At 34.7% G+C, this 72,089-nt stretch overlaps 2 protein-coding genes, 1 long non-coding RNA gene and 1 other non-coding gene across 7 annotated transcripts; all 4 read left to right on the top strand.

The window, feature by feature from the left end:
- The first annotated feature begins 14,862 nt into the window (after positions 1-14,862).
- LOC133820697 (small nucleolar RNA R71) lies at positions 14,863-14,969 on the top strand. Its single transcript, XR_009887099.1, has one exon. It is a non-coding gene; the product is annotated as a small nucleolar RNA R71 (small nucleolar RNA).
- An 8,103-nt stretch (positions 14,970-23,072) lies between these two features.
- On the top strand, positions 23,073-24,170 carry LOC133814060 (uncharacterized). The gene is made up of 4 exons (XM_062247073.1): positions 23,073-23,166; positions 23,259-23,414; positions 23,513-23,698; positions 24,060-24,170. The coding sequence occupies exons 1-4, from the start codon at positions 23,125-23,127 to the stop codon at positions 24,168-24,170; spliced, it is 495 nt and encodes a 164-aa protein (XP_062103057.1). The 5' UTR covers positions 23,073-23,124.
- Positions 24,171-26,136: 1,966 nt separating this feature from the next.
- LOC133817531 (uncharacterized) lies at positions 26,137-44,964 on the top strand. Of its 4 annotated transcripts, XR_009885577.1 has the most exons (6): positions 26,137-26,444; positions 26,766-26,789; positions 38,634-38,834; positions 41,530-41,661; positions 41,955-42,081; positions 44,596-44,964. XR_009885577.1 is itself a non-coding variant. In XM_062250083.1 (4 exons), the coding sequence occupies exons 1-4, from the start codon at positions 26,225-26,227 to the stop codon at positions 41,976-41,978; spliced, it is 354 nt and encodes a 117-aa protein (XP_062106067.1). In that variant the 5' UTR covers positions 26,145-26,224; the 3' UTR covers positions 41,979-42,081. The 4 variants fall into 4 exon arrangements, 3 of the variants coding, with proteins under 3 accessions (XP_062106067.1, XP_062106066.1, XP_062106068.1); XM_062250083.1 differs by lacking the exons at positions 38,634-38,834; positions 44,596-44,964 and having other exon boundaries at positions 26,145-26,444; positions 41,576-41,661; XM_062250082.1 differs by lacking the exons at positions 38,634-38,834; positions 44,596-44,964 and having other exon boundaries at positions 26,145-26,444.
- A 4-nt stretch (positions 44,965-44,968) lies between these two features.
- On the top strand, positions 44,969-57,826 carry LOC133817532 (uncharacterized). The gene is made up of 2 exons (XR_009885578.1): positions 44,969-48,493; positions 57,561-57,826. It is a non-coding gene; the product is annotated as an uncharacterized LOC133817532 (long non-coding RNA).
- Positions 57,827-72,089: the final 14,263 nt, after the last annotated feature.

Genomic DNA, 72,089 nt, shown 5'->3' with positions numbered 1-72,089 from the left:
TATGTTTCCGTGTACGTAGGAAATAATGCATTAAATAGCATTATATTATTTGATTCACGGAATATCTTCCCGAAATATGTGGGAATGAATTCTGTAACCTTCTCTATAAATAGAGAAGGAAACTCCATTTGTGGGGGAGGGAAAATTCTGAGATCTTGAGAAAAAACTCTGGGCAACTATTCTCTGAATAGTTTCCAGAAAACTCCCAAGTGCTAATAACACAGACTCGTGGACTAGACAGATTTAACTGTTGAACCATGTAAAAATCTCCTGCATTCATCTTTTTTTATTTCTTCTAATATTTTCTTGTTTAATTGCTCTCCTTTTCAAGTTGACAAAAAATGACGTCAACATAATCATATTTATATTCCATTGTGATTACGTCACTATAAATACGATTAGTTATAGGCTCGGGATTTGATAGAAGTTTATATTAAACAAATAATCATGAAAATAAAACATGTGAGTAAAGTGATTGACCAAGTCAAAAAAATTAATTTCTATTCTTTTATTGATGTTTAATGCCCAAAATGTGACTACCACTAGTAGTAAAATCGGGCGGTCGATCTACAAGGAGGTAACCTAAAACCAAAAAATTAGTAGAAAATAACACAAAAAGTTAGTAACATGAAATAAATAAAAAATGGAAATGAAAAGAGATTTGAGATTTTTGGTATTGTCTTTTTGATGAAATGATAAAGTGAGATAAGTGAAATAAAAGTAAGGTGTAATCAAGAGTTTGATAAATAGAAAGGTTTCAAGAATTATCCATATGCTTGTTTGGTTACTTAGTTACTTGATTTACAAAAATACACAAGTAAATAGTTCACATCCCAACATTTACTTGGAAAATCTAACATTAAAGTCCATATTATTTTCTAACAAAATTTCATTTGAGTTATAAAGTTCTTTAATTTATAACTCAAATGGGCAGTGCGGTATGCCCAAAGAGCGTCTAGAGACATGTAGACCAATCTTTATGGTCGGGGTTTACCGTCTTTTCCAGAATGTGTTTTATCTCCCTATTGGCTAACTCAGCTTGACCATTAGTTTATGGATGATAGGCATTTGCAACTTTATGAAGTACACCGTACTTGCGCATAAGAGCCTCAAAGGATCTATTGCAAAAATGAGTGCCTTGATGAATGATGATAGCGCGAGGAGTACCGAACCTTGATAACACATTTTCTTTCAAGAATTTTACAACTGTAGCGTTATCATTGGTTCGACATGGTAAAACCTCGACCCATTTGGAAACATAATCCACAGCGAGAAGAATGTAAAGGTAGCCAAAAGAAGGTGGAAATGGTCCCATAAAGTCTATCCCCCAACAATCAAATATTTCGATAGCAAGATTTGGGTTCAAGGGCATCATGTGCCGACAGGATAAGGAACCTAACTTTCGGCACCTTATACAAGATCGACATAAATCATTGGTGTCTTTGAACAAAGTGGGCCAGTAAAGGCCGCATTGTAAGATTTTTGCAGCGGTTTTCTTCACAGAGAAGTGGCCACCACAAGCATCATTGTGGCAAAAATTTCAGCACACTAGACACCTCATCATGGTGGATGCATCTTTGCATGATTTGGTCGAGGCAATACTTGAATAAGTATGGGTCATCCCAAAAGAAATTACTGTAATGACCCAAATTTGCTAATAGGGTTTGGGGGCCTTGATTAGAGTGCCTGGAGGGCGATAAATGATTTAATATGTTAATATGTGAATTTATGTGAATATGTGATAGAGATGCATGTTTAGTTGAATTAAATATGCATGTGGGCCCCGTTTGGATATTAGGGGTATAAATGTGATAAATGCGATGTAGATGTGATTGATCTGTGCAGCACGATCCGAGACAGTCCTGGGGAGCGGTTAGCGAGAAAGTCACAACGGGGTTGAGAATATGACTCAGGTCGAGTCGAGGGGTATTTCGGGTATTAGATGTATTATGGGGTTATCGGGTTATGGAAATAAATATTTGGAGATATATTTGAGGTTAGAATGTCTAGGAGGAAATATTGGGGAAATTTACCATTTTGCCCTCGGGGACGTTTTGGTACCCCGAGCCTTAAGGTAACCTTAAAGCTTAAGTTAAATAAAACAAAGCTTAGGAATTGTTTAGAATATTTAGAAACCGACTCTTCCTTTCTCTCTCTTGAAGTTGTTTTCTTTTCTTTCTCTCCATTGGAGCTTGGGAGAACTCATGGTGAGTTAGCTAGAAGCTAAGGGAATTCAGTTGGGAAATCTTTGGAGCTAGAAGCCTGAGGCTTAAGGACCAAATTCAGAGACTAAGTTCAGCAAGGGTAAGCTTTAAATTACAAGGTTTTAGCTTGAAGTTTCTGCTGGATTTTAGAATATGCATGTGGTTGGGTGAAGGATTGATTTTGGGTTTTATGAGGTTTTTGGCTTAAGTTCTTGTTAGGTTTTGCTGCTGAGATTGCCTTAAGACTTCTGTGATTAATGTTTGGATTGTTAGGTTGATTTCTAAGGATGATTGGCTGGATTTTAGAACAGAAAATGGAGGATTTTTCTGGGTACGAAGGGTCGGGCCGCGGCATTGTTCTTGCTGAGTCGCGGCCCTCCGAAGCATTTGGGTGGCCTGGGAGAACGGCGGGCCGCGACATGCCTTAGCTAGGGCCGCGGCGCGCATGCCCTGTTTTGGGTGTGCTTTCGGGTTTGGGGGCGGGTCGCGGCTCTTAGTGCCAATTTGTGCTTTTAAGTGTGTTTAAGCTTGGGAACTTAAAGGTTAAGGCTCGGGATAGGGGTGAGCATCGGTCGGTTTGGGCGGTTTTTTCACAACAAAAAATCCAGAATTCGGTTTTCGGTCCGGATTGGTGCAATCCAAAAACCGACCGAACCAAACCAGTTTAAAAAAAAATCGACCGTTTTGGACCGCGGTTTGGTCGGTTAAACCGACCAAACCGAATTGATTATTGTTTTTTTTTTTTTGAAAGTTAAATTAAAAATTTTGGATTGTTGGAATCCATTTTTGTGCATTTTTAAAACATAAATATATAGAACATAATTACATTTACAAATCTTAAAGTTTGAAACATAATTAAAGTACAAATTTTAAAAAATTTAATAATTAATAATTATATAATATTATATTATTATTTTATTATGTTCGGTCGGTTTCAGTTTTATTGGTCGGTTCACCCAAAATTTCAAAACCGACCGAACAGTGGTGGTTTGCACCGTCGGCGGTTTTTTCGGTTTTCGGTTTAAATGGTTTTGGTTTTTTCGGTGTTCAGTAGGTCGGTGTACACGGTTTTTTTGGTTTTTCGGATTTTATGCTTAGCCCTAGCTCGGGATGAATTTTATCACCCGAATTGATAGAATTCAAGGTCCTGGAGATTAGAGATATGGCTCAAAGTTATTTAATGGATTAGAACTTGATGGATGAATATTGTTAATGTGTTGTGAATAGGGTTTCAGCGAGGCTCAAGTTAGAGGACTGTGCTCAGGATATCGGTGCTCGGAGAGCTCGGGACGCAGGTAAGAAAACCACTGTTCCCATAGAGCTTGTATGTAGGGCTGAGCCCCAATATGTTTGAATTGCAGGGCGTAGATCTTTAATTGAATTTATTAGTGTTCAATATATGTTTATTATGATATGAATGCAATTGTGTAAATGTTCGGCAAGAGCCGGGAACGGCGCAGGCCGAGGTCGGCAGGGGCCGAGAATGGCAAAGGGCCGGGAACGGCGTTGGGCACGTTGAGTGCAAGGCCGAGTACGGCAAGGGGCCGGGAGCAGCATGTAATGCCCCAAATTTCCTAATAAGGTTTAGGACCTTGATTAGGAGGCCGGGAGGGCCATAATTGATTTATTATAGTATTTAATGATTATATGCATGTTTACGTGAATTATATTATTATATGATGGTGAATGCATGCATATGGGCTCATATGTTAATTATGAGGGTAATTTGGTAATTTGGCCACTGTGGGCGTAATTGTATATTTTGGGTGCATGATTGTGATTAATTAATATAGCCACACTATAAGGTGGATTGGTTCGAGCTATCGACATGAGACGATCATGAGATGTAAGTGTTCGGTCTAGTCATAATGGGTTTAAGTTCGGGGCTCGGGGTGAGTCTCGGGGTGAATTTAATGATTAGAGCATTACCGGGAATTAAAGGGTAATGAGATATGATTTATTGGTATTTGGCAATGTTGAGATTAGCGGGAATTGGAGAGCGTTAATTATAATTAACGGTATAGGTTGGAAATGACGAATTTACCCTCGGGAGTGTTTAGAAGCTTTTAAGTTGGTCTAGGGGCATTATGGTCTTTTGACCTTAAGGATTTATATCAGTTTTTGGGGGTTTGGAAGGCTGTAGAAACAGAGCAAAACAGAGCCTAACCTCATCCTTTCCTCCTTTCTCTCCCGTACAAACTTTCCTTCATCCTTTTCTTTGAATTTTGAGAGCCACCTTGAGGAGTTAAGCTTGGAGATCAGAGGGGGAAGCTAGGGAACTTGTCATGGCCATTATAGGGGATTCAAAACCGTGTTTGAGGTGAGTTCTAGTTATGAATTTAAGGTGTGCTCTGTTTTTTTGAGTTAAGTTTTGAGTTTCTTAAGTTTTTAAGCTTAGGATTGGACTTTGTGAATTGTTGAGTTTTTGGTTGGTTTGAGCTTCAGGTTTTGGTGGTTTTGGACCATTGAGAAGTTTGGTAACATTGATTTGATGATTTGGAGATGTTTAGATGGGTTCTTAGGAGGTTTTAGAGGTGGAAAAACGAAGAAAAATGGCTGGTGCGAAGTTGGGCGGCGGCCCTGTTCTTGGGCGCCGCGGCCCTAGCTTGAAGAAGGTGGTGGAGACTCTGTCAGGGGGGCGCGCCGCGGCATGGTCCATGTAGGGCCGCGGCCCTTAAGGGAAAAAAAATACTAAATGGTGGTTTTGTGGTGGGAACTTAACTCTAAGGGCCTAGGATCGATCCTACTACCTAGTTGAGTGGGATTTGATATTCCGGAGGCTTGGGTTGGGTTTGGAAGTATTTAATTACTCATTTTGATGAGGTTTTATATTTGGTTATGACTAGGTGACCGCTAATGGACTAGAAGTTGATCGTTCTCAAGGGTCGTTCTTTTAATCGTTCTAGCTCGACTTTGAGGTAAGAAAACTGCACCCTGTGTATATGTGACATGCATGGCTGTTATTGGTGCGTGTTGGTTGATTATTGAGTATGACATGGATGGCTATTATGATGCATGTTGGTTGATTATTGAGTATGACATGCATGGCTATTCTTGATGCATGTTGGTTGGTTATTAAGCGTGGCACGCATGGCTGGTATTGATGCACGTTGATTGCAGGATATATTGCATATGATGCATGAGAAACATGTGATTAGGACATGCTTTGTATACTAGGTGTGATATTGTTCAGAGCCTGAACCTCTGTGTTTATGCATAGTCCTAATTGTACTAATACTTGTTAAGTAAGCATGTTGAATACCTTGTTTATGGATAATAGACATGTGATATATGTTTGGCGGCATGGCTTACCTGTGTATGGCGCTGACTTATTAGTCAGAATCGACAATGGTGTCAGATCCGTCTGTGAAGCTGTGACTTATTAGTTAAGTTCACCATGGGCTGAGCACTGGTCGTGTTTCACCGACCCAAGGGTCAGAAGTGGCAGTGCGTTGTGAACGCTGGGCCAAATAAAGATTGGATCCAATCAAGGTCGGCATTGAATGACTCATATGGGGTATTAATGCTGGACCGACCGGAAGGTCAATGAGAACTATAAGCGCTTGCCTGGTCTATGATCAGATGACTATAGCCAAGGTATATGACCCCGGTGACCGTTTGTCACATGGCTAAGGGACGTTGTCCATAGTTTCGACTCTAGAGTCATGAGGAAGGTTATGTTGGTGACTAATCACCTTGCACCTGTCCTAATCAAACTTAAGAAAGAATCACTTATCAGTTAAGCCCTGGTGACCCTATCGTCACATGGCTAGAAGGAGCGATGCTCATTATTGTGACTTTTGGCTATTGTCACCTATTTTCTTGGGCTGATAGTCCTGAATGGTTATTATGGTTGTTGTTGATATTATATCATGCTTTATTATGTTTTCTTGCTGGGCTTTGGCTCACGGGTGCTATGTGGTGCAAGTAAAGGCAAGAGGAAGCTGGACCATCCTTGAGTTGAAGAGCTTAGGTGATGATGTGTACATATGCAGCTGCTCGTCCGCCACGACCGAGGTTTAAAGTGGAACTAGGGTTGAACCCTGTTTTGCCACTTAGAACGACCTGTTGTAAATATTTTCTGTAATAAACTCTGAAACTTTATTTTCGGGATCCCAATGTATAAATTAAACGTTCTAGTGAAACGTTACATCTTAACCAAAGTTTTAATCCCTAAACCGCTAATCATACTTAGTTCACGATTTTGGCCAAATGACTTGGTTAGTGAGTTTAGCACTGTTTACAAGGCACACCGTAACAGTCCCTGGGGTTTGGGGCGTTACACAGCATTGAGCACGTGGAGTGCGAGTTGGCAGGGCGAGACCCTAAAGGATACCTGGGATATCCTCACGGTGTGGACCGCAAACCCAGGGCCTAGTAAAGCGCCTGGGACGGCTTGGTCGTATGTGTTTAGCCCATTGATGGCCTGTTTGTATGCTATGTGTTTGTTATGCACAAGTTTTCTGCTTGTGAGGGTTTTCTTGCTGGGCTTCGGCTCACAGGTGCTCTTTGGTGCAGGTAAGGGCAAGGGAAAAGTTGACCAACCATGAGTACGGAGAGCATGAAGTGGCGCGTACATGTTTGGCCTGCCTGGCTGCCACGGCCAGTGGATTTTGGGAGATGGTTGTACTAAAACCTAGATTTTGTCGTCTAGTCGACTTGGTTTGTACTCATATGTTGTAAATATTTCTAAACTGTATTTTGGGATCCCAAGAGTCAAATACTTTATGATTTTCAGTAAATGGAATTATTTTCAAAGTTTATAACTCTATTTATGATTTAAAACACTTTTGACTTTAAATCTCGATTAGTGAGTTAAATGCACATTTTTAAACCCACTTAGTAACGGCTCTAAGGAAGTAAGGCGTTACAATTATGCACCTCGACCAGAAATTTGCGTTTGTCTTGTGAACTCCATTCAGATGGGAGTTCACCTGTTACTAAGTAGTTTACAATGTGAGCATACCACAGTAACTTAGCAACAGAAAGCAATTGTTCATCAGGGAAATCATCATGAATAGATGGAGCATCAGCAGGATTGTTGAATTCAAGTCGAGACAAGTGGTCCGCAATGACATTTTCAACACCTTTCTTGTCTTTGATCGTTATATCAAATTCTTGCAGGAGAAGGATCCACTGTATTAATCGCGCCTTAGTATCCTTTTTGGAAATGAGATACTTAAGGGCGGAGTGATCTGTAAAGATCATAATAGGCGATCCAATCAAATAAGATCAGAATTTGTCAAGGGCAAAGACAACGACAAACAACTCTTTTTCAGTAGTGGAATAGTTCATTTGAGCACTATTGAGAGTTCGACTTGCATAATAGACAACAAAGGAGTTTCCCTCCCTTCGTTGTCCTAGTACAACTCCCACGGAAAAGTTGCTGGCATCACACATGATCTCAAAAGGAAGACTCCAATCAGGTGACTGAATGATGGGAGGGGAAGTGAGTGAATTGACAAGCATTCGGAATGATTCCTCACACTTAGGTGTCCATTCAAAAGTGACATCTTTGGCTAGGAGGTTGCTTAGCAGACAAGCAATCATTGAAAATTTTTGTATGAACCTCCTATAGAAACCAGCATGACTAAGGAATGACCTAACGTCTTTGACAGTCTTAGGAGTAGGTAGGTTGGAGATAAGGTCGACTTTGGATTGATCAACCTCAATTCCTCTTTTAGAAACAATGTGGCCTAAGACTATGCCAGAAGATACCATGAAGTGGCATTTCTCCCATTTCAGCACAAGTCCTTTCTCAATACACCGTTTTAAAACAGCTTCAAGATGAAGAAGACATGTGTCAAAGGAATTTCCAAAAATGGTTAGGTCATCCATGAATACTTCCATTGATTTTTCAATCATGTCACTAAAGATGCTCATCATGCATCTTTGAAAAGTAGCCGGTGCATTACACGAGCCAAATGACATAGTCCAAAAAGCAAAAGTTCCAAAGGGACAAGTAAAAGTGGTCTTATCTTGATCCTCTAATGCAATCTCAATTTGATAATAGCCAGAATAGCCATCAAGAAAGCAATAGAATGGATGACCATCTACACGTTCAAGGATTTGATCAATGAATAGGAGTGGAAAATGATCTATGCGGGAGGCAGCATTTAATTTTCTATAATCAATGCACATGCGCCACCCTGTCACAGTTTTTGTGGGGACAAGGAGCCACCCTGTCACAGTTTTTGTGGGGACAAGGACCCCTTTTTCATTTTGGATCACCGTGATACTAGATTTCTTGGGCACGACTTGGGTTGGACTGACCCATTTGCTGTTAGCTACAAGGTAAATAATGCCAACGTTTAACAATTTCAAAACTTCATTTTTTACAACTTCTTTCATTGTGGGGTTCAGTCACCTTTGAGGGTCTCTTCAAGGGATAGCCTCGTCCTCCAGATTGATTCGATGGGAGCAAATTAAAGGGCTAATACATTTGATATCAGCAAGCATCCAACCTATCACAGATTTAAGCGTTTGCAGTAGCTCGAGTAACTGCAATTCTTGAGAATTTTGAAGGTTGGACGAGATGATAACTGGAAAGGTTTCACCGTCTCCCAAGAAGACATGTTTCAAACCCTCGAGAAGTTGGGTCAATTGAACAATTGGAACCTCTTCAGCTGAAGTTTTTGGCTGTGACCTCTCACGAGGTAGCTCTTTAAAGTGAGGTTGCCAAAACCGAGTCCTTTTATTGCGTGAGTCTATGCGATCTGATATTGCAAGAGTAGACTCAATAGAACTGGGACTTTCATTGTCAGACAGAAGGAGGAGTTCATCAAGATTATCAAAGTTGCTTCGCAATTGAACCTCCTCGGGAATTAAAGAGTTAATCATGAATGTTTGAAAGCATTCATCATCTTCTCGGGGTTGTTTCCCGATGTGGAAGATATTGACTTCAAGAGTCATGTTTCCAAACGATATCTTCATTAGACCATTCCGACAATTGATCAAAGCATTTTGTAATGACCCAACTATTTCTAAGACTTAGATCATTAAACCTACTAGACATAACTACTACTTTGAAGAAAACATACATGAGAAAATTCATAACTTTATTGAAAACTTTAAAATAATATTTGTAATACATAAATGAACTCATTGTTTTAAAATAAAAATAACTTTAAATGAAATTGTTTACAAAGCTAAATGCGAAAAATACATAAAAACGTAATTTTAAAAAACTAAAGAAAATAACGTCGTCCTCGAATCGACACATAGCCCATCCACTCCATTCACCTCAACACACATGCCAAGCTTCCAAGAATCATTCCGTCTTTGTATCTATTTTCCTGCATCAAACTAAAAGTAAAGAAGTGAGCCTAATGCCCAGCAAGGAAAACTACTAACAACATAAAACATATACATAAATTATATCATAACCACATATACTATAAACATATGTCATATAATACTACAATGACCATTATACTACTTGAGGCTTGTTAACTAGGCAAGTCATATGCCCAATAGATTTGTGGGGCTTGCTAGCTAAGCAAGTCATATGCCCATAAATTATTAGGGCTTACTAGCTAGACAAGTCATATGCCCATAAATTATTGGGGCTTACTAGCTAGACAAGTCATATGCCCAAGGTCTATAAACATACTATACATAATGTTAACATACAACATAAGATGACATAACATATAACATAACATATCATACAAACATACAAGATCTATCCTATTTTCCTTACCAAAACCGAGATTTTTAGAACAAATGCGGGATTTGGAACACTCCTAAAACCAACAATAAGAATGGTGAGAATTTCTAAAGAGTAAAGAATAAATGTGGGAACTAAACCTTCAAAAGAAACTTACCAAGAAAGATCCTTAAGTTTCAAAAACCCAGTCAGAACCAATATAAAAAGTTAGGATCTAAATAAAAGGAACTAAAGTAGTTTAAAGAATTGGACTTAGAGAATAGAAATACCTTAGTTAACCTTATGGATTGGTCTAACTTCAATACCGAAATACACTAATCCTCACTTCCCAAGTATTTTATAAAGCTTAAGAATGGCAAAGCTTTTTCTCAACCCAAGTGTTTATCACTCTATGGAATCACTAGCACCTTGGAGTCTCTGATCACAACTTGAAGAGTGAGTGGAAGGGTTGGGTACTTAGTCCTATTTATAGAGGTAAGGAGTGAAACTAACCCCATTTTGATTTGAATAAAATAATGATTTTAAAATGAAAAAGAATTGAATTTTCATCAATCAGAGGCTGAATGTAATGCCCCGAATTCTCCGATGTGTTTAACGGCATGAATAGTAGGCCGGGAGGGCCATACTTGCTTAATTATGTTATTAATTGATTAAATGCATGTATATGTTGATTATATTATGATATGATGTAAAATGCATGCATATGAGTCCATATTTACAATTACAGGGGTGTGATGATAATTTGGCCCGTTGAGGGTAATTTGTGTATTTGGGTGCATGATATGATTTGTGAATGAGATTCCATTGTTATGGAGATATATTCGAGCTAAGCAACATGAGACGGTTATTTTTAGTGGATTAGCGGTTTTACCATAACGGGGCCAATTTTGGGGTAATAGAAATGTTCATTTGATGATAGATTGGGAATATTTGAGATCAGGGTGAAATTTTGGAGGTTTTGACTATAATGTCCCCGAGGGTGTTTTCGGGACCCCGAGCATTAGGTTTTATTTGAGGTTACTTAAGGTTGAAGTAGCTTATCAGATAGAACATACGATAGAAAACCTCTCGTTTCCCTTCGTTAGTTCGTTTTCGCCACCCAGAGCATATTTGACGAAATCTTGAGTTCTAGGAGTCGGAATCGATTGAGGATCGAGGCATAGCGATCTTAGGGAAGATTAGAAGCTTCTTAACTGAAGGATTCGATGGAAAACAACCTAATTGAAGGTAATCGAAGTTTAAGTTTTGAGTTTTTCCGAGTTTCTAAGCTTTGAATTGATTTTGTGAATTGTTGAGTTTTCGGTTCGTTCGAGCCTTGGGTTTTGAGGGTTTTGATGCATGGGGAAGCTTGGGAACTTTATTTTGATGATTGTGGAATGTTTAGGTATGTTTTTGGAAGCTTTGGAGTGTTAGAAACGCGTTTGGGAATGGCCCAGGGTTGGGGGCCACGGCCCTGTTCTTGAGTGTCGCGGCCCTAGTTCGAAGAAGCAGGTGTCAGGAAATTGGCCTTGCTAGGCGCCGCGGCCCAGGCCGCAGCCCTAGCCTCAGAGAACCTTGGGGGCCGTGGCCCAAGGTGCTAGGGCCGCAGCCCTTGCCCTGTTTTCGCCCCGTTTGCTCGTTTTGACCCCGGGAACCTAGTTTTAGGCCTTGGGAGTGTCCTTACTACTTGGATTAGTTTGGATTGATCTCTTGGAGGCTAGATAATGGTTTGCGAACCCTTTATTATCATGATTATTGATGGTATCCCATATGTGTTGTGATTAGGTAACCGCTAAAGGACTAAAAGCTAAACAGTTCTCAAAGGTCGTTCTTTTGTTCATTCTAGCTCGAAACAAAGGTAAGAAAACTGCACCCAAAGTGTGACATGCATGGATATTTGTGAGGCATGTTGATTGTATAAATATGGACATGGATTGAATATAGAATCGACAAAAGTGTTAGTATCAGCTGTGAAGCTGTGACTTATATGTCAGGTTCGGCAGTGATACTGGACACAAGTCAGGTAGCGCTGATTTATTTGTCAGAACGGCCTTAGCGTGAATCACGCAAGCCAACAGAGATTAGATCTAATCGACTACTAGCATTGAATGACTCAAGGAGCATTAATGCCTGACCGACCCTGAGGGTCGATGAATAAACAGAGCTTGGAGGCTAGTGGCTTACCTAACAGCCACTCTCCCGCTAAAAAGAGAGCTTGGAGGCTAGTGGCTTACCTAGCAGCCACTCTCCCGCTAAAAAGAGAGCTTGGAGGCTAGTGGCTTACCTAGCAGCCACTCTCCCGCTAAAAAAAGAGCTTGGAGGCTAGTGCCTTACCTAGCAGCCACTCTCCCGCTAGAAAAGAGAGCTTGGAGGCTAGTGGCTTACTTAACAGCCACTCTCCCGCTAAAATCATGTGTTGTTCATTTGCTTGTTTGAAAGCTTTATGTTCAGTGTGATTATAATGATAATCATTTGATAATGTTTATGAAAAGTATTATGTTTTCTTGCTGGGCTTTGTCTCATGGGTGTCATGTGGTGCAGGTAAAGGGGAAAGAAAAACTCACCTAGCCTTGAGTGGAGAGCTGATGTGGTGTTGTGTACATATGTGGCCGCTTGACCACCACGGCCAAGGTGTTCTCAGAGGAACTAGGGGGTTTACCCTATTTTTGCCGCTTAGGTCGGCGGGACTATAACTTTACAACTATAGTGACCATTTTGTACTGAGAACCACTTATAAATATTTTGCTTAGCTCTGCAGAGCAGTTTGTAATAAAATCTCCATTTCCTTTTTATTGGTTTCATACCTTAACCCGTTAATTACACTCAGAACACGTTTTTGACCAAAGGACTCAGGCAACGAGTCAAATTTCTGGTCCACCGTTCATCGTAACTGTTCTGGGGTAGCCAGGGCGTTACACTGAAGACTCGGTCAAAACGTTCAGAGGCAGGTCTAAGTAGTTAAGGTTTGATTTTAAAATAAAATAAAAAATTACTAAGGGCGATATATCGCCCCTATGTGGCGATATATCGGCTCTGCCCTAATCCCGAGCCTCCGTTCGTCCGTTCGTGCAACGTCAACGTGTTTTCCGTATCCTTCGTTAGGTGATATATCGGCTCCCAACTGCGATATATCGGCATACGTGAATATTTTAAACAGGTAATTGCACTTTTTTAGCATAATTTGAATGGGATAACTACTTTGACTGAGTCAACTACGACCCTAACAGTTTCTGGTGAATACTAAAGCTTATATTTCCTTATTTTATCATTAAAATACTTAATTCCTTAATAATCATGCTTATGACAAGTTTCATAATCCTATTGGCTCTATCTAAACCTTAGGTGATAATAAATATCATATTTATGACCAGCAATATTAATCAAACCTTATGTTATAACTATTGCTAGGAGTTTCCAACTAAGTCCCGGTTTGAACCAAAATCTACAAAATTTAAAATACTACAACTACTACTAACTAGCTAACTAAGTAAACATTATAGGACTCCACACATTTGCAGTAGTAAGGAATGGTCTTCCGAGGATAATAGGAATTTTAGACTCCATGTTTACCACAGATTGGGTATCAAGAATAAGAAAATCCACGGGGTAATATAATTTTTCAATTTGAACTAACACATCCTCAACAATACCCCTAGGCTTTTTGGTGGAACGGTCAGCAAGCTGTAGCACAACAGATGTTGGCTTCATTTCTCCAAGACTGAGTTGCGAGTATACAGAGTAAGGCATGATATTTACACTCATGCAAAGAACAAGTAAGGCTTGGCTGACTTCATGGGTCCCAATTTGCCAGGAAATGGTGGGACAAGTGGGATCTTTGTATTTTGGCGGTGCCTTTTATTCAATCACCGCACTCACTTGCTTAGTCAAGAAAGCAGTATTCTTGACATGGTGCTTCCTTTTTGCAGTGCATAGATCCTTGATGATTTTGGCATAAGCGGACACTTGTATTATGATGTGAAGCAAAGGAAGATTATTCTTCACTTGTGTCAAGTGCTCAAGGATTTCAGCTTGGTTATCAGGAAATTTCCCAACAGGTTTCAAAGCCTGGGAAAATGGTACCATTGGAGTGGCATTGAGTGGTGGATTTTCGGAAATGACTTTTGGAGTACTGGGAGTGTTGGATTTTATAGGTGGGTCTTGCAAAGTTTTATCGCTTCTAGTCGTGATGGCATTTACTTCCTTGACATTTTGATCATTAGAATTTAAAGATTGGGCCATGTGTTGGCCTTGCACATTGAATTTTGGTTGGAAAGGAAGTTTGCCTTTTTCCGAAATGGCCAAGGATTTAGTCAATTTTGAGAATTGGCACTTCATTTCCTTGATTTCTTCCATCATTTGGCGATTTAGTTTGGATTGTTCCTCTATGAATGCACGAAGAGTATTCTCGAGAGAATTTCATTGTGGATGAGCATTGTATTGAGGTGTAGAATACGCCTTTGATGGTTGAACTTGTTACTCATTTCTCCATTGGCCTCCAGACGATTAAGCTTGGTTGGAATCTCTCCAACTGAAATTTGGGTGGTTTCTCCAACCAGGGTTGTATGTATGGGAGAATCGCTTGTTATATGCCCCTAAGGCATTGCATTGCTCCTCATAAACCCCCCTCATCTCATTAAAAGCTAAGCAGTCCTTAGCTAAATGCTCCACAAACAAAGCAAGGTTCTTGCGGTTTCGCTTGAGCGATCATGTGCGATTTTTGGCCATTTTTCATCATTAAGACCTCAATCTGCTTTTTCAAAGCTTCGAGTTGGGTCTTAACACTATCCTCTTCTCGAAGTTGATAGATCCTAGATGGTTTGTGTTGGTTGGTGCTATCAGTAGCACTTGGACCAGTCCAGGTGTGAGATTTTTTTTGCAGTTTCTTCGAGATATTCAAGAGCATCGTCTAGCTCTTTTTCAAGGAATTCACCATTGCATACTATTTCTACAAACTGATACTCACGACTCGTGAGGCCTTCATAGAAGTAACTGACCAAACGCCAGTTCTCATAGCCATGGTGCGGGCACTGATTCAACAGATCTTTGAATCTTTCCCAAACTTGATAGAACGTTTCATTATCCTTTTGGGAGAATGTGGAAATCTGTCGTTTTAGACTGTTGGTCTTATGGCTGGGGAAGTGTTTCAGAAATAAGGATTTGGTCATCTCCTCCCATGTTCCAATAGACCTAGGTCTCAAAGTATAACCAGCTTTTGGTTTTGTCCTTCAAGGAGAAAGGGAAGAACTTCAGTCGCACAGAATCGACATTTTTAGCTCGGTTATAGAACGTGGCTACTACCTCCTCGAATTCTCTGATATGCACGTATGGGCTTTCATTTTCCATTCCATGAAATGTGGGCAAGAGTTGAATCATGCCAGGTTTAAAGTCTAATGCGGGCATATTAGGAGGGAAGATAATGCATGAAGGCATGGAAGAGCGAGTAGGATGGAGGTAGTCATTGAGAGTTCTTGGTTGGATTTCATCATTGCGAGCCATTGCGAATGAATTATTATCAGCTAAAGTTTGTGGAGAGGCAGGATTGGTGGAAGGAGTTCCGGAAGGAGTGGCAGATGAATTGGAAGAAGTGTCACTGGAAGTTTCGTGATGATTCATCCACTCTTAGAAATCAGAATTAGATTTTTATTTTATTTTCTTTGATTTTTTTTTTTTTGTTAAACTTGTTCCCAGGTAGATTTGGAGGTTTTGGGGGTGATCTCCCATACCTTACTAGAACTCCCCGAGGTTACTGAGTAAGTATGGTGGATCACAAGTTAACCTTTTCGACCAAACAACCTTTAAGCATAGTGAAATTGCTTATTTTGACAGAACAAGCTTGGTTTTCTTATAGTAATAAGTTCAACAATGTAATAGTGCAAAGGTAGATGCTCGAAATGTTCCTAGGCCGATTGGGAAGGTTGCTAAGGTACCGCTTTAGACCCACACTTGCCTAGACAGAACTCCCCGAGGTTCCCAAGTAAGTGTGAAGGGTAACGCTATCACAAACCTTATTTAACAACCAATATTTCTAGACAGAACAATATCAGTTTCTACCATTTGTAATATTACCCAATTATTCTCAATACTAAGCATTTTATGATTGAAATTTTATGAACAATTTTATGCAATTTTATGTTTTTTTTTTTTGGAAAACCTAAATTCTAAAGAAAAGTAATGCAAAGAAAAAGAAAAGCCTAAACTAAGCAACAAAATAAACAACACAAAAATAAAATAAAGAAAAGAAAATTAAAGTGAAGATAAAATAACAAGTTCAATCTCTTTTTTTTTGTCCAAATATAAAAATAAATTAAGAAAGAGAAATGGAATTAAAAAAATTATATATATTTATATGATTTTTTTTAACCAAAAGAAAGGAAAATAAAAAATATATATTTTTATGTTTTTTTTTATATATGAATATATGTATATAATTTTCTCTTTTTTTTTTGTTTATTTTGTTTTACCAAGGAAAAAGAAAAGAAAGAAAGAAAAAATATATATATAAATAACTATTTTTTTTCTTTTTATTTTTGTTATAATAATAATCCAATTAACTAAAGATTAGTAAATAAAAAATTAAAAAAAAAACTATACTAACACAATATTTATTCCAACAAAAATACAAATAAAGGTACTAACATTTTTGTAAAAATTTCACTACACCTTTGAAAACTACCTTCCCGGCAACGGCGCCAAAATTTGTTTAATGCCCAAAATATAACTACCACTAAGCGGCAATTGTAGTAAAATCGGGCGGTCGATCCACAAGGAGGTAACCTAAAACCAAAAGATTAGTAGAAAATAACACAAAAAGTTAGTAACATGAAATAAATAAAAAATGGAAATGAAAAGAGATTTGATATTTTTGGTTTTGTCTTTTTGATGAAATGATAAAGTGAGACAAATGAAATAAAAGTAAGGTGTAATCAAGAGTTTGAAAAATAGAAAGGTTTCAAGAATCATCCATATACTTGTTTGGTTACTTAGTTACTTGATTTACAGAAATACACAAGTAAATAGTTCATATCCCAACATTTACTTGGAAAATCTAACATTAAAGTCCATATTCTTTTATAACAAAAGTTCATTTGAGTTATAAAAGTTCTTTACTTTAGAAGCACAATGTTAATCTTATGAAAAATCTAAAAATGACAAAATACCCAAGGGCAATAATGCAATAGAAGATTAGACATAAAATTTGTATCAATATTACTTTTACTAATTAGAAGCACATAGAAAGAGCATGACTAATCATATATACTATTAGCACAAGTAAATAAAGATAACAAAATAGAGATCGGGATGAAAGAACATAAATAATTCAAATACATTACATTAAGAACATAGTAAATCAAAGTAGCAAAATAACATCACTAGCATATGGAATCATCCCTAACCTTCATAGGAAGATTAGGCCATTATGCTCATGTTTCTCATAAAATTCTAAAAAGAAAATATGAGAAGAAAGTTAGTAGAAATTTCGCTATAATTTCTTTACTCTCAAAATTACATACTAATTGTGAAGAAAGAGTCCCTATTTATAGAGGGAGAAACTGACTAAAAAGAAATTAAGCAACAAAATGGGGTTTACAAAATAAATCTGAAAAATTAATAATAAAATATGATTTTGAAAAAAATTAAATCTTATTATAAATATTAACCTAGTTATTTTGGTGCATGGTCAAATTTCTCTTTTTCGAAAATACCAAAAAAACTTGAGCTTTGAAGCTCAAAATAGCAATGTGCAAGGCCCAATACCCACAAAACATGGGTTGAAGGTGGTTGGTGGCAGAAGTGGGTTTTGACCCATTCCCAGCCAATGGGGAGGAGACATGTGGATGGCTGGCTGGGAGAGGGTACCAGGCGTGGCAGGCTTGGGCCTGGGCTTAGGTTGGGACGTCAGAGTTGATGAGGAAGGCTGAAAGAGGTGCTAGGCCGCTGGGGTGCTGGGCCGCTAGGGTGCTGGGCCGCTAGAGGGTTACGTTGGAGGAGGCTTGGGCGTGCGTTGGGCCTAAAGGGTTACGTTGGGTCGTTGGAGCTGACAGGTGGTGCAAGGAGGCATCAGGCGGCTCACGACTGGCTCAACAGGCGGCTAGCTTCGGCTCGGTGGCTGGCTGAGTTTGGGCCAACGGGCCTGGGCTTCTCCTTCAGTTGGGCCGACTGCTAAGAAACAAAACAACCAATTACTCTTTAAAAATGCCATTTTAAACTTAATTCTTTTCTCTTTTCCCTTTTTCTTTTCTTTTGCTTTTATTAATGTCAAAATGCAACATACTTTATACAAATTAAATTAAAATTAATATTTTCCATTAAAGAAATATATCAAAATAAATTTAAGAAAATATTAATTAAAACTTAATTTAATTTAAACTTTAAGCTTAGTAAAATGTCATTTTTAAGTACTAATCAATTGATAATAAGTGAGATTACAAAGAAAATTTGGGTTTTAATTAGGGCATAAAACTCTAAGAAATACTTCATCAAAAACCGCTCAGCCAACTCTTGCCAAGTAGTCACAGAATCAGATGGAAAAGAGTTCAACCAAGCTCTCGCTCTGTCTCTCAAGGAGTATGGGAACAACTTCAGTCTTAAGGCATCATTTGTAACTCAGGGTAGCTTGAATGAATCACTCACTTCAATGAACAATCGAAGATGAAGGTGAGGATCTTCTGTTGGCATCCCACTGAACTGGCCTACAGTTTGCAGCATTTGGAAAATAACGGGCTTCAAATCAAACTGTGTAGCCTAGATTTCTGGTCTAACGATGCCTGGATTGAGCTCATTGAAGAGGGGGAGATCATATTGCCTAATAGCACGATCTCTGTCATCAGCCACAATCACTGCATTTTGCCCATTATTGGCAGCTACTCCCCCTTGAACTACTCTCTCTTGAGCTACTTTCTCTGGAGCAGCTCCTACTTGATTTGTTGCCCTTTGAGCGGTTCCCTGTTGAGCTCCTTGCTCTGCATCCATCATCACTACTCCCCTTTTTTATTTTTGTATCTTTCGCCTTTTTCTAAATGTACGCTCGATTTCGTGATCAATGGGAAGTAGTTCAGGGTCTTGATTCTTGTTCATACACTGTGTAAACCTGAAATTTCAGGAGAATCACCCAAGTTAGCAAAAAAAAAAATTTAACCAAAAAGTAATATACTTAATTTCACAATAAATGACTTTAAACAGTCCCCGACAACGGCGCCAAAAACTTGTTGCATAAATTTAAGCAAAGTGCAAGTGTACACTGTCAACAACAAGTAATACAGTAGCAAGTACCAGATATCGTCTCCACAAGGACTATTTTTTTAATTTTTTTTTTGTGAACCTAAGTTCTAACAAAATGATTTAAAAGCACTAAAATTAATTAAAATGATTGTGGTCTAAGAACTAAGTAATTAAATACTAATTAAATGCAGAAAAATAAAAGAAATGACTTTGGAAAATTGATTCAAGGAGTAACAAATGATATGATGGCAACTAGAATAATTACCCCCCTAATATGTAACTCTGACAGTGATGCTGGACTGATGCTACAGCAACTGGTGATCTAGTAGTCCAGAATTTTAATTAATTTTCATAGGCTTTCGTCAAAGAACTATGATTCTAATCTTTTAATTAAATCACATATGTCTATGCTAATTCAATTTCAAAGATTTAATTCAAGCATCAATCCATAAGACTATGCATGGTAATAATATATGTCTATATCACTACAATATTGAAATCAATGAATTCAAGCATGCACCATTCAAATAGTGTGTCAATTAATTCCAAAGTTTTTAGATTTGAACATTAACCCAACTTCTTACTAAATGTGATCAATCATTAGCAAGTATTAATCATGAGAAATATTTGAATGAATAAACCTAAAATTGCATAAGCATCAATATCAACGGACCAAGAACATTCACATTATAGGGTTCAAATTATCCTAGTTGTTTAGAGTTTAGCTCATGAATACAATCTAAAAAATACCCAAATAATAACAATCCATAATCAGAAATTTTAAAGATAAATTAAAGAAAAACTAAGAGTGGAGTAAGAATGGCAAGTCAATTGGATGTCTCCAAGTTGTCTTTTTCTTCTAGCCTTTTCTCTTTGCTTTTCTTCTTCTCCTTCACATTTTAAAGCTCTCCCCCAAATATATATGTATATACTTCTCCAAATATATCAGGCGGCTGCACTGGTTTCTTGGTCTGAGTGTGTGCCTTTTTCTAGTTAGGGAAAAAGATAATAATAATAGGTTTCCTATCCCTTGGTCCTTATTGCCCCCACGTGTTATTTTTCTTCTTTATTTTAATATCCAATGGGTCCACAAGCTTTTAATAGCCTAAAACCCTTTTAATTATTGCTCAGCCCAAATTACATAAATAAATAAAAAATTGAGTTGGTCAATTACTTTCCCACATGGGCTCTTGAAGCAGCTGACTGGGCAAACGCGATGCTGCAGCATTCTCTCATGCTGAGACCATTTAAAACTTCAATTTCTTTCCAAATATCCAAAATTCTACAACTACCTGCCAATGCAAAATTTCACAATTTAGGGTATTTTTTTCCAGCATTATACTAATATTTAATATTATCTTATTATATTTAATATTTGACAAAACTAAAATAAAGACACTACAAAACATCTTAAACCACTCTTTTTTCATAAAAATATAAGTTTAAAAGCATAAAAATAACTTTAATTATTAGAGTGATCAACAATTTTGTTCAAATAAATTTTTGCATATGTAATTCACAAAATATTTGTAAAAATAAAAAAAAAATCACAATAAGTATTAGGAAACATGAGACATCTAAGTATGAATTTGGTGGATCTATCTACAATCTATTCTATGTACACAGTTTTACAAATTCCTCTACATATTTTGATTGTTTTGGGGAATAAAACAAATGAAATTCCATTAATAAACACATTAATGGAACACTGTGGTTGTCGACTAAATTGAGTAGATCTCCCACACTTTTATTAGGCCATAACCCATCTCTCACACTCTTCTAATCTTCTTCACTGTCTTTTACTTTTGGGGAATTTGCCGAAATGACTATATCAGATATTGATATTTGCAAAATGGCTTTTTATTTTAATTAATTTTTATAGTTATTTCATTTTTTAAAATATGATGATGTGGCAGGATTTGTAAACAAAATATGTTTAATATCAATATAACAAAACCCTAAACAACAACCTCATTCGTCTTCCTCCTTTCTCTTTCAAACACCTCTGTCACTTCTTCTCCATCGAAGACAGTATCCCCATTCTACAGTCAAAAGTTTGCCGGCGACGAGCTCCGGCGACCCTCAACGGCGACAAGATTTTTCCTGGTATTTATTTTCTTTTACTTATTTCCACAATAATTTCACTTTCACTCATTCCCTTACTCTCTTATGTTATTTATTTTGGAGAAAATATAATGGAAGCAACAATGGAGGAATCAACTTTATTTTGTCAGTTCTCATCAAATGAACAAGTAAGATTATGATTATAGTTTAATGAATTAGAATGATTAAGATTATGAGTTTAATTGATTAGAATAATTTTGATTTTGAGTAAGTTGATGTGCAATTTGAAAAAAGTGAAAATTCTATATAATTTTAAGTTTATTTTCATTGTTAGAGTTCATCACTGTTTTGAAAATTATATGAATATATTGAGTTGAAAATTACACTAAAAGACCATTTGTAACTCATAGAGTCGCCTAGTGCAGTTAAGAGTCTTTTAGGGTATACATTCTGTGACATAAAAGAATAAAATTGAACTAAGCAACCCTCAGGGTCGCTTATAGTTGGTTAGGGTCGCTTAGACATAAAGAATAAAATTGAACCAGGGTCGCTTAGTGTATTTTAACATAAAGAATAAAATTGAACTAAGCGACCCTGGGTCGCTTAGTGTATTTTAACATAAAGAATAAAATTGAACCAGGGTCGCTTATGGTCGCTTAGGGTCGCTTAATGTATTTTAACATAAAGAATAAAATTGAACTAAGCGACCCTCAGGGTCGCTTAGTGTATTTTAACATAAAGATAAAATTGAACTAAGCGACCCTCAGGGTCGCTTATGGTCGCTTAGTTTAATTTTATTATTTATGTTAAAATACCCTAAGCGACCCTTAGTTCAATTTTATTCTTTATGTTAAAATACACTAAGCGACCCTAAGCGACCATAAGTGACCTTGTGGGTCGCTTAGTTCAATTTTTTTCTTAGTTGTTAAATACAATAAGCGACCTTATGGGTCGCTTAGTTCAATTTTCTTCGTAGTTGTTAAATACACTAAGCGACCTTTGCGACCCTCTGGGTCTCTTAGGGTCGCTTAGTTTAATTTTGTTCTTGATGTTAAAATACAATAAGCGACCTTTGCGACTCAGAGGGTCGCTTAAGGCCGCTTAGTTCAATTTTCTTCTTAGATGTTAAAATACACTAAGCGACCTTTGCGACCATTTGGGTCTCTTAGTTCAATTTTCTTGTTGATGTAAACATACACTAAGAGACCTAACCCAACTTAGGGTCTTATTTCAATTTTGTAATATTTTCACTTATTATTTACATTAATTTACATTGTATTTTGTTTGTTTGGAAAATTTCAGATTTCTAGAACTATTTTGACAACAGAGCTTCTTTGTGTCCCGAGTGTTATTATGAATGAGAATGTTCAAATGAAATCTAAAGTTACCATTAGATCTTCGATGCAAATATTTGAAAAAATAAATTCTTGGTTATCAAAAACTGACAAGATTGTTTTTAGAAAATACAGTCAGTTGGGTCATTTGTTGGACCTCCCTTGGAAAGGGAAGTTTTGGGGGACGTTATCGCACCAGATAATTGCAAGGAGGATAAATTGTCAAAAAAAGCATGAGTTGTGGTTTTTGATAAATGGCAAACCTGTGAGATTCTCTATCCAAGAGTTTGCAATAGTATCTAGATTATACACTAGTGGCGAATTAACTCCAGAATAACTAAATGTGGTTTCATCAAACAACAATTTAAAGAATAAGTACTTCAAGGATAGGTCTATAAAAATAGAGGATGTAGCAAATGTGCTAGATAATATACCAAAAGAGGAGAGAACGAAAGACAGAGTGAAGCTATGCTTTATCTACCTACTAAGTGCATTTCTATTAAATTCTAGTGTCGGTACCACAATAGATTTATCTTGGCTATGACTAGTGGCTAATTTGGAAATATTTGATAAATATCCTTGGGGGAGGCTGGTATATGAGAAGATTGTAGATCAAATTACTCGTGTAAAGTTTCGGAAAGATCATAATAAAGATATGATCAGGTGGAACTTCATATGTTGTCCTTGGATATTTCAGGTAAAAAAATCTAAAATTGTGTATCTAAATTTTGATAAGTATGGCTTATCATATGTTTTTCATGCTTACAATTTTTGTTTTGATTCTTATAGATATGGATCTGTGAAGCAATGCCGAAATTGGGAGAAATGATTGGACAAAGAATTCCAGGAAATCATATTCCACGATGGATTGGTTGGAATATAAATGTTAAGGTCCAAAATATCACAGTTGCAAGAATATCCAAAGTAATAGAAGAAGATGATGAGGTATTTATCCACATATAAAAGTTGCTTATGAATTTTTTAAAACGCAAATATATTTGGCTATGTTAACTTATTTTACTTTTCTTTATTTGGTTTTCCAGTTCTTTGTGCGACCTACTCTAGTTCCAAGTGCGGAAGAGAAGGCACAATTGTTCTATGAAAGGCTTCATAGCTATGTAGACAATGCAGATGACATTATAGATAAGATTTCTTCATTTTTAGGCGGCAATGTCATCCTGCGTAATAATCCTCGTATTGTTGCGGGAGAAGAGGCCCACAATAATACGGTATGCAATTGCAGCTTTCTTGTACAATTTAGTCGAAGTAGCGCTTTCGAAACGATGTTTTATATTTTGCTTTACGTGCCAATAACATGCCCCATGAGAAGCCATAACATAAACATGACGCACTGCATGTTCGATACTTTGATGTCTATCAGAAATAAAACACAAGTCTGAGCTATCAGGTATCAACTCCTTCAACTTCTCTAAGAACCATGTCCATGAAGCATTATTCTCACTATCAACCAAACCTCATGCAATGGGGTAAGTATGATATTCACTATCTTGTGTAGTTGCTACTAATAACACCCCCTTATGCTTAGTTTTGATCCAAGCTGCATCTATACCAATTACTTTCCTCATGTAGGTGAATCCTCTTATAGCCACTTCCAATGCCATAAAAAAGTACTTGAACGTATTTTCTGAATCAAGTTCAATGTGGGTAACTGTGCCTGGATTTACCTGCTTCAAAATATGACAATATGAAGGGAGCAAGGAAAAATTTTCTTTTGCTGTTCCTCTGATCAAATTTTGAGCCCATTGTTTTCCTTTCCAAGCCTTTCAATAACTGACTTGAACTTTCATTTCCTCGCGCATGAATCCCGCGAGGCTTCTAGGGTTGAGTGGATCCTTACTGTCCTTGAAGTGTCCCTGGACACGAGCACCAATAACATGACTGGATGCTTGTCTATGATTGGCATTTCGGTTCATCAATGAGCAAGTGTGAAGACCATGGTATTGTCGAATGACAAAGAATTCTGAATCTTTCATCTTTGTAGCACGTACTCGCCATAAGCAATTTTTACTAATACAACGAACTTCCTTCAATGACTTGTTTGATTTTATTGTTCTCATTTCAAATCTCCCATTAATGGCAATGACACTAAGATAATAACCCAATTCATCCTTACTTGCAAAGTGTCGACCCACATTTAAATCAAATCCATCGTGTCTCCCACTATTTTGACTTGCTTCTCTGGTAAATTCTCCAATATCAAAATTTTGATAAGGGATGATCTGGCCGCTCTCGACTACATTGTGACCTCCTTCGGTTACATTGTTATTTTCTTCAACTAATTTATCACATTCCTCGAGTACATTGTCACCTCCCTCCCTCGTGTACTATATCATTTGGTGTTGGATTGGAACCAATGATGTCTCCATTGTTCTGCACTAGATCTTCATTTGAAACTTGTTCAATTATATGACAACCAAAATAGTTATCATAAAAGCTTCCTCTATCAAAACCACTATCATCACAACCAAACTCATCATCATCACCATCATTGACAAGATTTGTCTTTCCTTTATCTTTATTCTTTTTCACGCACACATATAGAGGAATCACGTCTTTATCTTTGTAGAATATCATAAGATCCTCAACATCAGAATCATTACAAACCTGACTTGGTGCCATCTTACTAAATGTTTCACTAACTAACTTATGAGTAATTTCAATTTCATACAAATTTCGATCAACACCTATTTTTTCGTAGACTTTATCCACTAATTGATGAAACTTCATGCTTCTATCAACCAAAAATCCCTTGTTGCAACCAATACCAAACCATTCCCAAATGCGTTTATCTACAATCTTCCACTCACCATTATAGTCCATGCAAATAAAGGCATAATCCATATCTGTCATAAAGTTAAATATTTAAATTAATAAGTATAAAATAAAAATAACATATCAATTAGCTTATAATTACTTTAAAGCCATACAAGTTCATTTTAAAACATACAAAATGACCCTAAGAGACCCCATGCGACCCTATGAATCAAATAGGGTCGCTTAGTGCAATTTGGTCACTGCTAAAAATTGCACTAAGAGACCCTGTGAGACCCATATGGGTCGCACAGGGTCGCTTAGAGCTATTTGGTCACTGCTGAAAATTGCACTAAGCGACCCAGTGCAACCCTATGCGATCCATATGGGTCGCACATGGTCGCTTAGTGCAATTTGGTCACTGCTGAAAATTGCACTAAGAGACTGTCACGTAGGGTCGCATATTGCCAGGTTGTCTTCAACCTCGAGTTGGACCTACTTTTACATTAACATTTCATTTTTCTCAGTAGAAAAATGTATATTTATGCTAAATATAGTTATATAACTTGAAATAATGAATACCCAATTGTAAAAACTGAGATTCAAGTAAAGTATTAACCTTTACAATAAATGAGGAAAGGAGAATCACACACTCACGTTCAACAGTGCATGAGGATTTCTCTTTCCTAGGGTTTCTTTTTTATTTTCAATCTAGTTCACGAGGATTCAGCCAAAAAAAATATACATTAATGTCAATTAAATGAGTTTTAATTAAGATTTTTTGTTAATTAAAAAAAATGCAATTTTGCTAATAATTTTTTTTGAAAAGCTATTTGCCTAATAAAAGTTTTCATTTAGGTGATTTTTACAAAACACTCCTTTTCCTTTTCCCCATTCAAACCAGCTGTCTCTCCCTGTTTTTCAATTCCACATCTTTCTTTCTGTCTGCTACTACCACTGTTTGTACGGCCACTGTCGCATCTATGGCGATGACCCAGAGCGCGGCGGAGGCTTGTAGCCCGGTGGTCTTGAAGACGGGCCTCACCGTCATCGCTCTCTGCATTGCCGGCTACATTCTTGGCCCCCCTCTTTACTGGCATTTCATGGAGGGTTTGGCCGCTGTTAGCCAATCTTCTTCCTCTTCTACTTGCCCCCCTTGTGTCTGCGATTGCTCTTCTCAGCCTCTCCTTTCCATCCCCATCGGTAATTTCTTTCTCTCAATTTTGTGACACCGGATCCGGCTTAGATCTATTTTGGCTTCTCTTTCATTTGATCATTCTTTGCTCGTAGATCTTGATCCAGTTTATGCTGTTTTGGTGAGGATTTTAGAGTACTTGCTTGGGTCATGGTTTAGTAGTTGAGGCAATTTAATTTCAACGAAAACCCCAAGTTAACAGCTCCTAAGGAGTGCTAAATTTTGCAAGATACTCTTTTCTGAGCGTTGATTCATTCATAATGGGTCGTATGATGTAGTATTTTGGATGAAATGATTATTTACTGTTTGTTTGGTTTCTTTGTATGCAGGACTGAGCAACACTTCCTTTACAGGTTAGTCTCTGATTAAAAACTACCCGTATGTACATTACCTTCACACATTTTCTTGCTATCTGTAGTTTTTTACCAGATAAAAAACTTCACTTCTCATTTTTGATATGGATCATTACTTCATATCTACTATGTTTAGTTTGAAATGATAAAGCATGGGACTTAGTGGTGTATTCGTACAACACTAATTTGTTCTTTGTATGAATAAATTTGTTTTTTTTTGTTTAAAAAATAAGACGATTGTTGGAGCTTTGCTTGATATCTGAAATGAACACAATACACACTCAGCAAAGGAACAAGAAATATAATGACAAAGAAAGTGAACAGAAACAAACTACACAATACACACTCAGAGATTCAAATGAGGAACTCCTATATCCAAGACAGGGAACTTATCTTCCCTAGTCGAATCCACTATGAAAAAGAAGAGAGATTTACAACACTATCATTCACCAGCTACAGATTCTACAAGCCATTCACTAGGCCAACCCCCAAAGCTCACAGTCACGCTTGTTTTCTTTCTCCACGAGAACAAAGTAGTCAAAGCAGAACTTTAGCACACTAAACTCTCACAACTCTCAACTCTGAACTAATCTATGCCTTTTATAGGTATAAGGCTTACAAACAAAAGACCTATGGATAACCTAACTTAGCTAACTAACTTGATTTAACTTGACTTAACAGAATAATAACAACCACTTGGTCTGCAGCCCAAGATAACAGTTTTAACTAACAGTCAAGAAATGCAAGTCACACATTAATAAACTCCACCTTGACTGGCATTTCTATAGGACTTAGTTGGAATTGAAATAGGGAACCTTGCTCCAGCTGTAGTAACTAAGTAGGACCATGGTTTTAAAAAACGGTTGAGGCGTACGCCTCGAGGCGCGCCTTGAGGCGAGGCGGTAAAAAAACACCTCTGAGGCGCCGCCTCATAGAGTGGCAGTGAGACGCACGCCTCACATGAGTGAGGCGAATTAAGGCGGACGATTCTGAGGTGAGGCGGGCTGAGGCAGACTGAGGTGTATGCCTCATGTTTCTGCACTTTTTGGCTGTTTTATTGCCTCACACGTGGGGCTTTCTTAAAATAGTGTTTTGGGCTTTTCTTTTAACTAAATGGGCTTAAATTTTGGGCTTATTTTATCAGATTTTAAGTTAAAAAAAACCCTAATTTCTTCCTAACCTTCTCACGGCAATCCCCTCTTTTCTTCTCTTCCATCACCTCACAGCAGCATCTCCCCTAATTTCTCCCCTCTCCATCATCTCACAGCAGCATCTCTCCATCATCTCATCTCAGCTCTCCCTCACACTCTTTATTTCTCTCCTTTATACGCAAGGAGCTCTCTCCTCACTCATTTTATGCATTTTATGCTCTCTCCCTCACACTTTTCTTCTCTACCATCATCTCACAGCAGCATCTACCGATTAATGCATTTTATCCATATGATTTTAAGACTTATATAACTAGTACTTTTATGACTTTGACATGGACTTATGTGTTCTTTGTTATGAATTCTATGAATTTTATGAATTCTATGAATTTTATGAAATTTCATGAATTTTAGGATATTTTATGAATTTTATTATATTTTTAAAATTTTATTTGTTCTTATAGTTGAGGCGTACGCCTCGTTGCGCCTCGAGGCTTACGCCTCGCGGTACTAAGAGAAAACACCTCGCCTTGCAATTTCGCCTTTTAAAACCTTGAGTAGGACCAACATTTAACAAGTCCAAAGCTTCCTTGAACTTGTTTGTTGGCATTCCCTTGGTTAACATATCAGCTGCCGAATTCAAGTTGATTATGTTTCGCCTCTTCCTCAGAGAAAGACGATCAAACAATTCCCAATCATGGTCCTTGCGGATGGGATCATCCATATAATATACAAAAAGAAACTCGAGATATTTGATATCTTTCTCTTTGAATGAGATCTCAATTCCAGCGACGGTTTCATTAGATCTTACAACTAGAATCCCTCTTTTTTCCGAGCCAGTTCCTCTACCAGGAGTAATTAAAGTAGATATTTTTTCTACTTTTATCTCTCCTTGTGCCACTACATCTATTATGAAGTGCAACCTAACATCAATGTGTTTGGTCCTTTCATGGTATGCACTATTCTTTGACAAGTGTATGGCACTTTGCGAGTCACAATACACTTTAGTATCTGCTGAATTCAGTTCCAGCTCTTTGGTTATACCTTGCAGCCATATTGCTTCCTTTATAGCTTCTGTAAGAGCCACATATTCGGCTTCAGTGGTAGACAAAGCCACAATGTGTTGCAAGTTTGATTTCCTGCCGATGACATTTCCACCAAATGTAAAAAAAAAACCAGTTAGAGACCTTCTTTTGTCTAGATTAGCAGTATAATCCGAGTCACAGTAGCCTATAACTTGTTTTTCTCCTCTTTTGTATTCTAATCCCAGTTCTGAACTTCCCTTCAAATATCTCAGCAGCCACTTAACTGCTTGCCAGTGAGATCGGGCAGGTTTGCTCATAAATCTACTAATAAGACTAACCCCATAAGCAATGTCAGGCCTTGTTCCTATCATTGCATACATAATATTTCCCACAACACTAGAATAGGGAAGATTATCTATATATGTAGCCTCTTCATTTGATAACTCACCTTTGAAAGCTTCTAATATGACATTTGCAGCAGTAGTAGTGCAAACAGCTTTAGCATCTTTTTGACCAAAGATTTCTATAACCTTTTTGATATAACCTGATTGAGATAGTTTCAACACTCCCTTTCTTCTATCTCTCTTGATTTCTATGCCAAGTATTCTTCTAGCAGGCGCTGAAATGTCAAATTCTGACTTGAGAACCTCTTTCAACTTTTGAATTTCCTCCTTATCTTGGCATGCTAGAAGCATGCCATCAACATACAGTAGCAAGTAAATCATCACACTTTCTCTTATTTTTCTCAAATAAACACAGTGATCATAGTGACTTCTACTATATCCCTTGGTTAAAATAAAATCATCAAACCTCTTGTACCACATGCTTGGTGACTGTTTTAATCCATACAGAGATCTTTGGAGCAAACAAACTTTCCCTTCTGTCCCTTTCTTGACAAAACCTTCAGGTTGAGACATGTATATATTCTCTTCAAGGTTGCCATGTAAGAAAGCAGTCTTCACATCAAGTTTCTCTAATTCTAAATTCTGCATTGCTATAGCACCAAGCACAACCTTATAGATGATAGTTTCACCACTAGAGAGAAAACTTCATGATAGTCAACCCCCTTGACTTGAGAGAATCCTTTTGCCACAACTTTAGCCTTAAACCTTTGATTTTCAACACCAGGAATAGCAGGCTTGATCTTATAAATCCACTTACATCCAATTATCTTCTTACTTTCTGGTTTGTCAACAAGCTTCCAAGTTTGGTTTTTCCAATGGGACTTCATTTCTTCTTGCATAGGATAACAGCTGTCCATTCCCTTCTATATCTGTTCTTGCTTACTTCAGCAAAAGAGGTAGGCTCTCCAAGCTTTATTGAGTCCCCAATATTCAAAGCATATGCAGTGATTTCGGATTGTGCAAACTGAGCTGAATATCTATTAGGTTTCCTTATTTCTCTCCTTGTTCTCTCTGGCCAGCAAGTAGTCTCTTAGATCTTCATTGGTATCAATTTGCTCCACCTCATTTTATGTTTCAGTAGGCTCGTCCCTTGGATTTTCTTCACTATGCTCCACCTTAATTGTGTCATTGTTACCTGAAAAATCAAAGTTTGTATATGTTTGATCTTGTAGACCAGCATCAGATTTATTTTCCACCTCAAACTATGAATTTTCAGTAATGTTTTGGCCTTGCAAGTTAGTTTTGTAACAAGAATTTTCATTAAAAAATAACATGCTTACTAATGACACATTTTCTTTCATTTATTAACCGTAGTTTATAACCTTTAACACCAATATGATACCCAATGAAAACAGCCTTTAGAGCTCTTGGCTCTAATTTTCCTTGATTCTTATGCACATAAGCAATACAACCAAACGGTTTTAAATGAGATAAGTTTGGACTTTTACTAGTCCATACTTCCATAGGAGTTTTACTATAGCTGAAGAAGGTGACTTATTGATTAAGTAGCAAGCAATGGAAGTAGCTTCTGCCCAAAAACACTTAGGCAAACCTGATTCGGATAGCATACATCTAAATTTATTTAGGGTAGTCCTATTCATTCTCTTGGCTAATCTATTTTGTTGAGAAGTATCAGGGCATGTTTTATGTCTTACAATTCCATTCTCAGCACAAAATTTGTTAAACTCACCACTGCAAAATTCTAAACCATTATCTGTTCTTAGTTTCTTAAGTTTCTTTCCACATTGATTTTCAGTTGTGATTTTCCATTCCTTTAATTTACTGAAAGCTTCATATTTATGTTTTAAGAAATAAACCCAAACTCTCTTAGAAAAATCATCTATTATGGACAAAAAATAATGAGAACCAGATAAGGAATTTGGTACCTGAGGTGATCCCCACAAGTTTGAGTGTTCATACTCTAAGACTTCTTTTGTAGTGGGTACAGATCTTGCAAAACTCAGTTTGTGAGACTTCCCTAGAGCACAAGTTTCACAAAAATCAATTGAACCAATCTGGTTTGAATCCAAGATCCCTTGTTTGCTTAGTTCTTGTAGGCCCTTTAAGCTTATGTGTCCGAGCCTCTTGTGCCACAAGTAGGTTTGAGTTGGTGCTGAATTTACAACTGCAACTTCACCATTTACAGATTCACCTTGTAATATATATAGCCCTTGTTGATAGCATCTCTTTAGAACTACCATAACACCCTTCATGACCTTGAGTAACCCATTTTCTCCTTTGTATGTACAACCAGATTTGTCTAACATTCCTAGAGAGATGAAATTTCTTCTCAGTTTTGGAACCAACCTAACTTCTTTTAATATTCTGTAAGAACCATCCCAAAGTTTCAGTCGAACATTTCCAATTCCAGTGACTTCACACGAGTTGTCTTTCCCCATGATTACATTTCCACCACTCACAGGATGGAAATTGAAGAGTAGCTCTCTTCTATATGTCATATGGAACGTGCAACCAGAGTCCATGACCCATTCATGTTGTATCTTTGTTGAAGAGATTGATAAAACTTCTGTTAGACAAATTTGCACTGTCATAACCTTTAGCAGATTTAGAATTATCAGCCTTGTTTCCATTCGATCTACTTGTACCATTGTCGTATGAATTCTTCCTTTCTGGACATAATTTCTTTGTGTCCCTCCTTTCTACACAGCCAGCATATCCTCTTAGTTTGTCCACCATTCCTAAATTGAGATCTTGAATGGCTTTTTCCTCTAGAAGTATTCCTCTTGAGTGATCTGCCCCTTGCATTTAAGCCTTCTGTAGTACCCTTCTTTTCAAACTTTAGCTCCTAATCTTTTGATCTAAGTGCACCTAAAACATCATCCAAAGACAAAGTATCTCTACCATATTTGATGGCAGTCTTTAGATCTTGAAAATTTCCAGGCAAAGAATCTAACATAATAACAACTTGATTTTCTTTTGATATTTTTTCATCAATATTAGCAAGACTCATTGTTATCTTTATAAATTCATCCAAATTATCAACAAAGGATTTAGATGAATCCATCTTAAAACCAAACAATTGTTCCTTAAGATAAATTTTATTTGAAAGTGACTTAGTCATATACAAAGATTCAAGTTTTAACCAGATTTTTGCAGCTGTATCTTCATCATCAATTTGTCTTAAGACATTATCAGCAATGTTCAGAATTAACAAACTAAAAGCAGATTCCATTACCTCAGTCTTCTAGGCAACCGCGAGTGTGTCGAGCAAGGACTTCTCTCCCAAAAGAGCTTGTGCACTTTTGATGAACCAAAACAACCCCCATTTTTTTTCCACATGTTGAAATCCCCTTTTCCATCGAACTTTTCTTTTTCTATGCGTGACCCCATTGCTGAGTTCTTGATCTTGATGATTTCTTGATTGAGATCTTGATATCAAAGCGGCCACGGAACTTGGCTCTGATGCCACTTGTTGGAGCTTTGCTTGATATTTGAAATGAACACAATACACACAGCAAAGGAACAAGAAATATAATGACAGAAAGAAAGTGAACAGAAACAAACTACACCAATTCCAATGAGGAACTCCTACATCCAAGGCATGGAACTTATCTTCCCTAGTCGAATCCACTATGAAAAAGAAGAGAGATTTATAACACTATCATTCACCAGCTACAGATCTTACAATCCATTCACCAGGCCAAATCCCAAAGCTCACAGTCACTCTTGTTTTCTTTCTCCACGAGAACAGAGTAGTAAAAAGAGAACTTTAGCACACTAAGCTCTCTCAACTCTGGACTAATTTATGCCTTTTATAGATATAAGGCTTACAAACAAAAGACTTAATAGATAACCTAACTAACTAACTAACTAACTTGATTTAACTTGACTTAACAGAATAATAACAACCACTTGGTCTGCAGCCCAAGATAACGATTTTAACTAACAGTCAAGAAATACAAGTCACACATTAACAACGATCAAATTAGCATTACAAATTGAAAATAACAATGATAAAAGAAAGTAAATTACACAATATACAAAGTAATAGAAAGTAGAACTTCATAGTGGCTGGACTAGTGGTAGGATGCACTGAGTTTTGTATTATACAGTTTCCATAGATTTGCTTTTCATAGTAGTGTAAAAGAATGAATGACATGATACAACAGCTGACTAGCACACATGCTGTTGAATTGAGAATGCTTATACTTTTATCACCTAGACCAAAAACCATATATGCTGCTAAGACAAGATAAATAAAAATATTAATAATGGTGTAGAAGATAGATTATTAAGATAATAGAATCCATAAAATATAAATTTAATAATATTTATTAGTATATTTATTCCCAAGTCTTATTAATTGTAGAAATTATTCAAACTATCACCTATTCAATTTATATATTCCTTTTAACCTCAAGGGGTAGCTCGAGTGGTAAGGGCGGTACTTAGGATCTCACCCATCCTAGGTTCGATTCCCCACGGAAGCAATTAAATACCTTCTTGGGGTCACTAGGGCAGTCTCCGGCTGAAAGCACCAGGGTCTCGAAGGATTAGTGGGGGTGAGGCCCCTGATACCCTCGGTTACCAAAAAAAAAAAATTTATATATTCTTTTTAAGCACAAATTATTTTCATATAGGATTTATCTTCACTTTTAACAATATAATATCAAAATCTTTAGTGTGAATCAATTTAATGAAACAACAAAATCAAGGAATATTATTTATAAGACATAACATAATTTTCTTTTTTTCTAAATATTTGATGTGCACAATTTAATGGCACACTTTAATAAAAAAATATTATGATTTTGCACTAATGAAGAACAAAGGGTAAATATATGCTAACAATAAAAAATACATGATATTTAAGATTAAAGAAGATATTAGAAGAAGAAAATTCATAAACTTTATAGCACCAAATGAGAAATCAACATACAAAATAAATACTATATAGATACATATTGTTTCATCATCACCTTAATATTCTTAAAAATATTAAAAATTCATAACTAGAGTAGAAAATACAAAACAAATGAAATACATACTTGAAAGTGTTTTTGAAAAACCTAAAAATGGATGAGAGGAATGGTTGAGAGAAAATTGTAGAAATGGTGGAGAGATTGTGTAGTGTAGGGAAAAAGATGACCACCCCAAATGCTCTTCCAACATTCTATTTATAGCCAAAATAATGTAATTAAATTAATTAATTTAATGTAAAATAAATAAATTGATTAAATTAATTTGTTGTGTAAGGAATAATATGGCCATATTAAATAGAAAAGAATGTAAGAGATTAAAAGGTTGTAAAGAGAATAATATGGGTGTAGTGATGGAAGAGTGGTAAAAAGAAATGAAATAAATAGATAAATGTGGTGTATGGGTTGGAAATAGTGTGGTATTTCCGAATGGGGGAAATGTGAGTATAAAAATATGGAAAAATTACACACATCACCCTATATCTCAAGAAAATTTGAAAGATACGGTATGTCATATATACGGTTTAACTATAGGTGTTTGAACACGTATATCAATATAAATATAAATATGCATACGACATGCAGTACTACTAATCATATAAATCACTATAATATTATCTATATGATTATATATATATATATCTCTTTGTGAGTGATAAAATTCATAATATATTGCATTATTATATGTAAATATTATTTTGGTAATATATAATAAATGAAGCATATATTTGTATATATAATACAGTTGAATGAAAAAATGTTTTATTTGATCGTCATATTGATATTTTTGACAAATATACTTATAGGTGATTAAAATTAATCTCTTTAAATAATACTAAAAGATGAGTAATTATTGAAATAATAACAAGCTGTTACAAATTAGTAATGTTGTGTTATAAATAATATTGGGAGGATAAATAACTATTAAAATTATAAAGCTAGTAAATTTTTATTACAATTATGTTAAGTAAATATATAAATTATTTATGCAAATATTAGTTGAAAAATATAATTTTATTTGTGAATTAGTTTTGTCAACTTTTGTTACAAAAATAGATTTTTATTTGTTATGAATTAATTTGTAATTGTTGTTTACAAATTTGTAAAAATTATTTACTTATTGTAATAGTTTTGTTACTACTTGTTACAATCTTGTTACAGATAATGAGTTTTAGTTATTGCATGTAACGATTTTATTATTAATTATAATAATTTTGTTACTAGTTATAATATTTATATTAGTTGTTCTAACATGTAACATTTTTGTAAATTTTAGTAACAAAAATTGAAAAGTTTACTTATAAAATTAATTCTGGAAATCATTGTTACATGTTAACAAAAGAAAAGAGTGTTATGGTGATAGTGAATTTTCAAATTAGTAAATTAATGATGACCAAATTTTAAGTATTAAAATCTATATTTATTTGTTTGTCCAAGAAAAGCTTATATTTATCCGGATTAGTTTTCACGAGTAACATTTTATTTTCCTAATATTTTTTTTGTTAACAAACAAATTTATGGTGATAGATCCGGCCATATTATAATACTATTAAATAAATAGTATTCAAATTATTAGATTGGTCTTTATAATACTAATAATTAATAATTATATTATTAGTTTCTATAATCATTAATAATTTATTATGAGGAAAATTTACATGTGTTATTGAATGGGCTTGGGTTTTGTATTTACCATTAAATTATGGGAAAATTACGAAGTGCACTGCATTTGGTAAAAAAAATCTAAATATACGGATATTTAAATAAATTACAAATATACGGTCACTTAAATATAAGTAAATTCTTCACTCTCAATTCTGTCTCCCTCCCCTCCGTGCCGATTTTCGTTACTTTAGTTAATTGAACAAATTTTTTATATACTACAAATAATATAATAATATAAGTAATAATAATTACAGCTACTACTTTCAATAAAGTAGATTAATTTATTTTTATTTAAAATGAATTTATTTATTAATATTAAAATAAATATTTATATTTATATAAATTATTATAATTTATATACGTTGCAATATATAGTTAATTAAAATTAATATTAATAACTATATTGTTGGATAATCACAATATCATTATTCTTTGAATATTTTTTAAATTATATTTATAAATCTAAATTACAATTATGTTAGTTGAAATTATATAATATTTTTTTAAACGTTAGCTACAAAATAAATTTCTTACTTTCTAGTTTTAAAAAATATTGTTACAAAAATGAATTTTGTTTACTTATAAAGTAGTCTATAATTTTTTTTGTTGACAAAAAGACATGTTTTTCTACTAATTTTTTAATAAACACAAAAATGTTATTATAAATATTTATATAAATTATTATAAATATTAGTTACAAAAATATATTTTCTAATTATAAAACTAGTTTTAGAAACTTTTGTTACAAAAATAAATTTTTTAGTTACAATTTAATCTCTTTTTAAACTAATTTTCTAAATATTAGTTACAAAAATGTAAAAGTTGTTTACCATTTAGTAATAGATGTTTACAAATTTGTAACAAATATTTACAATTGTAACAGATATTTACAAATTTGTAATAGATTTTCATATCTTTTTTAGTTTTTAATGTATTTTTGTAGATTTCCTTTTAATAAAGTCTTTTATAAATAATGAATATATTCAATTTATATTTTTAAGTTGTATAGTATAAATATGATGGTTCCTGTAATTTTTTGGTACAATATGGAAAAATATAATATTTTTATGTAAATTTTGGTTACGATTTCTTAACAATAAATTATTTTCGTAAATGATAGTTACAATAATTTGCTAATATGTATTATGTTGTCTGTAAAAGCATGTTACAAACCTATGTATTATGTTGTCTGTAAAAGCATGTTACAGGTTTGTAACATGTAAATTCATAGTTGTCGTTGTCTGTAAAAGCTTGTTACAGGTTTGTAACATGTAAATTCATCGTTGTCTGTAAAAGCTTGTTACAGGTTTGTAACACGTAAGTTCTTATTTAGCATTTCTCTATCATGTTGTTTAGGGTTGCTCAAGATCCAAACCAGTCCAATTACCCCGAACCAATCCAATAATAAAAAATTGGATATCCAATTACAATTGGATTTGTAATCTTAGCATTTCTCTATCATGATATTTAATGGACTTATGTTGTAAACTTAATATTTAAAGGACTATAATGTGACAATTGTAAAGATTTAAATTGGTATTATTACTACATGGTGTCTAGATTTTTGTATGTTTTTTGTTTTGCTTGTTAATTTCTTTAATATCAAAATTTAGGTTCAAAGATAAAAAAATAAAAATAAATCGACCCAATCCAATTACAAATGGATTGGATTGGATTTGTAGGCCAAAACGGATTTGATTGGATTAGATTTGATGATTTCCAACATCCAACATTTAATTGGATTGGATTGGTTAGTGTTAAAAATGTTGGATCAGATCGGATGATCATTCCTAATGTTGTTTGTAAAGATTTGTTACAAGTTTATTGCTATGGTTGTGTTTGGTAAAATTTTTGTTTTTGAATTTTTTAAACAAAAAAAAAGAAATATAATTTTATTTTTAAAAAATAAAAATATGTTTGGTAACTATTTTTGTTTTTTGTTTTTAAAAACAAAAAATAATAAACGCGTTTGATCATTTTTATTTTTTTATTTAGCAATACGAGGTGTTGATTTGAAGAAAAAAAAGGTCGAAAACGGTTTAAAAAAATTTTGAAAGTCAAAAAATTCTATTTTCAAAATTTAATAAATTTTGATTAAAATTCAAAAAAATAATAAATAAAAATAAAGTTATCAAACACATTTTATGTTTAATTGTCAAATTTTTAATTAATTAAATAAAAAATTACTTTTTTAAGTGTTACCAAACACAACCTATATTTTTAAAAATAATTTTATGATTATGATCTTTCAACAATATGATTTTATCAAGTGTAAACGTTGATTATAATTTTGCAAGTGTACAAATAAGTAATTCAAAATTAATTTAAAGATATTAATATATATATGTTGTTGTTCAGGATAATATTTGTAATAATTTGATACAAATTTGAGTATGATATTCAACCTGTAATGGAATGAGTAATATGGATAACTGGGTAGGCATAGATTCCGTAATTTTGTAATTAGTTTAAAATACCGTATATTTAGAATTTTTTTCCAATTTGCCGTATATGTGTTAATTTCCCTTAAATTATTTATTAGTTGGCATCATCCAAGTGTCGTATATTTGTAATTAATTTCACTTACTTTATATTTGGACTTTTTTTTTATAAACTTAGTATATATGCAAATTTCCCTAAAAATATGGCATTTAAATGGCAGCACATGGGGAAAAAAATGCTCTGAAATAGGCGTGGGGTTTGAGCTGGGCAGGCGGCTTCAGTGGCGTCTCCAGCATGTGGCTTGCGTGGGCCCGGGTGAAGTGCAGCAGGAAGGAGAAACTGGGCCCAAGGGACAGAGCTGGGCCGTGAGGTGGTAGTGGCGTGGGCGTAGGTGTGGGCAGCTGGGCTTCTAACTTCAAAAGTACCATCTTTTCTTTCTCATTTTCACTTTTATTTCCTTTCTTTTCAAGCACCAAACATACAACACATTTGCTACAAAGCAAAAATAAATTAAATCATAACTACATATTTTCAAATATAAAATAAATCATATTAAATCCATGAAAATTAATTAATTAAAATTTAATTTACTTAGGCATTTAGGTTCAATAAAATCACACTTTTAACTTTTAAACTAACAACATTAATTTCACATAATTAAACTATAACATAATACAATAAAATAACACTAAAAACATACAAAATTCTATAAAATTCAAATAACATAAAAACTTAAGAATACACAATAATTGATAAGTAAAACGCGGTAAAATAACTCTATGTTGTAGAGTTATCACATCTCTAAGAAAATATGATGTGCATGCTTCCATTTTTAGAGGAATGAATAAGCCTCAGTTAGTGCACATGAAGAGGGGTATAAATTTTCAGTTTTTATTTTATAGGCAAGGTGAGCACAAGAAAATTGAGCGGACCAAGTTTTTATAATTAGCTTTTCAATCTCATAGGTTGCCTCAAATTAATTGAAAATCAAGCTAAAAGATGTAAAATACAATGAAAACTTATAAAAAAGAGGGCATGTTCTTAAAGACAAAATATCTTGTACATGAAATTATGATGAGAAAAACAAATATTACATGGGAAGCTATAGAATAGATGATTTATGACTCAATTTTTAAATCACTTGCTTTAGAAAACATTTGAAGTATATTATTTTGACATGTTTTTGAAAAATTTGCCAATGATCATATCTTTGGCATGTTAAAGGATAAGTAGTTGTTGTCACTTGGTTTTTTTTTTGAATAATAATCAAGTTGTTACCTCTTGATGTTGTCAAATAAAGTTGTAGGTTGTTGAGGTTTATAAAGGATTTTGAGGTTTCATATTAGGTTGCAAATATTATAATAAAGATTGCACCTTAAGTTGCAATGGTTGCAAATAGAGGTTGCAAACCTTATTAATAAGGTTGCGTCTCAGGTTGCAAACATTGCAATAGAGGTTGTTGATATTGCAATAGAGGATGCTGAGTTTGCAAATAAGGTCACACCTCAGGTTGCAAAGATTACAATAAAAGTTACAAATTTTGCAACAGAGGTTGTACAGGTTGCCAAAGGAGTTCCAATGCAATCCATGGCAACTTAAAAATTCATATGCAAATTTCATTATTATGCAATGCATGCAACCTACTGCAAGCTCATGCAATCTAATGCACCCCCAAAAATCAATGCAACCTATGTCAACTTAAAAATTCATATGTTATTTCCATCCTTATGCAACTCATGCAACCTCAAATACAATTTCATGCAACCTAAAGCAACTTTAAATAACTCATTTGCGAAATTTATTCTTATAAAACTTGTGTGATCTATTGTAATCTTAAATGCAAGCCTAAAGAAACTTACTGAAACCTCAAATATAGGCCCATGCAACCAAATGCAACTCATGAAAACTTAAAAACTCATTATGTTGTAATGAAATCTATGTTTGTGTAACGTACCAAACTTTCGAGAAATTTTGAATATTATTCCAAAGAATGGGTATTTTTAGTGATTTCAAATCAAATTGAGAAATTGGTTCATCTTAGTTGAAATTATGGAAACTCAGTTTGGAACTGAGGTTAAGTCCCTTATCGGGGACAACGTCTGAGAATTATAAATACTCGTTGACAATTAATTATGGAAAACATTTATTTTGGGCATTGGAATAATAATAAATTAAGTGAATATCTTTCTAACTAACAAATTGTTAGAATAAGAATGTTTATTTTGCATTTTGAGAGAAAATGCATAATTAGCCTTATTTGTGGGAAGCAAATTTCACAAATAAAAATATGTGGCACATAATTTATTTTGTCACACTTAAAGATGACATTTTGGTGGTTATAATTGTTATTTTATCATACTTAAGTGGGCTTTAGATTTCTACCACCCTTGGACCCTACTTTTGGGCTCAATTACCTCTTAAATGAACTTTTTGGGTATATTTCAAAATGGGGTCAAGCCAAATCCGAGAATATCAACTTTGTCTCAGATTTTAGCTATTGAGTTAATTAAATTTAAAGGGGTTGTCAGCCATTTGAAGTAGATTTAGGGTAGGTCAACATTTATTAGGTGGTTAAGTGGTGTAATGAGCTATAATTACTTGAGAAGACTAATAACCATGCAAGGCCTTTCACTCTAATCTTCCAGGTCACTTCCTTCAGCCACTTTGCATCAGAAAAGCTCTCATCTCTCTCTAAAAATTCGTAGCTCTCTCTCTAAGAATGGCTTGGTTGAAGCTCCAAAGCCTGAGGTTTTCTACAGGAACAAAGGTTAGTATGGTTATATGGTTACTCAACTCACATGCAAGGGTTCAAGGTAGAGGAGGAGCATTCAAGCCTAGATAGACCAAGTTGGTGCATACCGAATTTTCTAGAAACAAGAGGCAAGTGTTTTAGGGTCTCATTGGTAGATGATTTGGAAATAATTTTATGATTTTGAAAACATAAAATAAGTAGGACCCATCAAAATAAGTGATTGGTTGATTATTTTTTAAAATACAATCCAAATACCAATTCAAATTTTATGAATTAAAAAAGAAAACGAAAAATTCACGTTTTTTCTCTTTCTTGAAATTTTATCCAAAAACAAATTCCTCTTTTTTTCCACTTTCTTCAACAGCCGACTACAGAGTAATCGACTTACCACCTTTAATCCTTCATCACAGTCCACACCCACGCCATCTCTTCGCCGTCTTCCTTCGTCGATCACCTGTGCTCTTTTTCTCCTTCGTTGCTTCATCAGATATTTGAGGTGAGCTCTTTTTTTCTCCGCTGATTTTGAAAGAATACAATAAATGGTTGTTAAATGTATGTATATAATCTTAAAAATTAGTGAATATTGCCTTATTTGAACTTTAAACTGTGATTTTTTCCCTTTTAATTTCATTTTGTGATTTCTCTTTACTGTAATAAGTGTGCGTGGTTTTTCAGACTACACCTATAGTTGTAGTTGTTGATAACTCATCTCATAGTATTGTAATACTTTTCCCGATTAATTATAATTTCTTGCCTTATTTTTTTTCTTTCTTTTTGGTCATGTTATAGATTATGATGATAGAGCCCACTTGAATTAGTAAAAATTGAAGTAATATGTGGCATCAGAAGTTCATGATTTAAGCCATTGGATCTTTTCAAGTGAGAGACTTCTAAGTCAAAATACGATATCAATGAGGTTGGTGTACTCTTTCTCTTTCTTTATGCAAATGTCTTTGGAAGTCCTGATTTACTATGACATCATTTGTTAGCTATTAGCTTTCACAATACAATATTTGAAAGTCTATACAAGTTATGATTCATGCAAAATCTGAAAGTCAAAACATAAATAGAAGAATCTTACTGACATTGGTTAGATTGGTTTACTACCAAGTTAAAAGACAAAAAATATTGCATATTATAATGAATTAATAGGCCTTTTATGTGTGACATTTTATAATGCAACAATTACTAATTTTGGTGGCAATCAAATGAACATAAAGTTGACAGTATTCCTGAGTTTCATACGTACTAGACCAAACCATTATATCACCAAATTAACTTCCACACAATTAGAAGCCAATGAATTTGGATAAATATTGAGTTTGATACCAAAACAGTATGAGGCACCAATTTTGTGTTTTCAAACCAAAAATATTACTTTTCAACTCATTTTAATTGAGAATTATTGTGCCATGATGTTGCAGCAAGAAAACTTAGAAGAAATTGCCTTGGTGGAATTGTGGAAGAAGGAAATTTTATATAAAAATAATTTTCAACTCCACCAATCACATATTTTAAATCTATTGTATTTTTAGATATTTTACCAATCACAAATTTAATTTTTTAAAACTCAAAAATATTTTACAGATATTGAACTAATCATATTTTTATAAATATGTTTTTAGTCATTAAATTCAAATTTTCATTTCAGAATTTCATTTTTCAAAAATACAGTTTTTTAATCGCGAACCAAAGTTTTGCAAATATGGCAAAATGAGCAGTTGTCCAAATCTTCTGTTGTTGTAGCTTTGTATTAACAGCTTCCCATTTTTTTTTTTTGCAGTTCATCAACTAATTTTTTTCCAATTCTAGCCTTAATGTTATCATGCAACTTTCTGCATTATACATTTATCCTATGTACATTATATGTGGGTATTAAAGTAATATTACAGATTTTGTTTTGGACTGTTCTAATTTTTTTTTTTCAGAAAAAGTTTTTTTTGCTCTTTTCTCAGCCCTGCCCACGTTACTCTCTCTCTCACGCATATATATAATCATGTGTTACAAAAATATATACTAACTGCTTAGAAAAGCTTGTAACATATTTCTCTAAAACAAAAACTTGTATTTAATATGTCATCATGACATGATTTAATTAAAATCTACTTAATATTTAGAGGATATGATATTCAATTATTCTTAACTAAAAGTTGCCGCTTGTTACAAAAATGAACAATGAACAGGTAGAGAGTAGAGAATAGACATTTAATTATCATTATATAAAAATAAAAACAAACCACCAAATAGATAGTAAAATCTATTAATATACCTATTAAAAGGCTTCAACTATGTATACATTTATATTACAATGAAAGTATGAAATACCTTCAACCAATTATTATTATTTACTCACCCATAAACTCATTTACTTTATAACTTTTACTTTTAAAAAAAATTCACTAGACAACAAATAATCATGAGTGAAATGTAAATTTAGAATACATTACTTTTATATGCTTATATTTCCTACATAAATTAGTGATACTTGGTTTATATTTATATATATATACTTATATATATATTAGATACAATCAAAGTGCAATATGAACGTTTGCTTAGTTTTATTTATATAATTTATTAATTATTTTTATTAAATTTATATTAATGTCATAAATTTTGAAATAAATATCCTATTTTAATTAAATAATTTATTTATTTTTGTTTAAGTTTATGTTTGTTCTAGTTTTTGAATTTGAGAGTGACAATAAGAGATTATATATATAATATATTTAATGTAATATTAAATAATATACGTGAATTTTAAATTTAAGTTTCTTGCTAGTTTAAAAAAAACAATTTGTTCCTAATTCACAGTAGATTATATTATATGTTTAATATGATATTATTTTAATAAGTGAGTTTAAGTTTAATTAAGTTTTATTTAAGTTATAAAATGTATGATTTTATTATTTTTAAATAATTATCATAAAATATCTCAAAAATATCATATTATAATTGTTTAATTATTTATTATTTTAAAATAATTATCATTGTAAAACATCTGAAAAATATTATATTTTAATTTATTTAATTATTTATTATTTTTAAATAATTATTATTGTAAAATATCTCAAAAATATTCTATTTGAATTTTTTATTTTATTTTATTTAAGTTTAAGTGTTTACAAACTATAGTTAAATATAAGAATATTTCGTTAAAGTTAACATAAAAAAAATAAAAAACTATTAAAACCAATAATTTCTGTTATCTACACACTTATTATATAGAAGAGATATGCAAATCTCAATAATATAAAAATATATTTAAAAGATAGTAATTCATGCATAATAATTTTGATCATATTCATTAATGTTTTTGAGTTTATGTTCTTCTTTCTATTTTGTATGGGTTTATAACTAACATTTTAGTTTATTCTTAATTGGTATATAAGAATAATAGTTTAAAAAGTTGTTTTTTTTTATTTCATAGTATCATTTATTTTACTTGTTATTTATTTTCATTTTGGTTTATTTAATATTTAAGTAACATTTTTTTAATGTTTAATAAACTGATTGGTTTAGTTCAAATTTTGAAACAATGTTTATTTTTTTAGTTATTTTAAAATAAATAAAAAAGTCTAAGTAAAACATAACCGACTATAAAATTCTAAATGAGCAAATTTATGGATCTATATGTATTAAATATATATTTATTGAGAGGGTGATATTGTTAAATGGGCATGCTATGAATGAGTTTAGTTTCCAATAAATATTTTTTTGCAAGATGTTAAAGAGTTGGGATAAGTTATGATTAGTTCAATTCATCTGAATATCCAAAGTAACATTTTATATATTTGTGTTTATTAATTATTAATAATCTTATATATTTATATTAATATTGATATGGACGTGTTATATGAAATGTCACACTAGAGACCAAAATAAATATTCTAATCCAAATATTAATGTGATGAAAATGAGTCATATTTAAACAAGAAAGAAACAAGTTTCACTTTCTAACTTTATTTTGACAATTGTATACACATCTTAGAGCTCTTTTTCATATTAAAATAATACAACTCCAATAAAATAGTACACACCTCACTTCTTAGTGAGTTATATATATGAGTTACATGCATTCATGTAACGAAAAAACAAAATAGCTTTTCTTTGTTTCACTTTGAATAATGTCAATGTTGATATTTTTTGATTGGTCAGAAAAATTTGATCTTGGTCCCGTTTGGAACCAAAGAGGTGATCAATCAACATGTTGGGCGGTTTCTGTAGCGGCAATGACATATATCTTTGATAGAATAAGTGGTAGGCACAATGGACGACACTTTAAATATTCCCCCCACCTAGCTATAGATCATTTTGTTAGACTTAAGCGCATTAATCCTCGTACTGATAACTACTTTGTAATAGAATTTGCAAAGTTCTTTGCTGAACATGAGTTTATTAGTGTTCAAAATTATCCTTATATTGACTTTCCGACTCTTAAATACTTGAAGGATATAGAGGAAATAAACTATGTAAGTTTTACGTTTTATTTTATTTATGTATGTTTTTATAGATTTGATTAAGTATTTTGATTTTTTTTTAAATTGTAAGAGCTGCTACCGACTCTTTTTGTTAATCCGTCGTATTATGAAATTGCTACGTTCGTTTCATACATATTGTGATGGGATATTAAATCTGATTCAGAATCGGCCCGTTATCATTAATTACAATAGCAGGATGCTTAAAATATATGATGGAAGTGGAATGTATAAGACATTGGCTAGGTCCAAGGCTCATACTTGTCGATACTCTGCGATAGCGTATGGATTTAGATGGGTTGGGGAAGAAAATCATTATGTTTTGAAAGTTAGAAATTCTTATAACTTGTAAGCTCATGATGAGAGGCATTTTGTTTAATACTACTTTTGCTCGGGTTGCACTTCTTGATGTAGTTCACTTCCAACCAAGAGTTATGCAAGGTCTCACTTCAATTGTTAGTCAGCTTGAGGTGGCATAGCTCTTTACCTCTTTCTGCTATCATTGTCTTGTTGTTTTGGATTGTTATTTCTGGTTTTTGTTTGTATTTTTTCAAGTGTTGGTTTTCTTTGTTTGTTGTAGTTTCTGGTTCCTGCTGCTTGTTTATCCAGGTTCGGTCGATGGGTCTGTCTGCGTTAACAGCCCATTCTTGGTTCTGGTCGTTTGTTAGTTTATCTTGTAAGGTTGTTGCCGTCTATTATTTTATTATGGTGTGGTAGCCCCTGTTTTGGAAGCTCCTATTATATTGTTTTTGTTTTTTCGTTAATCAATAAAATCTTGTGTCACTTTGCTTTAAGCAGGCTTGTTGTCATTTTGGTAATGTTTTTGATATGATACTATATTATGCTTTTGAATCTATAAAAAACAAAAGTATAATATAGTATCATATAAAAAACAACATCACCAAAATGACAACAACCCTGCTTAAAGCAAAGCGATACAAAGTTTCATTGATTAACGAAAAAACAAAAACAATATAATAGGTTTTCCCAAAACAGGGGCTACCACACCACAACAAAGATACATAACAAAACAATAGACGGCAACAACCATACAAGATAAACTAACAAACAGCCAGGACCAAGAATGGGCTGCTAACGCAGAGAGACCCATCGACCGAACCTGGATAAACAAGCAGCAAGAACCGGGGAACACAACAAAGGAAACCAGCACTTGAAAAAATACAAACAAAGAACAGAAATAACAATCCAAAATGACAGGACAATGATAGCAGAAAGAGGTAAAGAGCTATGCCACCTTAGGCTGACTAACACCTGAAGCGAGACCTTGCATAACTCTTGCTGGAAGTGAACTACATCAAGAAGTGCAAAACCGAGCAAAAGTAGTATTAAACAAAACTTCAAAATGTCCCCCATCATGAGCTTGCAAGTTGTAAGAATTTCTAACCTTCAAAACATAATGGTTTTCTTCCTCAACCCATCTAAATCCATACGCTATCGCAGAGTGTCAACAAGTACGACCCTTGGACCTCACCAATGTCCTATATATTCCACTTCCATCATATATTTTAAGCATCCAGCTATTGTAATTAATGATAACAGGCCGATTCTGAATCAGATTTAATATTCCATTACGATATGTATGAAACGAACGTGGCGATTTCTCATAATACGACGGATTGACAAAATGAGTCGGTAGCACCTCATACAATTTAAAAAAAATCAAAATACTTAATCAAATCTATAAAAACATATACAAATAAAATGTAAAACTTACATAGCTTATTTCCTCTATATCCTTCAAGTGTTTAGGAGTGGGAAAGCCAATATAAGAATAATTTTGAATACTAATAAACCCATGTTCAACAAAGAACTTTGCAGCTTCTATTACAAAGTAGTTATCATTACGAGGATTAATGCGCTTAAGTCTAACAAAATGATCTATAGCAGACTGAGTGGAATATTTAAAGTGTGGTCCATTAAGCCCACCACTTATTCCATCAAAGATATATGCCATTGCCGTTATAGAAACCGCCCAGCATGTTGATTGATCACCTCTTTGGTTCCAAATTGGACCAAGATCAAATGTTTCTGACTAATCAAAAGATGTTAGCCTTGACATTATTCACTGCGAAACAAAGAAAAGCTATTTTGTTTTTTTCGTTACATGAATGCATGTGACCCATATATATAACTCACTAAGAAGTGATGTGTGTACTATTTTATTGGAGTTGTACTATTTTAATATGAAAAAGAGCTCTAAAATGTGTGTACAATTGTCAAAATAAAGTTAGAAAGTGAAACTTGTTCTTTCTTGTTTAAATATGACTCATTTTCATCGCATTAATATTTGGATCATGATATTTATTTTGGTATCTAGTGTGACATTTTATATAGCACGTCCATGTCAATATTAATATATATATGATTATTAATAATCCATAAACACAAATATATAAAATATTATTTTGGATATTCAAATGAATTGAACTGATCATAACCTGTCTTTAACATCTTGCAAAAGAAAATTTATTGGGAACTAAACTCATTCATAGCATGCCCATCTAACAATATCACCCACCCAATAAATATATATTTATATTATATATAGATCCATAAATTTGCTAATTTAGGGTTTTATAGTTGGTTATGTTTTACTTAGACTTTTTTGTTTATTTTTAAATAACTAGGAAATTAAATACCGTTTCAAAATTTGAACTAAACCAAACAATTTATTAAACATTAAAAAAAATATTATTTAAAAATTAAATAAATCAAAATGTTAATAAATAACAAATAAAACAGAAGAAAAGAATGACAACAAGAAGGTTTCAGCCAGAGTCTTTGCCTTGACCTAAGGAGAAGCCGAAGCTAGTAACAAGGTGGTCACAAGTTAGCTTCTTATCCTTGATAATATTTGTTTGATTCAGGAGCAACACACTCATATATCTCATTAGAAATGATAGAGAAATTAGACAAAACTTGTGAAAGATTTAAAACTAGATTTGTTACGAAATTGCCTTCAGGCGAAGTAGTTCTATCATCACGAGGAGTACCGATCAAAGTTGAGGGCATAGAACTAGAAGGAGACCTGATAGAGCTAGAGATCAAGGACTTCGACATAATACTGGACATGGATTGGCTAGCAAGGCATGGTGCAACCATCGATTGTAGACGCCAGTAAGTGATGTTCTCCTAACAGTCAGAAACTATGTTTTATGGGAAAGGTTTCAGGACTACGGACATCGCTTATCTCATCTCTCAAAGCTCAAAAGATGATAGAGAAATGATGTCACACATTCTTAGCAAGCGTCACGTATGTGGCACAAGAAACACCATTAAAGGTTGGAGACGTTCGCATTATAAAGGAATTTCCATAGATATTTCTTGACGACTTACTAGGGTTACCCCCTACTCGGGAAATTGACTTCATAATCGAACTAGTACCAGGAATCGAGCCTTTCTCAAAGGCACCATACGATGGCACCTACCGAATTCAAGGAGTTGAAAACGCAGTTACAGGAGATCTTAGACTTGAGATTCATCAAACCGAGTCATTCGCCATGGGGAGCACCGGTTCTATTTGTGAAAAAGAATGATGGAAGCATGCGAATGCGTATTGATTACTGCGAGTCGAACAAGGTGACAATTAAGAACAAGTAGCTGCTACCTCGGATCAATGACTTATTTGATCAACTCCGAGGAGTGATTGTATTTTCAAAGATTGATTTACGGTTCAGTTATCACCAGCTCAAGGTAAGGGAAGAAGATATACCAAAGATAACTTTAGGACTCGATACGAACACTATGAGTTTCTAGTTATGTCTTTTGGTCTTACCAACACTCCAGCCGCATTTATGGACTTAATGAATCGGGTCTTCAAGGATTACTTGGACAAATTCGCCGTAGTGTTCATAGACGATATATTGGTGTACTCCAAGGACGAAGTCAAGCACGATGAACATTTAAGACTGACCATGCTACGACTAAAAGTGCATCAACTTTATGCCAAGTTTAAGGATTGTGAATTTTGGCTATCGCAAGTGGCGTTCCTCGGCCATATAGTGTCCAAGGATGGAGTCGCAATAGGCCCAACTAAAGTAGAGGCTGTGAAGGATTGGCCAAGACCTAATAATGCGTCAGAGGTTAGAAGTTTTCTCGGGCTAGCAGACTATTATCAGAGATTTGTACAATGCTTTTGTAAGATAGTCACTCCGCTTACCAAACTAACCCAGAAACAACAAAAGTTCAACTGGACAAATAAATGTCAAGAGAGCTTCCAGTTGCTAAAAGATAAATTATGCTTAGCACCAGTACTTTGCGTACTGACACCCAACGACAAGTTTGTAGTATATTGTAATACATCCAAACAAGGTTTGGGATGTGTGCTGATGCAAAATGACAAGGTGATAGCTTACGCCTCAAGACAGCTGAAAGAATATGAGCAACGCTATCCAACACATGATATGGAGTTGGCAGCGGTGGTCTTCGCATTGAAAATCTGGCGCCACTATCTTTATGGAGAACGGTGTGAGATTTATACGAACCACAAGAGCTTAAAATATTTCTTTACATAGAAGGAGCTCAACATGAGGCAGTGCATGTGGTTAAAACTAGTAAAGGATTATGACTGTGAAATATTATACCACCCAGGAAAAGCGAATGTAGTTGCAGATGCGTTAAGTCGGAAGAGTTACAGAAATCTGGCAGCGATATCCGAAATAGAAAAGTCGCTATAGCAAGAGTTGATTAACGCCAGAATAGAAATAGTCATGGGTCAATTGGCTAACTTGTCCATCTAGTCGAGTTTACTAGATGATATATAGATCGGGCAAGGGCATGATGACACATTAGTATCGCATATGGTTGTAGTCAAAGAAAGTAAGACTATAGATTTCTCTATATTAGGACAATGGTTCTTGAAATATAAGGGTCGGGTGTGCATGCCAAATGATTATGGAATTAAGATGAATATTTTAGAAGAGGCACACACTACCTCATACCTAGTTCACCCGGGGTCTACCAAGATGACTCACTAAAGACACTATATTGGTGGCCGAGAATGAAGAAAGACATAGTAGAGTATGTGTCCAAATGCTTAATATGCTAGCAAGTAAATGCGGAACATCAGCGACCCGCAGGCTTATTGCAATCGCTTAGTATTTCAGAATGGAAGTGGGAAGACATAGCCATGGACTTCGTGACAGGATTACCACGAACAAATAAGCAACACGACTCGACTTGAGTTGTGGTAGGTAAACTCACTAAGTTAGCTCACTTTCTGCCTATCAAGACTACGTACACTGCTGACTAGTACGTAGACATTTATGTTTGAGAAATTGTACGACTGCATGGAATCCCTAAGACCATAGTATCCGATAGAGGATCAGTGTTTACATCAAGATTTTGGGGAAGCTTGCAGCAAGCCATGGGTACCAAGCTAAGTCTCAGTACAACATTTCATCCTCAGACCGACGGTCAGTTTGAGTGTACCATACAGATTTTAGAAGATATATTGCACGCTTGTGTACTTGACTTCGGAGGATCGTGGAGTAAGTATTTGCCACTTATAGAGTTCTACAATAATAGCTACCTGACAACTATTGGTATGACACCCTATGAGTTACTTTATGGAAGGAAGTGTCGGTTGCCATTACATTGGGATGAGGGGGTGGTGGAGAGTTGACACCAGGTGCTCCTCCTACAAAGAGCATTATGAGCTTTTAGCCTTCTACCAGGAACATATATGATTTTTGCTTGGGAGACATATTTGGCTCTCAGCTCGCCAAATCTCCCAAATCCGATCGCACCATTGTGTTCATTGACCCTTCAATATGGAACCTACCAAGTCTCGTCCATTTCCGGGCAATATTGAAGATATTTACGAAAATTTCACTGCTGTACAAACTAGGCATCAGCATGCTCACCAACCTGCACCCTCGTGTGCGCATCTGACCAAGCACCAACCTAGCTTGTAACATGCCCTCAAGGCCGGCATGTTACACTCTCCCCCACTTCAATTGTTGATGCCATCATCGACAAACTGCTGGCCAATCTTCCTGCCTTGACTCCTAAGCTCACTCCATACTTCTTTCGAATCTTAAATCTGCACTAGTCCCTCTACCATTGTAGAACCACCCACTTGGTGATGATCTCCCACGTCCACCCTTGGACTCGATCAAAGACCCCATGCCATCGTCGCTATTCAGAATTCTCCCATGAAGTAGTGCCTCTACACTCGAATACTCGTTGCACACATGAACTCCTTTGAGTCCATCACGATGTCCCTCCAGTAAACCAAGTAGCTCTTGCAACACTGACCCCGAAGCAAACACATCCTCTGATTGAAGCTTCCCCGCCAACTGTCCAATGCATACTCCTATTGACAAGGACAAAATTAAGGTGCGCCTCTCAGGGTGAGGTTCGCAAACCAACTGTTCCCAACGATACCTACGAAACATCCTTCCATTGAAGGCATGTCTCTCTTCAACGCGGCACTTGTGCCAACTGTAGCCTTTATGCAGTATCTAGTGCACCCTTGCACATAGACTTCGGGAAGTAGTCTCTCAGACTTTTGGCCCTTTGGCCTTACTGCATACCCATGGATTGATACGAAATGGCTACTCCCGACCATAAGCATAATTGCTCCTCTGAGCTTCTATAATGTGGTCAATGATCTGACATCATTCGAAATCACTACACTGCCTTCTGGCTCATGCTCATGTTGACTCTCAGCATCGTGCCCCCAAATCAACTTTGCCTGACTCTAGACGACCTATCGAATCTTGACCAACTTGACTGCACTTTACCTCACCCTTGAGGTCTGAAGTTGTCCCAATCTGCTATCTCCCTTCGACATATGTTCTCTGAATCATTCGGCTTGTGTTCCCATAAACACGTGTCCCCATAAAACACTAGGCATGTCCCATAACATGCTGCAAAACCTACCCAATCTTGGTCTCAGCATACGCCCATGCATACTGTCTATCTGTAGCTTCACTTGGTCACCAAGCCCACTTGCATCAGTCATGCATGTCTTCGCATTATACAACCCGTTTGTTGTTGTGTTTCCCCCTAGATTCACACACCAAAACTGAACAAGTACTTTGACCCTTCGAACATATGAATTAGTGGGCTCTCCCACTTCAACTTGGAAATAACTCTTCTTGAGGTGTACCTCTCAGAGTATAGCTCGCAAGCTAACTGCTTTCTCTCGTGCTGTCCCTCGTTTCATTTATCACTTTTGAAGATGATGTTGAGTTAATGCCTCGGTCATTCTAACTCTTCGCCCCTCGACATCTCTATGTTGCCTTAGAACCTGAGTCCTGCTGACTTTCACCTTAGGCAAACGTTGCACTGATGTTACCTTAGTATCTGAGTCGACTTTCACCCTAGGTAATTGGTTCTATCTTTGTCTCTGAGTCTCGTTGACTTACATTCTGAACAACTAACGATCTCTATGATAACTCATCTCGATGCTTTTGTAATGGAACATTGGTCTGCTATTTGGATGTTTGAACTGTGAAGGTCTCTCCCCCACTTCAACTGTTGGCATCCTCGACAATTTGCCCGCACACAAGAATGTCTGACCACCCCAACTCTTCATGCACACAACAAATCTAGAAGTGTACCCCGCAGGATGTGATTCTCGAGTCAACTACTTCGTGTGGCACCATTGTCGATTCCTTTATGCATGCATTGTCCACATAGCTATCCAATTGATCCATCATACTAGAATCTAGCCCATCTAGGCTTCCAAGAGGCACTAAGTTCCTCTCGACATAGCCCTCTGTCTCCATACAAACTCTAGCACAACTTATCGTCTTCTATAGGCCCTCTTGCAGTACTAAGTTTCCTTGACGCAGTCCTCCAGCACTCAAGAACTCTAGTACTATTCTGACCACTGCGTGCGGTCTACTCGGCCTCGCTGGCCTTAAATGCATATATTCCACAACTCAGCATCTCCTACATTGCCTTAGTGTTGCTCACACAAGCTAACATCTCTGTAAGCCAACACGTCCCACTCAATTGTCTTGGCGCTCCCCTCTTGGGCGAAACAAGATAACATGCTAACACCTCCAAGTACGACTGCTCTGTGACAACTGCGGCTACTAGCCACCTTGGTCTCCATGTGATGCTATTTGGCACACAAGTAGCAATTGAAGCATTTCATGTTCATCTTTATCTAGTTCCCCAAAGCTGTCCACTCTCGACCATTGTCGTGACTAACAAGCGTCTGACGGCCACCATCATGCTTCCACACTCTTGTGTACAAGTTCCCTTTCCAACAACAGCGCTCCGTGCGACTTACACTGTCACTCAAGCAAACCTGAACTAGTGAACCAAGCATACAACCTTGACCACTCGATCAAATCTTGTCTCGTGTCAACAAGTCCCAACTCTAATGCAACACCTCTCCACAATTGTCTGTAGATGTTGTCTTTCTAGCACCTCTGAACTTTCTGATTCGAAGCAATCATGACTTGTCCCCTCTCTAGGATGTCCAGTATTCCCATGAAGAAGAGCAACCAAGTCTCATCCCGTCTCAGCTTACTGATCATTTCTAGGTGACTAAAAGGCTCAACGACATCTGTCCAAGCATCCAGACCTTCTGATCCTTCTGTACGCCTACATCCCCTCTAGGATGGGCCAACCAGGTTCATCCCCCACTTGAGATGAACCTGGCTTTGATACCAACTATCACGGGCTGACATTTTGACAATAGAAATGCTCGTGCGACACCTTGACTCCTTTGAGTCAAGGTCAGCCTTCCAACCAATCGAATAACAATGGGCACATTTTTCGCGTGACTGTGTGCCTCTGCACACTTCCGTCTCTCGAACAACTCTTGCTGAGTCATGCTCTCAAGCATCTATAGGTGCAACCATGCATCAAGGCTATCTAGCCAAGACACACTGTCTATAGGTTCTCACTATGGCAAGGCAAATCCCAACACCAATGCTCACCCAGACATTCGCAAGCCAAGGTGGCATGTGTGGCCAAGAGCCAACACCAAATTGACGTGCCAACACCTCTCATCATGCCCCATTCGATACTATCCGATTAGCTCACGTCATAGACCAAGGACTCCCATACGTCCATGGTCCAATCCTCAAGGCACCATGCCTTCATGCATGTTGGCAAGCCCTCGAGACTAGCTGCCAAATTTGTAGCACACACTAGACCTCTGTCCTTCTCAAGCATTGCACACTCTTCAACGCCTGCATGTTAGCAAGTCCCACGAATGACTTCCCGTGCTATCTCGTGTCGAGACTTGTGGCCATGGCGCACCACGACGTCTCTCAGAGGTTTAGGCCACGTTCCATGCAAGCGGCATCCTGGCAAGCCAAGGGAATTGTACCCATAAACCTCTGGCAGCACACTTCGATGTGCTACCAAGGCGACCCGGTAATGTCCATGAGTACTCCTACCCATGGAGACATATGAGTCCCCTCGTGGTCCTTATATGCCCGCCCTACTAGTCCTCCCAACTAGTAGTAGCTCACTTGACACACTTGCGCCAAGGGGTGGTGTAGAGCTGACACCAGGTGCTCCCCCTACAAAAAGTCTTCTAAGCTTTTAGCCTTCTACCAGAAACATATATGATTTTTGCTTGGGAGACATATTTGGCTCTCAGCTCGCCAATTCTCCAAATCTCCCAAATTTTGCGTTCATTGACTCTTCAATATGGAACCTACCAAGTCCCGTCCATTTCCAGGCAATATTGAAGATATTTACGAAAATGTCACTGCCGTACAAACTAGGCATCAATATGCTCACCAGCCTGCACCATCGTGTGCGCATCTGACCGAGCACCAACCTAGCTTGTAACATGCCCTCAAGGCCGACATGTTACACCAAGCGACGAGATGTGGAATTCAAATTCGGAGATAAAATCTTTTTAAGAATATCTCCTATGAAAGGAGTGAAGCGGTTTGGGAAGAAAAGCAAACTCAGTCCCCGGTTTATAGGTCCTTTTGAGATATTGGACAAGGTGGGACCAGTAGCATATTGATTAGCCCTGCCGCCAGCTCTAATAGATAGCCATAATGTGTTTCACATCTCGATGCTGCGTAGATATGTGTCAGACCCATCTCACGTTCTCAAGTATGATACATTAGCACTTTAGAAAGACCCGAGTTACGAGGAACGACCGGTTAGTATCCTAGAGAAGGGGATAAAAGAATTACGGTCTAAGAGTATTCTGATAGTTAAGGTCTTATGGAGTAATAGTACAGAACGGGAGACAACATGGGAGTTGGAGGAAGACATTCGAGCACGGTATCCATAATTATTTGGTAAGTAAATTTCGGGGACGGAATTCTTTTAAGTAGGGAGAATTGTGTCATCTCGGAATTTTACTTAGCTAGATGGTAGTAGGAGTAGCTTGTAGGATTTCAGTTTTCGTGATTATTGGTTCAAGCCGGGATTTAGTTGGAAATTCGTAGAAATAGTTATCGATTTCATAAGTTTAACCTATAGTTTATAAATATTAATTTTAACATAATGTTTGATTAATATAGCTGGTCCTCAAAATGATATTTATTATAACTTAAGACTTAGATAGAATAATTAAGAACATGACACTTGTCACATGCATGTTTATTAAGGATTTAAGGATTTTAGATGAATAAATTAATAAAGGATAGATCTAGAAGGGTTAGAACACTCCAGCAACTGTTAGGATCACGTTTTACCCAATCGAAGTTGTTTAAACAAAATTCAAGTGTGCTGAAAGTGTGCAAAACGTGTTTGATATATCAGCGTATGTCGATATATTGCCGCTATAGGGGTTGATATATCGCCTATGAGTGATACAGAAAACACATTGACTTCGCACGAACGAAACCACAAAGGCTCGGGATATAGGGGCAGGCGATATATCGCCACCCTTTTGGCATATTTGAAATTTCGTGGAATCCGCGCTAGAAACAACCCTCAACAACTTGGACTTGCTCTTGAACGTTTTTGACCAAGTTCTGGGCATTTGTTGAACAGAAAATTCAAACTTATTCAATTATTATTCATTTTATAAAGGGTTAGTTTCACTTCTTAAACTCTATAAATAAGACCTTTCACTCAGCCTTTTCATCATCATTCAAGTATTGTTCAGAGCCTTCAATTTGCTAAGTTCATTCTAGAGAGAAACACTAAGGTTTTGGGATTAAAACTTTCTAATCTAAGCTTTTCTAAACATTTGGGAAGTAAGATAGAGTGATATTTCAGTATTGAGGTGTAGATCGAAATTCTAATCTATCGAATGTATTTTTTATCTTCAAGTTTAGTTCATTATAGTTTCTCTTATTCTTGTCATTTTTCTTCAAAATCCTAACTTGTTATAATGGCTTTTGGTTAGGTGTTTGAGTTTCTTGAAAATTAAGGTTTTCGGTAAGTTATTATCTTGATGGTTTAGATCTTCTCTTCATCTTGTTTACTTTAGAAAACTTATGATTTTTACTGTTGGTTTTAGGAGTTTTCAATCCCGCGCTTGTCTCCAATATCCCGATTTTTTGTAAGGAAAATATGTTAGATTTTATGTGTTATGATTATGTTTATATGCTATGTGTATGTTTGTATATATATATGTATATGTTTTATGCTGTAGTCGCTTGGGAAATATAGTTGCTTAGATAGCAAATAAGCAAATCCCAAGATTTTTATCATTATCGTAGACTATAGTTATGATTTAACCTACCTCGAATAGTTACAAGAGGACCTAGATAGTTTATCATATACTATATTGTGTTTAAACCTACCTCGAATAGTAGTAAGCGGATCTAGATGGTTTCTATCACATACTATGGTATTGAGTTAATGATCATTAATATTGTAGTCCTATGTTTTATGATTTACGTTTTTACGTCATATGTTTTATGATTTATGTTTTAGTCTTATGTTTTATGATATGTTTTAGTAGATTTTCCTTGTTGGACATTATGATTATTCTTTTTTATTTTAGATGGTGCAGAAAAATGAGCATGGAAGGCGGGACAGATTCATGGCAGTTTTGGCATGTGTATTGGGCGAAAACTGAATGAATGGACTGATGGGAAAGAGCGAGGATGACGTTTTGTTTCAAGTCTTTTCAATTATGTATTTATGTTTTTCCGCATTTAGTATTTGAACAATTAATTAAAGGTTTTTTTTGTTTACTTTATGATTTTATGTAATAACAATGAGATCCTGTATTTTGGATTTTCTAATAAAGTTCTATTATTTTATGTATGTATTTGAAAATAATAGTTATATCTTAGTAGTTTTAATAGTCCAAGGTCTTTACGTTAGTCGGGTCATTACAGCACCATAGGCGTAGGACACTCCTTGCAATTCGCTAGGCTTGTCTTCTTAAGTAAATAAAGAGCATATTTGGACTGAGTGAGGGAAAGACCACTAGTTGTGCAAAGCACCTCAAATCCAAGAAAATATTGTTATGAACCAAGAGACTTCAAGGCAAACTAACTATGCAAATCAGAAATGAGTTGAGAAATGTGAGTAGAGTTTGCCCCAGTAACGAGGATATCATCATCATAGACAAGCAATAGTACCACAGAACCATTTTTCTTGGTGTATAACAAAGAGGAATCTGAAATTGAGCAAAAGAGCAAATTTGAGCCTTTCAAACCAAGTTCTAGGAGCTTGTTTAAGTCCATATATAGCTTTGTTCAGTTGACAAACATGTGCTGGCTAAGAAGAATCAACAAAACCAATTGGTTGTTTCATGAACATTTTCTCTTGAAAAGCATCATTTAGGAATGCATTATTTACATCAACTTGTTGAATATCCCAGCCAAAAGATACGGCCAAGGAGAAGACAACTCTGATTGTAGAAGCTTTGATGAGAGGGCTAAAGGTTTCAACAAAATCCACCCTCAGAGTTTGTTGGAAGCCTTTGGCCACAAGTCGTGCTTTGAACCTATCCAATGAACCATCGGCTTTGTATTTGGTGCGAAACACCCATTTGTTACTGATAATCTTCATTTCGGGCTAAGAAGGAACTAAAGTTCTTGTGATATTCTTCATTAAAGCTGAGTTTTCAGCTGTCATTGCATCCTTCCATTCAGGAATGGTAGAGCATCTTTGGCTGAGGTGGGCTGAGCAACTATTTGTTGAGTAGAAGCAGCCACTAGATAAACTTTTGGCTTATGAATACCAGATTTTGACCGAGTTTGCATTGGATGTCCCTTAGGCAAAGAAGGTGGGTGATGAGGAACAATATCAGTAGAATGAGGTTGTTCAGAAGCACTATGATGGTAAGTGGAAACCAAAGGAGGAGAGTGCTCATTGGATTCGGCCAAAGGTGGTGGGGAAGGGACATTTATTGATTGGGGAAGGACTTTGACAACCAGCCGCAGGTGCTTCACCAAGGCAAGCTTCAATATCAGTTGAGTTAGAAGAGGAAAATGAGCTTGTAGAGCTAGATGAAGCGTCAAGAGTGGCAACACCTGATGCAAAGTTAGTACTAGTAGGAATAATAAAAGCAAGAGCAGTGAAATTAGCACGCATTGAAGAAGAATTTGACACAATAGAAGGAGAAAAAAGTGTGGTAAATCGAAATTCATGCTCATTAAAAGTGACACTTCTAGCAATGTAAATTCTTCTCGAAGGATGTAAGCATCTATACCCTTTATGAAAAGGACTATAGCCAAGGAACACACACTTAGAGGTTTTAAACTCAAATTTGTTTCGATTATAAGGTCTAAGAAAGGGAAAGCAAGTGCAACCAAAAACTTTGAGAAAATTGTAATTTGGTTTGTACTTGTAGAGACACTCAAATGGAGATTTAAAATGCAATGTTGCAATAGGTAATCGATTAATTAAATACATTGCTGAAACAAAAGCTTCCCACCAAAAAGTGAGTGGCATTTTGGCTTGAGAAAGAAGAGTAAGACCAACCTCTGTCACATGCCTATGTTTCCTTTCAACCCGACCTTGTTGTTGATGAGTATGAGGGCAAGGATGTCTAAACACAATACCCAATTTTTGAAGCAAAGGTAAAAGTTTTCTATACTCACCTCCCCAATCAGTTTGCAAACCTTTTAAAGGTAAATCAAATTGTTTTTCAACTAATGTTTTGAACACACTAAAAACATGGTAAGCTTCAGAATTTAGCCCTTAAAGGAAAAATCCAGCTAAAACGAGTAAAATCATCAACAAAAAGGATATAGAATCGATATCCTTCATGAGATAAATGAGGGGAAGGTCCCCACAAATCAGAGTGAACCATTTGTAAGGGTTGAGTAGTTTTAACAGTAGCAATAAAAAAATGCATTTGATGGATTTTACCATATTGATAGGCATCACAAAATGAAAATTCTGACTTAGAACAAGAAATCTTTGCATTAGTCAAAACTTTATTCAATACAATGGTAGAGGGATGTCCAAGTCTATTGTGCCATAAGACAACAATATGAGAGGACATAATACATGAGGAAGTACAAACAATGAACTGATTACAGTGATGAGTAGTATTATTTACTGAATTAGAACAAGTAAGAAAAACATTATAATGCTGAATACTTAAAGAGGAAGCCGAGAGAGCGTGTGAGCTTGAAGCAGGAATAGGGAAACACAACTGATATAGACCTTCATGAAGTTTGCCTTGACGGACCTGTTTGGTGACATTATCCTTCAAAAAAACAACTGTTAGAAGTGAACTCAACAGTAACATCATTATAAGAGTGAGTTTGGAAATGCTAATAAGCTTCTTTTTAATCTCAGGCACAAACAAGATATTATGAAGATGAAGATGTTTAGGGTTTTATGTCCTAATTAAAACTCAATTTCTTTGTAATCTCATTTTATTATCAATAAAAGAATAAAAATCATTTTTTGACTTGGTCAATTACTTTGCTCACATGTTTTATTTTCATGATTATTTGTTTAATACAAACTTCTATTAAATCCTGAGCATATAACTAATCATATTTATAGTGACGTAATCACAGTGGAATATAAATATGATTAGATGTTCAAAATAAATTAGTCCTAAGATTAGTCAATGCATAGGATTTACACTGACTTGCCAATCTACGATATGTTCTACTTGCACATCACAATGTTATGTTCTTTTCAGAACATTAGCAAAGTAGATAAGATCGAATGTCTTTGTTACATCGGACTGGACCGATATTGACAATTGACAAGATAAGTAAACATATCATTACTATCTATTTTAGTCATATCATATAGTTGACCATTGGTCAATTCAATCTCAATTCTGAGTGATTAGTATTCTAACTGATTGTATTATTTGAGTTCTTTGAATTGTTCGTTACCAACTTACCCTACGGACTAGCCCATACGCACATCTTGAGAACTCAGTAGTATAATTGAGTGGGAGTGTTAATCATAGATATGAACATCTACAGCTTCTGATGAAGAAGTGAAACGATGGTTTCCTTTTAGTTTGGTTCAAGGTGCCAAATGATAGATATCTCATTTCAATAATTAATATTAGTTTACTGAAATATAATTTACAAGGAACTAAGTGTTTCAAGGATAAAATACAATGAGGGGTAAAACGATATTTTAGTCATATCTCATTGTAGACAATTTATAGAGGATTGAGTGACAATTATGGTTGTAACAATGGATAATTAATAGCGTATCTATATTTGTTATAAAGCGTTCTATGAATTCAAGAGTGCAATTCCAAGTCTTTAGTGGAGTCACGGCGAATTAATAAGTTAATAAATTTATTTGTTAGATTTATGATAACTTATTAGAGCTTGATTTCATAAGCCCATGGTCCTCACTGCACATTGGATAAAGTCATCTAGATAGTCTCAATTAATTGATTTAATTATCAATTAGAATTATCAAACTTGACCAGGTCAATTTTGGATAGTTTCACAGAGTTATGTAATTTTGAGAAGAAAAGAGAAATTATGGCAAATTTATTAATTAAGATAAATTAGTATCTAAATTAATAAATAAGTTTAAATTTGGGTTCAAATTATAAATAATTAATTTGATAAAAGATTTAAATAATTATTTAATTAATTAAATCAATAGAAAATAATACATGCCTTGATTTTAAGTCCAACGAGCTTATAATCAAATGGGAAATTTCACGAGCCTAAAGCCCATGATAATTTCGACCTAGGGCTGTTAATTGGCTATTATTTTATTGATTTTTTAATTAAATAAATGACCTAAATGATTCTATAAAAGGAATGTTAAGTGAGAGTTGAAATCAGATGACAAACACAAGTTTCTGATAGGTTTTAGATTATCTCGAAACATAAGTTCTTTCTAAGCCTCAAATTTTCTCTTCTATTCTTCTTCTCTATGTATCTATCTCATGTGTTGAGAATTGCCCACTCTAGTTTAGGTGATTTTAAGGATACTTTGGAAGGCTGTGAAGAAAATTGAAGATCGGTTCAGTTTCTTGGTAATACTCTGCGACAGGCAGAAAGGATACAAGGGTTAAAGAAATTGAAGGAATGACTCATTTATTCCACTGCGTATAATGTAAGTATTCATATCATTATTTCTCTTTGAATTCAATTTTAGAAACATGTTCTAGGTTGTCTCATATTAACTTGTTTAATATTGGATCTACATGAAAATAAATAAAGATTTTGTATAGGTTTCACAACAAATTGCCTTAGAGCTTTTGGTAATCTTTATTTTCATGCATGAACATGTTAAAAATTGACTTATTTGACGTGTTTGAATAGTTTGATGGATTTTCATGTTTTTATGAAACATATTGATTTTATGTGATTATTAGTAATTTTTAGGCTATTTTGCTGTGTTTGCATGCACGCACCCGTGCGCACATCGCGCGCGCATCAACCACCTGTGCGCATACCACGGCAGCTTGCCTTGCACCTGCACATAGTGAACAATACCGGTGACGTACCTGTCACGGCAACTGTTCATCCAAATTTTTTTTAAATTTTTTTTTAAATTAAAGAAATTAAAATGTGAAGATTAATTATTTATAATAAAAGCAAAAAATATCATATTTATTTTTGCATTTAAAAATATTTTTTAAAATAAGATATTTTTGTTAGTTGAGATTTAAATTATTAGATATTTTTACAAAGATTCAAATTCAAATTTTAAAATAGACTAACAACTTTTAAATCTTTTAATATATTAAAATATTAGAATTAAGATATCAGATATTTAAGATATTTTTTTTAAATACTTGATATTTTTATTAAATCTTTATTTGAAAATATAATTATCTGTTTATTCTATAGTTTTTAATATTTAAATTATTTGAAATTTAAAATTTGTTAGTTAGATATTTTCATAGATATTTGAATTTGTTTAACTATTATAAGATATTCTAGAGTTGTTATAACTATTAATATTTTGTTTTTTTAAAATGGTTAAAATATTAACTTATTGTTGTAACAACACAAGATATTTTTGAAAAACAGTTAAGATATTGATTTTCAAATTTAAAATTAGTTAAATTTTGAAATTTTTTATTTTTTTTCAACCAATTAATAAAATATTTTTTAATAAATGGGATTTAAATTAACTTTGGTTAATTGTTGATAAATCCTATTTAAATTAAATTGATATTTTTTTTCAAATTAACTTAAACCAAGTTGATTGTTGATAAATGAAATTTAAATTAACTTTTGTTAATTGTTGATAAATTTCATTTAAATTGACTTATTTTTTAAAAAATTAATTAATTCGAATTTTTTGATAAATTCTAGATAATTAATTGTAGTATTTTTGCAAATAAAATAAATTATGGTATTTTTGCATAAATTCATAGAATTGTTCATATATTAACATGATTAGGCCCATCCAATTATAACATGTGTGTTTACACTATATGTGGTATTTTTGCAATTGAGCTTAGATGCATATAGTAACCCATAAGTCTGTTAGATATATGGATTTTGCTAAATAAAATATTCATAAAATGATATGTTTTAATTGGGCCCATTAGAAAATGTAAAGTTTAAATTCTTCTCTTGTAGGAAATTCCACTTGTGAATGGTCATTTGCTTTGCATGACTATAGTGGGCCTAATCAATTAATAACAATTAATAAAACAAAGATTTAAATTCTTGTCTTTTGAACCTTGTATGGAAGATTGGTGGCATTTGTAGTGGGAATGACATACTGGACCCAGCCCTCCTCCATACAAACTCAATTGTCAAAGCCCATTTACTTGAGTTGGACTTAATTGTATAGGTTCATTATATTAGTTAAACCTAAATATTGATTAGCAACAAATTAATTCTAAATTAATTGAATTTGTTTCAATGTGACACTTTAGAATTAATAGGAAATAATAGGACTTTTGTTTTAAAAATTCTAATCTTACAATTTTTTGGGATACCAGTCATTAATTTTTGAAAAATAATAAAAATACTATTTTTAATTTTATAATGAGCTTATTTTAAGAATTATATTCGATCTCCATCGTTGGTTTAATAAAGTCAATAGCTTAATGGGTTCTCGAGACGCTTTGATTCGTCCCCCTATGGAAGGTGTTCATTAGTTATTTTGACAAGGTTAAATTTCGAAAGATAGATAATTATAGGTCAGTAGACTCACTCCTACGGTGACTACTAGGACTAAATCTGTGATTATCGAAACCGTGGGTCTAGCTCATAAAATAAGAGATTTTCTTTTCTTATTTTGATCGGATAGTAGGTTGTTAATAATGGTGTCCATTATTAAATAAGTTTACAACTTTATTTAACTAGTGATATTTTTGACTCTCACCAACTGGGACAAAGATATCATAGATATTAAAAACCTAAAGAAATAGAGATATGATTTTTTTGGGTATTTTTTTTCTCATATCTTACATATTTTGGTTTATGTTGTGATATTTCTTAAATTTTGTGTGAATAAGAGTTTTATTAAGCAAATGTGATTGATTCCTATTTTATTGATAATTAGTAGTTTTAAGTATGGTTGTGTCTACTCCCATCCTTTCTCAACTTTCGATGAAGAAACTCACTGGAGAAAACTTCCTTAATTGGAAGCAGAATATCAACATAGAGTTGATTGGTGACAACTCCGCGTTCGTCACGATTGAGGAATCCCCAGAACGAGCACCGTGTTTGCACGTTTGTGATGGCACCATCAATGCTCGTGATGGCACCGTAAATGCTTGGATAGCACCGTCTCCGCACATACGTGATGACACCGTGAATGCTCGAATGGCACCGTGTCTGCAAATTCGTGATCAACTCAACTATGGTCTGACGCAGCTCATTAACAAGCTTCAGATTTTTGAGGCTATCATGGGTGGACCTAGTAAGGGAGGTGAAAATAAGACTACTGTTGTTGCTGTTGATCTAGCTAAGGCTGAAGCTAACTAAGCTTCATCTTCGAAAGCTGGAAACAAGAGGAAAGGTGGACAAAACAACAACCCCAAGCCTGCAAAGACGAGTGCACAGATGCCTACGGGGATAAATAAGAAAAACAAGAAAGGTAAAGATAAGTGTTTTTAATGCAAAGAGAAGGGGCATTGGAAACGAGATTACCCCAAGTTTCTAGCAGTGAAAAAACAAAGGTAATGACTATATTTCATTTATCTTATAAACATGTTTTAGAGAATGATAAATCCGTTTGGATTATTGATTCTGAATCTACTAACCATATTTGCAACTCTTTACAGCATCTTGAATCGTGGGAGGAAGTGGACGAAGGCGGCTTAAAGCTTAGAGTTGGGAATTGAGCGTTCGTTGCGGTCCAAGCTAGAAGAATAACTCGTTTGAAGTTCAGAAATAAATACTTAATTTTAAAAGATGTATTTTTTATTTCAGATTTTAGTAGAAATTTAATTTCAGTTTCCATGTTGCAAATATAACAATTTGTTATGACTTTTACAAGTTCTAATATATCTATTTCTTTCAATGGATCACAATTGTGCATTGCATGTTTGAAAAACAGGCTTTATATTCTGTGACCTAATGAACCCCTCGCTCTTAACAATGATTTATTCAAAGTAGCTAAACCTAGGACCAATAAACGTCAAAAGACTGATAACGATAATATGACGTATTTATGGCACTTGAGACTAGGTCCCATTGGCTATGATAGGATTCAATGACTTACAAAGGATGGGTCTTTGAGGGAACTCACCTTAGGTGAATTACCTGTCTGTGAATCTTGTCTAGAAGGCAAACTGACCAAGTGTCCATTCTCTGCAAAGGGTGATAGAGCCAAAGAACCACTTGGACTTGTGCATTAAGATGTTTGTGGACTTTTGAATGTACAAGCCAGGGTGGTTTTGAGTATTTCGTCACATTCATTGACGATTACTGTAGATACTCATGTCTTTACCTAATGCATAGTAAATCGCTAACATTTTCAAAGTTTCAGGAATTCCTAGCGATGACTCAGAACCAATTAGGTAAAACGTTAAAGATCTTGCGATCTGATAGGGATGGAGAATATTTGGATATGCAATTCCAAGATCATTTAACTGAACTTGGGATTTTATCACAACTCTACCCCATGTACTCTGCAACAAAATAGTGTACCAGAATGCCAGAACATAACTTTATTGGAAATGGTTTGATGCATGCTTAGTTACTAAACTCTACCAACTACTTTCTGGGGTCATGCAATTGAAACTGCAAATGACATTCTCAATGTCGTGCCGTCTAAATCAATCCCCAAAACACCTTTAGAACGCTGGAATGGTCGTGAACATAGTTTGGGCCATTATAGAATCTGGGGGTGTCCCGCCCACGTCCTGAGGAAAAAGGAAGAAAAGCTAGAACCGCGAACTGAAGTTTGCATGTTTGTTGGCTATCCTAAAGGTACTCGGGGTGGACTTTTCTATAGTCATTCAGAATAGAAAGTGTTTACTTCTATGAATGCTACTTTTCTGAAAAATGACTATGTCCAAAACCTCAAACCACGCAGCAAAGTAGTTTTAGAGAAAATGGTTAAAGAATTGACTCCAACCCATGTTCCATCGTCATCAACGCGATTTGATGATGAGATTCCCACTCTTCATGTCCAACCGATGCAAGTCGATTTAAATGAAGAAAGTACAACTGTTCTTAAGCAAACAGTCACTGAACCTCATCGTAGTGGGAGGGTTTCTAGTAACCCAGTTCGCTATGGTTTGGATGGTGAAACCAATATGGTTGTTGATGTCACTGATGACGATGATCCGTTGTCTTTCAAACAGGCAATGGCTAGTCCTGAAAAGGAACTATGGCTCGAAGCTGAAACAGAAAATGAAGTCCATGTACTCAAATTCCGTCTGGGATCTTGTGGAATCGCCTAGTGACTTTAGGGCCATTGAATGCAAGTGGATATAAAAAAAGAAACGAGGTGTTGATGGAAATATCGACACTTATAAAGCTCAATTAGTGGCAAATGGTTATACCCAAAGAGAATAAGTGGACTATGAGGAAACTTTTAGTCCGGTAGCCATGCTCAAATCCATTCACATCCTCCTATCCATAGCAACCGCTCTCGACTATGAGATCTGGAAAACGGACGTCAAGACAACTTTTCTCAATGGGAAGCTTGACGAAGTCATTTATATGGATCAGCCATAAGGTTTTAAAATAGCTGGACAAGAAGGAAAAGTTTGCAAGTTGAATAGGTCCATTTATGGACTTAAGCAAGCTTCTCATTCCTGAAGCCTTAGGTTTGATGAGATAATCAAAACCTATGACTTTGAACAAAATATTGATGAGCCTTGTGTTTACCAACTGAAGGAAAATCAAATAGTGGTATTCTTGGTTCTTTATGTAGATGATATATTACTCATTGGAAACAATGTTAAGAAATTATTAGATGTGAAGAATTGGCTAAGCACTAACTTCCAGATGAAGGATTTGAGTGAAGCAAGTTATGTTATAGGTATCCAAATCACCAGGGATAGAAAGAACACACTCTTAGATCTATCTCAAGCAGCTTACATAGATAAAGTGCTTGAACAAATCTCAATGAAAAATTCCAAGAAATGACGTTTACCGTCCTGCCATGGAATTCATCTTTCAAAGAAGCAGTCTCCCTAGACTCCTGAAGAGGAAGATGCAATAAGAAAAGTTCCTTGCGCATCTGCAGTTGGAAGTCTGATGTATGCCATGTTGTGTACTAGACCAGATATCTGCTATGTAGTGGGAGTAGTGAGCAGGTATCAATCAAACCCAGGAATGGAACATTGGATAGCAGTTAAGCATATCCTAAAGTATTTAAGACAGACTAGGGATTATATGTTAGTCTAGAATGGTGGTGTTCTGAACCCTGTATACTACACCGATTCAGATTTTCAGATTGATGTCGATTATAGGAAGTCTACTTCTAGAATGGTGTTTACTCTTGGGGTGGAGTTGTGATTTGGAGAAGCGTAAACCAGTCTGCAATCCCATATTCCACCATGGAGGCTGAGTACATAGTCACGTCAGAAGCAGCTAAGGAAATAGTCTGGCTAAAGAAGTTTTATTCGGATCTTGGTGTTATTCCAGAAATGGATAAACCACTTGTGTTGTTTTGTGACAATACAGAAGCGATAACCAACTCGAAAGAACCTCGTAGTCACAAGAGAAGTAAGCATATAGAAAGGAAGTATCACATTATTCGAGAATATGTGGCCAGGGGAGATGTGAAGGTTATGAAGATTTCAACTAAATACAATCTTGTGGATCCGTTTACGAAGACACTACCAGAAGCTACATTTGATAAGCATATCAAGGAAATGAGATTAGTAGAATTAAGGCATTAGTTTCAATTAGTGCAAGTGGGAGTTTGTTGGGGTTTTATGCCCTAATTAAAACTCAAATTCTTTGTAATCTCATTTTATTATCAATAAAAGAATAGAAATTATTTTTTGACTTGGTCAATCACTTTGCTCACATATTTTATTTTCATGATTATTTGTTTAATATAAATTTCTATTAAATTCCAAGAATATAGCTAATCATACTTATAATGACATAATCACAGTGGAATATAAATATAATTATATGTTCAAAATAAGTTAGTCCTAAGATTAGTCAATGCACATGATTTACACTAACTTGCCAATCTACGGTATGTTCTACTTACACATCACAGTGTTATGTTCTTTCCAGAACATTAGCAAAGTTGATAAGATCATATGTACTTGTTACATCGGACTGGACCGATATTGACAGTTGATAGGATAAGTAAACATACCGTTATTATCTATTCTAGTCATATCATATAGTTGACCATAGGTCAATTCAATCTCAATTCTGAGTGGTTAGTATTCTAACTGATTGTATTATTTGAGTTCTTGACTTGTTCGTTATGTTGGGAATTGTGCCCTGAAAACATATGTAGTAGACATTGTTTTAAGAAATATATAAATAAATTGAATTTGTTATGCATATATTTTATGGACTATATTATTCTGTGATAATATTATGTAAAAATCAGAAAAATTCCTAAGTTCATATATGTGATCTCAAACACGTATTGGTACGGGAGGATTGTGTTTGAGATAAATGAACTTGAATAGTTCGCAGTAAAATAAAGTTATGGAATCTTTAGATTAATTACTGCAAGTACGGTCCACTAGTATTATGAATACATGTGATCTAGATCCGGATCACTAGTGTAGTAGGATACTTTAGTGGAGGTACTTTTGTAGAGTCCTAGAATTTTACTTAGCTAGTTAGATAGTAGTAGTAGTAGCAATATCTAGTATTAGTTTGTAGTATGTTCGATTTCGTAGATTTTTGTTCAAACCAGGTCTTAGTTGGAAACTCCTAGCAATAGTTATGGATTTTATAAGTTTAACTTATAGTTTAAGAATATTAATTATAACATAAGATTTGATTAATATTGCTTGTTATTAATATGATAATTATTATAATCTAAGATTTAGATAGAGCCAATAAGAATATGACACTTGTCATGAGCATAGTTATTCCTAAGGTTTAGATAGAGCTAATAGGATTATGACACTTGTCATATACATGATTATTAAGGAATTATTATTTTAATGATAAAATAAGGGAAATATAAGACTTAGTCTTCGCCAGAGTCTGTTAGGAGCATGACATTTGTCACAATTTTATTTATTTGTGGATTATGTTGTTATTTAGGTAATTAAATAGATTTTTCGTAACTTTAGGGTACTGTAACTTCCAACCTATTTTTGACCCAGTTATGTTATGAATTTCGAACAATAGTATTTCTAGAAAGTTGTAGATAATTGAATTAGCTTTCTAATGGTATAAATATATTCTCAATCTGAGTCCTACAACTCCAGATATGTTGATTTTACTATAGGTGAGTTTAGAGTTACGAAATTTAGGGAGTTAGAAGTTAGGATTCTATTTGTTTTTAATTTTAAAAATCAATCTTTGACTCCTTCAACCTCTCTCTGAAAAATTTGACCAAGTCCTAAGCCTTTGACTGAAGAATATTTAAATATTTTCAATTAAATTCATTATTTTTATTCAAAGCCAAAAAGAAGATTTTTATTCCTAGAACTCTATAAATATGACTTAAAACTCAGCCCTTCTCCTCACTCTTCAGCTGTGATCATACTCCAAGGTGTTAGTGAGAACATAAGAGTGATACACTTGGGTGGGAAAGAAAAAAAAGCTTTGCCATTCTTATGCTTTATAAAATACTTAGGAAGTGAGGTTTAGTATATTTCGGTATTGGAGTTAGACCAATCCATAAGGTCAACTAATGTACTCTTATTCTTTAAGTTCAATCCTTTAAAACTCTTTAGTTTCTTTAGTCCTTTTATTTAGATCCTAACTTGTGATATTGGTTTTGATTAGGCTCTTGAAACTTAAAGATCTTTCTTGGTAAGTTTCATCTTGAAGGTTTAGTTTCCACAATTATTCTTTACTCTTTAGAAATATTCACTATTCTTATTATTGGTTTAGGAGTGTTCCAAGTCCCGCATTTGTTCTCATATCCCGGTTTTGGTAAGGAAAATAGGATAGTTCTTATGTGATATGTGCTATGTTTATACAACACGTTATGATTATGCTATAGTATGATTTTATGTGTATGTTTGGGGCTTATAGTTGCTATATAGCAAACTCCAATAGTTATATGTTTTTGGGGCTTATAGTTGCTTAACTAGCAAACCTCATTATAGTTTGAGGCTTATAGTTGCTTAGTTAGCAAACCCCAATAGTTACCATGTACATGGGTTAGAATTATGATATGTGTTATAGTATATGATATATGTTCATAGTTTATGTATATGATTATATTTCATGCTTGTAGTAGATTTTCTTTCCTGGGCATTAGGCTCATTCCTTTATTTTTAGTGTGATGCAGGAAAATGAATATGGAAGGCGGAAGGATTCTTGACAGCTTGGCTTGTGTGTTGAGGATGGATGGAATGTGTGGACTGCGTGTAGATTGAGGATGAAGTTATTTATTTTTAGTCTTTTAAATCATGTTTTTCCGCATTTAGTTTTGTAAACAATTTTCTTTAGTTTAAAATTATGTTTCATGTTTTAAACAATGGGTACCCATGCCATATTTTCTATTATTATGTATTTGATATAATATTTTGAGATTTAATAAAGTTAGTTATATTATTTCTTATGTATCCTTCCCAAAATAGTAGCTATGTATAGTAAATCTAATGGTCCAAGGTCTTAGAAATAATTGGGTCATTACAACTTTATATATTAGAGAATATATAAAACTGGACCAGATATATTTATTAATACTTAGTTAAATACTGTTTCGAAGTATTGATTAAATATATCAACTGATGATCATAAACAAATAGATCTTAATCCTGAAGTTACTATGAACTCCTATTTATGTTATATGAGTTCTTTGATTCACTCGTTAGGGTCTGTCAGAATGCTCAGGCTAGAAACTTTTGTTTTGGGAACTCATTAATGTAAATGGCTAGGGACATAGTATACAGATATGGAATATAAACCTTATCGTAAGAGATTGAATAATGGTTCTCTTAAGAGTTGAATTTTGGGATTGAAAGGTTATTGAGCTCAAATTCATAATTTAGCTATGAATTAACCTTCACTAGTAAAGTCAATGGTACTTAAGGAAGCAAGATATAATTAAAAGGGTAAAATGGTAATTTTGTTCCCAACTAATTATGAACCATTATTAGAGGGTTAATTTGTATGTAATGATTATATCAATGGACACTTTATTTTATAAAGTACTCAGTAAATGAAATGTCTATAATTACAAGAGTCCATTCTCATATTTATAGTGGAATAATCATGAGATTAATAAATTAAGATTATTTAATTAAAGAGTTTAATTAATAATCTCAAATTTATTGGAGCTTGGAATTAAAGGTGCATAGGTCCCCACAGCGACTCTATCAACACTATTCAAGGCAAGAGTTGATATAAAAGGAAAAATGGTTAAAAGACATATTTAAGAAGAAATTTGTTCTTCGGGCCAAATATGCAATTATATGATAATAATAGTTAATTAATTAATTACAAATTGGTTGTAATTAACAAAATTAATTAATATTTAATTAATACGTAATTTTTGAAATTATATTAAATAATTAAATTAAAATTTAAATTATATT

This window comes from Humulus lupulus, chromosome 2, assembly GCF_963169125.1.
Source record: "Humulus lupulus chromosome 2, drHumLupu1.1, whole genome shotgun sequence".
Classification (NCBI taxonomy): Eukaryota; Viridiplantae; Streptophyta; class Magnoliopsida; order Rosales; family Cannabaceae; genus Humulus; species Humulus lupulus.
This window is presented reverse-complemented; position numbering and strand designations above follow the sequence as displayed.

Bases quoted from the DNA above. Each gene is read 5' to 3' on its own strand.
- LOC133814060 (XM_062247073.1), top strand. From the start codon at position 23,125: ATGATCAGGTGGAACTTCATATGTTGTCCTTGGATATTTCAG. The intron at 23,415-23,512 runs GTATTTATCCAC...TTGGTTTTCCAG, and splicing joins TAATAGAAGAAGATGATGAG to TTCTTTGTGCGACCTACTCT. The intron at 23,699-24,059 runs GTATGCAATTGC...TTCCTCATGTAG, and splicing joins AAGAGGCCCACAATAATACG to GTGAATCCTCTTATAGCCAC.
- LOC133817531 (XM_062250082.1), top strand. From the start codon at position 26,225: ATGGCGATGACCCAGAGCGCGGCGGAGGCTTGTAGCCCGGTGGTCTTG. The intron at 26,445-26,765 runs GTAATTTCTTTC...CTTTGTATGCAG, and splicing joins TCTCCTTTCCATCCCCATCG to GACTGAGCAACACTTCCTTT. The intron at 26,790-41,529 runs GTTAGTCTCTGA...TTTCTTCAACAG, and splicing joins GAGCAACACTTCCTTTACAG to CCGACTACAGAGTAATCGAC.